The 59,965-nt window shown below is 43.0% G+C and overlaps 1 protein-coding gene and 2 long non-coding RNA genes across 34 annotated transcripts; all 3 read right to left on the reverse strand.

Moving 5' to 3' along the window:
- Positions 1 to 18,071: 18,071 nt before the first annotated feature.
- On the reverse strand, positions 18,072 to 31,007 carry LOC126990144 (protein Wnt-2-like). Its single transcript, XM_050848706.1, has 7 exons — positions 30,753 to 31,007; positions 28,153 to 28,321; positions 27,756 to 27,855; positions 26,618 to 26,773; positions 24,862 to 24,990; positions 19,011 to 20,777; positions 18,072 to 18,648 (listed from the first exon to the last, which is right to left on the reverse strand). The coding sequence occupies exons 1-6, from the start codon at positions 30,877 to 30,879 to the stop codon at positions 20,748 to 20,750; spliced, it is 711 nt and encodes a 236-aa protein (XP_050704663.1). The 5' UTR covers positions 30,880 to 31,007; the 3' UTR covers positions 18,072 to 18,648; positions 19,011 to 20,747.
- A 12,708-nt stretch (positions 31,008 to 43,715) lies between these two features.
- Positions 43,716 to 45,905, reverse strand: LOC126990145 (uncharacterized). 32 transcript variants are annotated; one of them, XR_007744071.1, is made up of 3 exons: positions 44,176 to 44,887; positions 43,906 to 44,040; positions 43,716 to 43,851 (listed from the first exon to the last, which is right to left on the reverse strand). It is a non-coding gene; the product is annotated as an uncharacterized LOC126990145 (long non-coding RNA). The 32 variants fall into 32 exon arrangements; XR_007744075.1 differs by having other exon boundaries at positions 43,906 to 43,986; positions 44,122 to 44,887; XR_007744068.1 differs by having other exon boundaries at positions 43,716 to 43,878; positions 43,960 to 44,013; positions 44,122 to 44,887.
- An 8,481-nt stretch (positions 45,906 to 54,386) lies between these two features.
- On the reverse strand, positions 54,387 to 56,901 carry LOC126990148 (uncharacterized). The gene is made up of 3 exons (XR_007744079.1): positions 56,190 to 56,901; positions 55,700 to 55,833; positions 54,387 to 54,537 (listed from the first exon to the last, which is right to left on the reverse strand). It is a non-coding gene; the product is annotated as an uncharacterized LOC126990148 (long non-coding RNA).
- Between the last annotated feature and the right edge of the window lie 3,064 nt (positions 56,902 to 59,965).

Genomic DNA, 59,965 nt, shown 5'->3' on the forward strand with positions numbered 1-59,965 from the left:
TTATTGTTCACGATCACTGTAATAAACACCACCACCACCACCACCACCACCACTACCTTCATTACCACTATTATTGTTCACGATCACTGTAATAAACACCACCAGGGCCACCATAACTACCACCACGATTACCACCACCATCACCACGACCATCACGACCACTAATAACTAAACCCTCATTACCGGCACCTTCTTTTTTTTCCTTACGTTTACTACACTACACACAAGACACTTAACACTTCCTCGCTTCACACCATCACCACAATCACACTTTACAACCACCATCACTTGACTCTCCTGGCCTCGTTTTTTTTTTTTTTTGGGGGGGGGCAGCATTTAGAGGCCTTTTTATTTATATATTGTTTATCTTTAGCCCTTGAGCTGCCTCCCTTGCTGTAAACAAACAACAACAAAAACATTATTCACAACAGCCGCCATCACCATCACCATAACACTCAAAACAACCACCATTATCCAGGCCTACCACCACCACCACCACCACCATAGCCACCACCACTACTAGCAACACCAACACCATCGTCCTTATGCCTCCTAAGACGAATTCAAGTTACGTATCGTGTCTACATTAAGAAGAAGGGAACGCTATCTCGACCTTGTGTGATTAATGGCGGCTCGTGTTCCTGTCAGAGTTTTGTTTTTATAGAGATGTTGCGATTTGCTAAGCTAATGGTTGTGTCGTGACGCTTAGTCAAGAAAAAAATCCCTTCTCGCTTCTCCTGCTGTATCCTAACCTTCGCTCAGCGGGGGGATGGGTCTGTACAATTCCCTTCTGATTATATAAGATGTGTCGGCGTCCTTCGTTCCGTGGTGTAGTGTGGTTAACCAGCATACGTTTCTGTCTCTCTCCAATATCCAATCGTCCACCGCGCGGTTTTTAGGTGGGTCAAAACAGCTTCCATCCTGATTAGCACGTTCATAAATCAGCCTCCTCCCTGCCCATGTTTCGTAGCGTTAAAGAGAAGGGCGATGAGTAAGATGACTTCCACGAGATGATATCACACACGGAATTTATCATGTGTCTGTGTTAATTACCAGGATGCGTCGTAGCCTCTTTCGACACTCATTGGAATGTGGAAGAGGCAAATAAAAGAGAGAAGAAAAAATTCGCGGCGTGCCATAGCGAAATAGCAGCAATGTGTTAGGCCACGCACTCCTCGGAGGAATGGCGCACAGTTAACCCCGCTGACCAGACACCTCCTGGATAATAAAGATGTCCAAGTCCACTCTTAGCCTCATTATTATTATAGGAGGCGAAGCAGGTAGAGAGGGAGGAGTGAGGACACTATAAGATACCTGTTCATCAGCCCCCAGACACCTGAAACGCCGGGAGAGTGATAATGAAGATGAAAGTGATGAAAGAGGAGAAGAAGGACCAGAGAATATGAACAAGAGAAATGTAGGGCCAGAGTGGTAGGGTAATAAACATCTTAAAATACAACAAGCACACAAAGGAAAAATGAGTGTGATTAGTTTTAACGACTTATGCCTACGACCCGTGAAAGGCGTGTCCCTTATGTCACATTCGGGAGAGATGAGTCCATATGATACGAGAACGTCCTTGAAGGTTCTACACGTGCTCACTACACACGTCGTGGTAACAGTACACACACACACACACACACACACGGAAACGTCAGCTAAATCTTGAAATGACTCGCCTTGATTGTGTGTGTGTGTGTGTGTGTGTGTGTGTGTGTGTGTGTGTGTGCAGGGTCGTTTGTTCAATAATATCGTACCACTTTTTTCACGGGTCGTCTAATCTTCTTTTTTGCTGTTTCGTCACTCACCAGAATGGCATCACTTCGAAGCTGTTTGTTACGTAAGATCAAGGTATGCAAATGGTAGTGGGCACGTGTTGAAGTCCTTTCCTTGACCTCATTGTTTGTGTCAAGAGAAGAAGTATTGAGATTACCTATTTTTTTTCTTTGGGGCCTCTCTCCCTTGTTGACCAGTGGGGAGTTGGTGTTAGATAAACCATCGCATGCCTGTGGAGAAACATATATTTTTGCTCGACTCTCTTAATTAGGGAGACCAAGTTTATTGCATTGATTTTGTTTCTACCTTTTCCTCTACCTCTAATTATTTGTACCTTAAATGTGTCGGGGTTATAGACTTTGTTTCTTATAGTATTTGTACATTCCCGGCTCGACTTCTTGCTCTTTGTTTGACAATTTTATGAGCCTTGACAGTTGCGAAAACCCTTAACATTTACTTCTTCCTATGTAGTAAAGGTTACGAGGGCCATTTTTGTATTGTTTCGCTATTTTAAAGTATAAGAAGATATACCAAGTGCTGAAAAGAGGTTCGCAACATGCTTATAGGCGAAGAAAGTGTAGTTGGCCCCCAAAAACCGTGATGATGTATTTGGGAAACTTTGGGAAAGGGAATTCATGTACATAGTGACCTAGTTATTTTTTTGAGCTGGAAGTGAGTAGTAGCTATTAGTTTAATCAAGAGATTTTTTGTATGTAACTACGCATGTTGCCCCGAAGTTAAGAACATGAATTTAGACGTTTAGCGAGATGGATGACTCTTCATAGATAGCTGTATATAAGTGATTGTTTGAAAAGTAAACAGAAATAGATAAGTTGAAACGTATAAAAATTGATAGATAATAATAAACAGAAACAGGTAAATAGAATGATATAGTTTCATATATACATAGTAATATACAGAGAAAAATATTTAAATACACAACCAGCCACACACAAATGTAATCACGAATCTTGCTGGGTGCATCGTGTAGGGCCAAGGCACGTTTTTGATCCTCCTCGCAGCGTGGGCCCCGAGAGAGAATCATTTCGATAGCAACTTAAACTCTCCACTGAGGTACTGAGTGCGGTTCGGGAATTCATATTTTTCCATTAAGAGAAAGCCAGAAAAAAAGAGGTATCAGTAAAAACTCGGTGCATCTTGCCTCATTCGGTTCATAATTTGAGGTATTGCAACTCGAAATCATTTGCCTTAAGTATACTTGATTTTTCTTCCTTATCTGACGTCCCTCCAGATCTTAACATGTCCAAGGACGTCAGCTGAGGCTCCCTTTTTCTGCAGAGGACCCAGTGGGTACGGTTGGGAATAGGGGAACATGCCGGGCCAGGGCGCGCCTCGTGTCTTCACCCGTCTACTTAAGTTGCTCCTGCCTCAGCGGAGCCACGCTCGCCGGTGAGTGACAAGGACTCCTGCTGAACGTACCCTATTTGTGGCGCGTCGTATACATGTAAGCGGGACCGGGCAAGCATTCTTATGGGCAAAGCAACGCGCTGCACGGAACGGATTTATTGCGCGTTGTATACGTGTATGGCTGTACTGTTATTTATTTTGTATTGTTAGAGTTCTTGCTCCCGAATGAGACTCAGATTTATTGTGCGCTTTACGTGGCGTCACTGACATTTCTTACCAATAAAGCTGTTATGGAATTCTTCTAGATGTGTATGCTCCCCCTGAGTTAGTTAGTTCAACCCAGCTGCATAGCATGGTGGTGTGGCGCGGCGGTCCAGTGGGTTAGAGCTTTAAGCTATGGGCCAGGCGAGGTAGTTTGAACCCCAGTGCAGCACGTGACGCCATCTGGTCCTTAACCCAAAATAGTGACCCAGTATGAACATAGGTAAAGGGTGTGAAGACAGAGAAGAATCCAGCCACTTTTTATTTGTGCAGAAGCTAAGTTTTGTAATTGATCATAACTGTCTCCAGCAAGAAAAAAAAAAAAAGTATACAAGGAGGCAGACCAAGGGCTGACTAAAAAAGAAAAAAAAACGTCCGCAGCTTGCCTCTCCTAACACCCCCCGCCAAAAATAATGTTAAGGAGTTGTAATAATTAGTTTTCGAAGTGTTTTCACATTCCACACTTGAAAGTTTGTTATAAAAAGGAGATACGGCAAAGGGCAAACCGTTCCAGAGTGCACAAGATGACGTAGACAAATAATGAGTAATTAGGCGCAGTATCCTTAGAGAAATGTTATGCTCTTATCTACGTACTGTAAATAGTGGAAAATTAAAACAAGATACCAAGCCAAGTGAGACACTGGGTCGTATTACTAAAGATTTCGGCGCCCAAGTTCACATATTTGACAAGGCTTTCGTAGGTGTTTTGGCATTTCCAGGGATAGTTTTATGAGCTTGGTGGTAGTTTGGGCCTTCTTCTGTACCGTGAATGAAAGAACACTCATTAGAGCCCGATTGCTCCCCTTTTTGACCTTTATAAATATCTGATGTGAGAAGCGAAAGTGTCTTGTAATACCGACCACTGTGATAAACATTGAGGATGATAAAAATACCTCTCTTCAAGTTCTGAGAGAAAACACAAAAAAAGCAGAAAAAAACTGTGCCAATAATAATTAGTGTTCAAGTCTCGTACTTCGCAACACGCTAGGCGGGGACGAGGAGCTCTGGTAAATACTGGTTATGTGCCGAGCCTATGGAAAGTAGCTAATGTGACGCCGATTTTAAAAAAGGGGGACAGGTCGGCTGCTTCAAACTATCGCCCAATTAGCTTAACATCGCTTATAGGCAAGATGCTGAAGTACATAATAGCCAGGAACATTCGGGAGCATCTAGAGAAACACAGCTTAATTCACGACTCGCAGCATGGGTTCACGAAAGGTAGGTCATGCCTCACCAATCTCTTGTCCTTCTACAATAAAATATTTGAGGCGGTAGACAGAGATGAAAATTATGATGTAATGTATCTTGATTTTAGTAAATCGTTTGACAAAGTTCCTCACCAACGACTGTTGCTTAAAATACAGGCTCACGGAGTAGAGGGTAAAGTTTTGAACGGGTCAAGGCGTACCTTAGCAATAGGAAACAAAGAGTGCAGATCAATGGTAAAAGATCTGACCGGGGATGTGTTATGAGTGGGGTCCCACAAGGTTCGGTATTAGGTCCACTTTTGTTTATTATTCATATCAATGACTTAGATACAGGAATTAGTAGTGATGTCAGTAAGTTTGCAGATGATACCAAGATCGGTAGAGTAATTGAGTCGGATCAGGACGCTAGCATTCTCCAGGATGAACTAAACAGATTGTATGACTGGGCGGATAAATGGCAGATGGAGTTCAATGTAGGGAAGTGCAGTAGTCTGAGTGTAGGTAGGAGCAACCCCTCACATAACTATTGCTTAAATAACACTCTCATAAGCAGGTATGGGTGTGAGATGGATTTAGGGGTCTTTGTGAGCTCTGATCTCCGTCCAAGGGCACAATGCATTCAAGGTAGAAATCGAGCAAATAGGGTACTGGGATTTATTTCAAAGAGCTTAAGCAACAAAAACGCCGATGTCTTCCACAAACTATATTTAGCATTGGTTAGACCTCATCTTGACTATGCGGCTCAGTTCTGGTTACCTTACTATAGAATGGATATCAAAATGTTAGAATCGGTGCAGAGGAGGATGACTAAGATGATTCAGGGGTTGAGGAACTTGCCATACGAGGAAAGACTCAAACAGTTAAACTTGCATTCTCTAGAAAGGCGAAGGGTGCGTGGAGACATGATTGAGGTTTATAAATGGATGAAGGGCTTTAATAAGGGGGATATTCATAAGGTTTTGTTGGTAAGAGAACCGGGTAGGACACGAAGTAATGGGTTTAAACTGGAATCATTCTGATTCAACAGGGACATAGGCAAAAATTGGTTTACTAACAGAGTGATGGATGAGTGGAATAGGCTTAGCAGTCATGTGGTGAGTGCCAATACAATTGTTACATTCAAAAATAGACTAGATAAATTCATGGACAGCGATATTAGGTGGGGCTAGATACACGGGAGCTTAGGTTCAAAGGAGCTGCCTTGTACAGGCCTACCGGCCTCTTGCAGACTCCTACGTTCTTATGTTCTTATATAATAAAGGCAGTCAACTTAGGATTTTTTTTTTTTTATATGGAAAAAAGACGAAAGTGTTATTGACCTCTAAGGGAGTAATCAGACCCTGGAGAGAGTACAGGAAGCTCAGATCGCTTCCCAGGTTGAAATCACTCTAGAGTGATTTCAACCTAGGTCCAGATCACTCTAGAGTGATTTCATCATAGGTCCAGATTACTCTAGAGTGATTTCAGCTTAGGTCCAGACTACTCCTGAGTGATTTCAATCAGGGAAGTGATCTGAACCTCCTACACCGCTGTGTTGTCCCGAGGCAGTGGTGGTCAGCCCCAGTCTTGGTCCCAGCCAGCGTGCGTGGTATTTTTTTTTTTTTTTTACTACTTGGCTCATGCATCCCGGTGTTTCCTTTGGCAGAAGGCGTGGTAGGTAAGGCTACAAACAGAATGTGAGTGATCTTAATTGACGATGGCTGATAAATCGTTAGCCGACGGCGGGACTCAACGAATGACCCCCCAACCTTCACCTGTACCGCCTCTGTAAAGTGTGTGTGTGTGTGTGTGTGTGTGTGTGTGTGTGTGTGTGTGTGTGTGTGTGTGTGTGTGTGTGTGTGTGTTACATATTTTCAAGAGCAGGCGGTGGCTGGGTGGGTTACGTGCGGGCGCGATGTCGTGGAAGACCCGGGTTCAAGTCCCGCCCGCTGCTACAAGCTGACAGTTTCTAGTCATAACCAAGTGACCAAAGTCTACCCATATACTTTCCTGAAGACCATCTATGAACCTGGACTCTAGCGAAACTCTCTATAGAGGATCAAGTAGAGCTCCGCGGGGCAGCATGAGCCAAGCATAAATGGCGCCACCAAAACACTTGCCTGTGCCACCAACGGGCTGGGGCCGACAAACAGGGCCCAGCATGAAATCCTACCGGTGCTATGGGCCAAGCATAAATGAAAATCAATAAAGTAAATAAATAGATAAATATATAAAATAAAAAATACGAGTCCTATTCGGTTCACCATCCTATCCAAAATTTTCACCTAACGCCCTGGAGAAAGTCAGCCCTCAGAGTACATTCAAGCATCACTACTCGCTGCTATACCAAATTCACATAAAAATCTTACTAATTTCAAATACGTCAAGGCAACAAGTGTAATTTTAATCCGCAGCTTTTTATCCTCGGGCATGAAAGCCGCACCTTAACCTCTAGTCCCCTAACCTCCATTGACGGCCGAGATGCTGTTCGCCGTGACCACAAATGTTTCCATGACGAATCCAGCAATATTCTGTGTACATCCAAGGCAGAGGCGTCACCTGTGCACTGTTGCAGGTGTTTGGAGGCAACCTGGACAAGCACACGGAGCGGCGCCACTACCTCAACTCCCCCTTGAAGGCCCGCTACGTCTGCCTGCACCCCCAGCGCTGGAGGAAGTCCATCGCCCTGCGCGCCGCCCTCATCGGCTGCCCACACAAAGGGGACTGCGGCGAGGGCTTCTTCCGCGTCACGCCCGATACCAGCTGCGGTGAATGTGTCTGGCTTGTATTTTGGTAGGGGTAAGTATTTAGCAGGGGCAAGTATTTAGCAGGGGCAAGTATTTAGCAGGGGCAAGTATTTAGAAGGGGCAAGTATTTAGACCGTGGACAGGGGCATTGGGCAGGGGTAGGATTATCTATGCCCGTGTCTCTGTCTGTTTGAGTGTTAATATATATGAAAATACTAAATCAGAGCTAAAATATATGTGGGATGGTGGGATTGATGGTGATTTGGTGGCACGGGGGTGGAGATGAGGCTCAGTGCAGTGTGGTGGCGCGAGACAGTTGTTGTGGCGGTGCTAGCCCCAGGTCCAACGTGGGTCATGTAACAGGTGACGGCGGGGGGCAGGTGCAGTGGTGCCGAAAGGTTATTCAGGTTACAGGCTTAGTAGTGATTGCCAAGTCCTGGACATTAATAATAGGGGAGGATGGATTCTGCTCGGCTAGGAGATGGTGGTTGAGGGAGCTTCAGCACAGCCTTGGAGGGGGGGCCGGGGGGGGCGTGCATCGTATTCCACCCGAGTGACGAGACTCCAACATTGCACTGCCACATGAACGCATCTATGCCAGTATCAGGGTGGGCGGACGGGAGTACCCTGGGGACCTCGGCGTGTCGGCAGGGCGGGTGGACGGGGTAGATGGGCGACATACTCAACAATCGCTATGCATCTTCTTCGACCATACCAGCACTGCACTCTGACTGTCACCGTATTTTCACTGCATTACACAGAATGTTCTTTGGAATATTGGTGGGCTCCTTTAAAAAATTAGTTGAGAGGTGAGGGTGGGGGAGGGGACAGAGGGTCAACAAGCAACACACACGAAAACAGCTTCCTATACCCCCCCCCCCCCGTCAGCATTGCGTCCCAAGTCTATATAGGTGTCAGTTTAGCCCTGCGCCGTCCTCAGACTTAAATGGGCGCGTTGTCACTAAGTTGTCGATGCCCCTGTTCGATGACGGGCGTCCCAAATGATAGTTTACCACTTGCAGGAGATTGCCGTTTAGAATTGTGTATGGTTATGTGCCAGCGGAAGCGTCGCGGTAGTGGTTTTCAGAGGAATGGGCAACGCAATACTTGTGTTTTACTGTAGCGTCCTCTAGTCAGCCGCCTATAATCAGTCTTCAAGCGAGGCTAGAGATACGTACCTGCCCAGGAGCTTTTGTCTTGAAACGTACGAGTTTGGCTGATAAGTATTTAATCCCCGGGTCCAGAGCGTTAGTTAAAACACACAAAAACCTGGCATCTATATTTTCTTGTTAATTAGCTTTCTCTTAAAGATGAAGAAGCGTGGCCGATATAGTATTTTTGAGACAAGCAAGCGAGGTTTAAGATGAGGCATATTCCTTCCTCGGCGCAGGTCTTGTGTTTAAAGTGAGTCTGGCAACCCTCGTGCCGGCGGGACCCTCAGTGAGACTCAACACGTATATTAATCCAATTATGCCAATCTTTGCACATCACCTGTCATCCGCAGAGTCTGATCGTGAAATATACAGGCTCCGCATCCTTAATTAAAAGTCCGTGTATTCATGATAATTACACGCTACAATTTGACATGGTAAAAATATAAAATCTAAGCGGGGTAGTAGAATCATCGACTTGACTAACGTATTCGGCACCAGCTGAGTGAGGATCGCGCCGAGTTTACTTAAATTTACTAAGCTGCTTTTTTTGCTGTCGATGTGTTATGGGCGTCATTGTAAACATGGCAGTGATTGTAATTATAGCAGGAGACTCGGTACTTCCTCACCTGCCATTCGACACCGGCAATCAACGTCCGCCTGCCTCCCACTACTTATTATTCCTCCTCCTCCTTTTACTCCGCCTCCTCCTCCTCCTCTTCAGTTTTCGTTTTCGTTTTAATGTCTTTCTTCTTCTTCTTCTTCTTCTTCTTCTTTTTTTTCTTCTTCTTCTTCTTCTTCTTCTTCTTCTTCTTCTTCTTTTACTTCTTCTTCTTCTTCTAACAGATGTACAAACCTAGCCGTCGAAAAATAATAAGGAAGGAAATAGGAGCGGGATGGAGCGCTTTTGGTATGCATAGTAAATCATGAGTAGCAAAATGTCACTCTTTTAGAAGAAAGTGCTGTAGCCTACAATCAGTGTATCCTGAACATACGGTTTCATGTCTTATGGTTTTATCACATGCATTTTGGCCACCTCTTTGGATTCTTTTTAGGAGCAGCAAGTAGCGGGCTTTTTTTTCTGATTGTTTCCTTTTTTTGTGCCCTTGAGCTGTCTCCTTTGTTGTAAAAAAAGAAAAAAAGCTGCATCCAAACTTAACTAGTGTGATTGATCTCAAACACAGCTTCCGCATCTGACCGCAGACCAGCAGACCCTGTACCGAGACTACGTGTTCGGCCTTGACCGCCTCACAGTCTTCGTCGAGAACCAGCGTCGCCTGGACACACTGTCGCCGCAGGACCACAAAAAGTGCGCCTCCATTACAAGACTGAACAACGCTCTCTTCAGGTAAGGTTGATTTTGACTTGCCTTCATCTTCGTGAAACACATGTGTTGGAAACGATAAATGATACGACTTTAGGTCCTCAGCAGCGCCAAAGCAATTATGACTATTACTCATTATCAGTTTGGTAAGCATTCAAAGCTGGTGATTATGTCTCTCTCTCTCTCTCTCTCTCTCTCTCTCTCTCTCTCTCTCTCTCTCTCTCTCTCTCTCTCTCTCTCTCTCTCTCTCTCTCTCTCTCTCTCTCTCTCTCTCACACACACACACACACACACACACACACACATTTATTAGCTCAATCCACTAATCCATTGTCCCCGTGAGCAGAGAGCGCGTGCACGTGGAGTGTCCTCAGCCCATCAAGGGTCGTTTCCCGTACATCAAGGCGAGCGGGGTTGCCAACAGGTGGCACCGCGTCTTCTCCATGGTGCTGTGTGAGGTGATGGCGTACTGACCCGCCTCGGCTGCTCACCACGCCCTCACCGACATCAAACCCGCCTGCACTTCTTTCGCAGATTATGGTGAAAAGAAAAATATAAATAACTATTCACGTGACTGAGAAGCAAATGGAAACGTTGCTTGCCACTCAGGATAATCATGGATAATGCCTTTTGAAATGGCAAAGCTATTATGCCCTCAAAAGGAAATAGTGATGGACAGACTCTCATTTTGGGTGCCACGACGTTTTGTATTCAGGGATGAACAGTTTTGAGATTGTAAAGTTAGTTTATGTTTTGAAGATGAACTGAAATGGACAAAATTCATAGTGCATTGTGGAAAGGGTGGATCATGACTTTGTGTCCGTGGATAAGTGTTGCGTTGATGGACGAGGTTCTCGGCGAAGAGGCCAGCGTGTGGTGGTGCAGTGGAATGTTCAGTCATCATCTTCGACGGTTCTTCTCATGTGGTGCGTCGTCAAACACCCCGCACAGGAGACCGATGGACGCGACCCACGAATACTGCCCCGTGCTTGCACTGTGTGTACCTGTGATATGGTAGACAAGGAACACGAGTTAAGTACATGACATGCTTTACCTCCTTACTTAAGCTACATTGTGTTTAGAAGTGTTGTAGGTTTCAAAGTGATGTTCGTTTATGTGCGCTAAACAGATGCGTTGGTGAGATATAAATATGATGTTGGCATGTCGGTTTCGGAAAGGTTTCTGCATGGGAACTTTTATACTTGATCAGTCTTGTTTGAGTTAGTTCATAAAAAAAGTGTTTCACAAAATTATAGGCCATATTTTGATTCTCATTGTTGTCAAGTGCCACTTTTGGCTCAAGGTAGCATATCCAGTCAGAATTTGTCTGTTTAACGGTTGTCACAATGATGCTCGGCTCTTTGTACCTAGCCTAATTCCTTCGTTGGCTGACAAATACAACCTGTAATATATTTAACTAGGATTTTGTTGCATTAGGAGGAATCTACGCGGTCATCTTGATAGTCTCGCCCCTAGGAACTACAGACGGACAGGCCGGCACGCACAACGCTGTGTAGCTCGGCGACAGTGTGTGACAAGCCCGCCGCCGCCGCAGAGCTCAGCCGTGTATTATTGTTATTATTACTAGTGTGTGTGTGTGTGTGTGTGTGTGTGAGAGAGAGAGAGAGAGAGAGAGAGAGAGAGAGAGAGAGAGAGATTATAATTAAAGTTACAATATTTTTGTTATTGTACTGTATTCATATATGTAAATAGATATGTTTCAAAAGAAGCATAAGATTGCATGTATATTGATTATAATAATATTAAGAATGATAAAGATGCGTAATAATCACAACAAATATATAGTAGTTATTATAATGCTATACGTAACTAATTATATATATATATATATATATATATATATATATATATATATATATATATATATATATATATATATATATATATATATATATATATATATATATATATATATGTGGAGTGGGTGTGGGTGTGTGGGTGCGCGCGTGTGTGTGTGTGTGTGTGTGTGTTACCACCCGCATATGGGTGCCCGATGCTTCCTATTTTTAGCATATATTAAACGACGTAATATTTCCCGATCGCTGGACATTTGCTCATTATTTGTGAATTCTTCGCCTTTTGGCTCACCGCGTCACAGTAGTGTGGACTCCGTGGAGCAGTAGTGCACGCCGGGGCCGCCGGGACACCCGCCGCCTCTCTGCGGGGGAGACGGTTCTAGTTGTGTGGAAGGCGCCACCTCCTCTCGGTGGTTAGTAGGAGGACCGGACAATAGAGTAATACATGTGGATGTTAACATTATGAGTTAGTGTGTAGCTGTACAAGTTAGACAAAGATTTATCTTGCAATTGACACCACCACTACATTCATTTAAAATTTAGCGACTAAAAACAAGGAAGGAATATTATTTGACTTTCTCTACCACAAAAATGCTTTGGCTGCAGTGCATATAAAGGGGCAACAACCTTCTGAAAAAAAAAAATCATTCGACACTTTTTAAATGTTATTGTTGATATTGATATATAATAGTATAGAAATGCGTATGAAAGCTATCATAAATTGATATATCCAGCAGCACATACAAATGGGTAATTGTATCATCTTTTTGTATAAGAAAGCCGACTAGGCAAATGAGATTTACACAAACAAAAGGTATGGGGACACAGACTCTTGTACAAGTGTGAATATCTATAATCAACAAGATTTGCTCCACTACAAGACCAACCAAGGCTAAGAATGTCTGATTAATGACTTGTGGCAAAGCCGTGCGTAACGTGCAATGGTGATACGGAAGCCGTGCAAGGAATCGCTAGGCAAGGAAGGCGTGCCGAGCCTCACGTTAACAGTGTGCTGGCAACACTCGCCGCCCACTGACTCCACGATCGTACGTCACACTATAGCGTGTGTGAGTGTGTAGAAAATATATAGATATATATATATAGATATATATATATATATATATATATATATATATATATAGATATATATATATATATATATATATATATATATATATATATATATATATATATATATATATATATATATATATATATATATATATATATATATATATATATATATATATATATATATATATATATATATATATATATATATATATATATATATATATATATATATATATATATATATATATATATATATATATATATATATATATATATATATATATATATATATATATATATATATATATATATATATATATATATATATATATATATATATATATATATATATATATATATATATATATATATATATATATATAGTGATATATATTTGTATATATATATATATATTTTTTTTCAAAAGTTTAAATGAGTCAGTTAAGTAGAGTATCACAATACAAGTAATGATTACTTAAATATCTTCCTGTACAGTCTGTGTGTTCCCGTGGTTGTGTATATACGCAGAGATCTTTTGATCAATACTTGTAAATTAACACGTTTTCATTACAGCTGCACGTAAAGACTAAATGACATTTTCACAAATTACAATAAGAAATTCTCTCAAATCCTTTTATCAGTGTGATAAGTAGTTATGGCGGGTAGTTTGATATTAAGTGCAATGATGATAATAGCACCGAGGTAATGATGACGATAATGATAATAGTAACTTATAATGTTCAACAAAAGTTATCTTAGCTGTTCACAGTATTTGTGGATATCCTCAATATCTGTCACACATCTTAATCACCACTGGTAATTGGAAAAAAAAAATATATATATATATATATATATATATATATATATATATATATATATATATATTTATATAAATATATATATATATATATATATATATATATATATATATATATATATATATATATATATATATATATATATATTAATTAGTCTTCCTGTAAATATTTAAAAATTATTTACTTCATGTCTTTAGGAAGTGTTTCGCCGCTTATCTAAACATGTATCTTGTGCATGTTGGTCATTTGTGTTAAGGTTTATCAGTAAACATCCTCACCTCCAACACCTTGTTGCTTGTGTTCACCTTTGGGGTTGCAATACAAGCCTTCTCATCAATGTTTATCAGTAAACATCCTCACATCTAACATGTTTTTGCTTGTGATTATTTCTGGGAGTCGTAATACATGTATTTTAATCTTTGTTAAAGAAGGATCAGTGGTGGACTAAGAGCTGGAAGGTTTGCCATGTATATCTTCCTCTCTTAAACTCTGGCAGCATAACAGCTATTCATTCAACAGGGTCTAAACTAATAACATATCACTGCTTTCAGCGAGATACAAAGAGGATTAGCATTCACAAATCCAAACTGATTTGATTTGATCATTATCAGATAAAGTAAGCATATGTACAATTTTACGAGGATAAAATTCGAAAGCATATAATCTACAAACCCATAATACACTACTTCCCTTATCCAAGGCGCTATCCTCGGGCACTACTACTACTACTCCGGTACCTGCAGCTATAAAGTCGGTGCAATATATGTTTACCCGTCTGGTTGTGCTTCAAATGCCCAATGAAATACAGACTCATTGTGAAGGGAAGCCCATGTAAGTGGCTCTATTTATGTTAACTATTTGTACCTCTCACTGGCATGTATCCTGGGGCGATTCATTGATGCCGAAAACATAATAACAACCGTGAGCCATCCTGCTGTATGTAGTTTTAATATCTGACTGAGGGTGGAGGCGGTAAATCACTCAGGGGGCAGTAATTACCCCCTTAGCTCCCGCATGGCGATGGGGCTGCCGCGCAATCAACTCTCGATATGAATTAGGTAGCTGTAACACAACCACCTCCCCGCCTCAACAGCCGACCACGCTGAACCACCTAAACCCCTCGGTATTATGCAAATATACATGATTTAAAAGATTTTTGTAGATTTATTCCATAGCAATGTTCTTCTTTATCTTAGATTTATTTTGGCTTGTATTATCTTCGAAGGAGTTTCATGACCTTATCCCCGTGTCAAGAACTTAGCTTCTGCTGTAGGGAACGAGCTAAGGCCCTATGTTGTTAATGCCCGTGTTGAGTATGGGACAACCTTGTTCTCTTTCATAAAGCGTGGAGCGCTACGGTTTGAAATGTGTATCAGGCTACTTCACGTAAGAGTTCCATCCGAAACTAGTTCAGCATGATTTGCGGAAAGAGTATTCAGCTCTCAGCATGTATGGTATAACTGATAACATTGTTTTGCCAGACCTGCAATATACCCTTCAAGTTTTTAGGGAGACTGATAAGTCTCCCTATAGTATATGTAGCAACCGTAGACACTTGTATCCTCCCTAGAATAATGGGAAGGCAGTGGCCGGGTGCTCACCTTAGTAACGAACCTTGGAAGACATTTGAGCTTAATATTCGAACGATTTCGAATCTTGTAAGACTCTCGGGGCTCAGAAGCTGGATCAGTTACCATTCGACGCTGAGAGGGTGCGGTGTGGAGACAAGAGGAAAAGCGGCGGTACAATAGTATGTGTCCAGATGGTGTGTACTCGGCCAGGCACCGGGAAAACATCACCTCATGGAAGTGTTCACAGAAAGGGAGTTAAGGTAAGAATATATTAAAATAGTTTATTATGCAGTAACAGACGTATGGGGTTAGGGGTAATGACGTGTCTAATAACGCTATTGTATTTCATGTTTTGGTACTCCTGTGTAAAGGCGGACACACACTATACGATGCGGCCTGTCCGGCGGCCGAAAAGTGGGCGGGGCTGGAGGCCTGAAGGCAGTGTGTACGGGTGTAATTTGTGCGGCGCGGCCTCACATCATGGCCGGAAGGCCTTCTGCTTATGTTTGAAATTCCGTCCGACGCGGCCCGCGGCCTCACAGTGTGTATGACCTTGCGGCGCGGCCTTGAGGCGGGAATTATCTCGGAGAGACGCTGACAGCCGTGGTGTACACATTATCTACGCTCCACGATGTCTGATGTCTGGATAAATGAAGACTTTTGGATCTGTTTTATTGATCTGTACAAGGGCCATCCATGTTTGTGGACATAAAACATAAATTGCGTTGTTGTCGCTGCGGCGGTTGGGCTCAGAGTGACGGCCGCCGCCCGGCATTCCGTGAGGCCGCCTCATAGTGTGTATGCTTCATCCGGCCGACGAGGCTCCGCCCACTTTCGGCCGCCGGACAGCCGCATCGCATAGTGTGTCCGCCTTTATAAAGCTCATAAGGAGTTGATCTGTCTGATTATTGCGTATGACCGTTAAGACTCGTCTTGAGACGTCGTCTTGCAGCATGTCGCAGACATGTTGACAACTATAGTTGGCCGAATGTCCCAGACAGTCGGCAGTCATGCTAGCCGACACCAAGACGCCAAAAAAATATCCTCCCATTCTTGGAGCGTGGGAGCCGATTTGTCAAATGCAAAAGTCGCTGGGTTGTCGTGGCCCAGAGTCGGCAGTGTGAACGGGGCCTTAGCTCCTACCTTTGCTGTCTGACTGAGTCGGTCGGTTGACGTCTGCCGATTACGTCGGTCTGTCGGCTCCTCTTCATGGGCCGTCACCCGAGAAAGGCTCATGACCTCTCCTCTCCTCTCAAAATATGGATGAATGGATGGACTCATATATATCTCACTCTACCTTAGGGACCCTTGTCATCATCCGTTTTCTTTACTGAAGGTTCTCGCGGCCCCACCGGCGGGGAGGGGGAGACTATGACCACTAAGCACCTCAAGACCCTTACCATCTAACAATATTCAGTGGCATAACAGTCAGTCAGTAAGAGCATACACCGGGGTTGGAGGTTGACAGAAGTAAAGTCGAGAAGAGGAAGAACACGAGGACGCCCCGAGGATGTGTGAGGGTTTATTATACCGAAGCACTAGTTAGGAAGTAGTGTTATACCGAAGCAGTTTGAAAGTTAGTACAAGAGATTGACTTTAAGCAGAGGCACGCCAGTCCTCGTCGACAGACCGACTCGGTCGGCTAGATTTCGATCGCCGATAGAGTCGGTCTGTCGGCATCCTGCTACGGGCCGCCAATAAGCTTAGCCCGTGCTCCCCCGCGCAGGGAGGGAGCATTTTTGCACTCTTAGCGGGCCGTCTCAGGACAAGGGCCCGTTTCCCCTTGTGATAATAGTGGATAAATATTTAAAAAGAAAAAAAATGACTAAGCCTGTGTAGGACATTCTCGTCTCTTGGGGATAAAGCCGCATAGAGTACTTTACACGAAAATGGTGGTCTCTGGATCGGAATCTGTTCACACAGTAATTTGGTTGGTTAAAGTCTAGAAACTATCAATCAATCAGTTTTGTTATCTTCTTTATCTCGGTGAAAACTTTGTAGGTTACAGGGATAGTAATAATTGGTCGGCGGTTCTAAGTCGTCACATTTTTTTGTGTGTTAATTTATATAATGGCGACATTTTTTTTCCATACTCGAGAAACTCTTACTCTGCAAGCTAGTTTATTATGTATGGAATTGTCTTCATCCTTGATTAGGTTTATAGGTAGCTCATGTATGCTTCACCTCTGCTCTGCTCATTCCTTTCAAAACTTTTTTTACGTCCAAGTTCGTGAATCATTCTCCTCACTGCCAATGCTCCTGCCCATCTTAATTTGATCATGGCACGATGGAGTGTAGAATTTCCTCAAAGTTAAGGTTTGCTATATGTTTCATCTAGTACATTAGTTCAGGTGACATAATGCTCTGCTGTCTTCACAAGAATGCCATGTGATCGCCACGAAGGAGGATAAGACAGCCTAATAGTGTTCTTTATCAATTCATTGTTTTTAAAAATCTGCCACATCAATATATTGTGATAGAAATAGGGTAAGTTTTTGACTGAAGAAATAAACCCAAAAAGTCAAAAGTAGCAGCAACATTTGGCTGATAAGTGGGAGATAACAATACAGATACACTGGGCCTGATAGAAATATTCCAGTATGTATTAAACTAAATCAAACCAGTCTAACTTATCATAATCAGCATGAGCATTAACCACTGCATTATCATCACAGTAGTTTTTTTTTTTAAGTCAGCACATTAATTGTGGTCGAGTGCTCCATGAGAGGTAAGTTTTATTTTGTTTGTTTGGTATAAGAGGTATACTGGAACCTTTGGTTAATCATTATTTATCTAGGAGCTAATCAACACAAAAGAACTTAGATGTATAGGTATGTCAACTAGCATGTTACCTGTTGCTATTTACATTTTTCAGATTTATCATAAACATAAGCTGCTTTTATTTATAACAAAAGAAAAGTGCATGATGCAATCCAGGCCTACATATGCCGCTGTGGTATGGTCATCATACAGAGAAGTATATAAAAATAATAGAGGATTCAAATACTGAAGTCAGATTGATGCCTTGTCTAGCACAATAATTATATAGTGCATGAGGAGAGGTTGGTGAAATTTAACATTGGTCAGCAGATTAGAAATAAGAACAGACCAATATGCTAGTGTGTTGCATGGCAAGCTTGATGGGTTGTATGATTTGGCTGGGATGTGGCAGATGGACCTCAATGCCAGGAAGTGTAGTATGAAGCTCAATGTCAGGAAGAGTATGCGAGTGTAGAAAGAAATAACCCCCTACAAAAATACTCTGACACTACCCTTAGCAAGTCTACTTGTGAGAGAGACATAAATTTTGTGAGCTCTGTGAGTTTTGTGAGTCCAACGAACCACTGCAATTATTCAAAAAATTGCTCATATATAATCACATCACATCTATCAGCCTGCCCTGAAGTCTGCTCTTCTGAACTCAATCATGGTAGAGGCTGTGCTGTCCTCACTCCTGCCAGTATACTGCCCGTGCCTGCCTCGATCCTCCCAGCCTTCCTTCTTCCAAGGTATTCTAAAATGTTCAGCTTGTTGTATACATTGTGAAAATCAGTCTGGAATTTTGATGATACAGAGATGACACAAGTGAACAAAGTCTACAAAATATATTGATTCATGGTACTTTCTACAGTGAAACTCAAAAATATGCAAAACCTCAATTTAATGGCAGCTGTCTCTAGATTTGAATTTTGATATAGTTATCTAACAATACAAATCATGATTAATATGCAGTAAAAACAGCTGGAAATGTTTATAGGTCTTCAAAATTGTACTAAGTAATAACTCAGGCAGCCTCTGCAGAAATATTATAAGCATCTAGTTTCAAAAGATACAAATTATTTTAAGTTACAGCTTATTGAATGTATTGTGCAGTGACATAACAAACCTATAGTACACAGCTGTCCTGATAACTCACTTTTTTTTTCCAAATTTTGCAACATCCACGATCTTTGCTTCAGTTTCCATCCTGTAGAACATCATCTCTCCTCTTTTACCTCCTCTTCCTTTACCTCTTCTTCTTAACTGAAACACGGGTCTCTGGGGCTACTGACAGTAATCGTCAATAGTGATGGTAGGCTTTCTTGGGGGGTTTCTTGGACAACTCCAGTCCATTAGTGGCTGCCGTGATGTATGTCTCTCGCTATCTTCATCCCAGCTTTCAATCCAAGCTGGATGCTGCATCTATGTATGCCAAGATGGCACTTCCTCTAGTGCCCATGACCTTGATCCTACAGAATTTTCCACCATTTGTCTAAGACTTCTGTCATACTCCATATGAGGACAGAAAAGACCCTTGTATGTGGACAGCATGTGTGAGGGGGAATAGAACTGGTGAAAACGATACAAATGCATAACCTCGAAGAATCTGATTTAGCAAGAGATGAAATAAGTTTTCAGTTAATGTTTTGAGTTAAGGATAGACAGAGAATATTTAGTGTAGAGGAAAGGGACCGCTGAGTGTGGTCGAAGACTAGGGAATAGACGATGGAATTTGTTCAGTTGATAGGCGGAGAAATTGACTTTTTCCTCAGAGAGGGAAATAAAATAGTCGTACAGAATACAGGTGCTGAGAGGTTTAGGGGACGACAGTGGCAGGATTACCATAGCAAAGATAGATTAGCTTGAAAGGAAACACGATATAAAAACAGAGGGATAGAATTCCGAACATCTGTTCCCTATTCTATGACAACACTCAGCTGTCCACTTAAACAATAAACATATTTGGTCTATCCTCAACTCATAATTTCATCTCACCTCTTCCTAAATCAGCTTCTTTGAAGTTGTGTGTTCTGTATTAGTCTTTCAGTTTTTTACCCCTCACAAATGATATCCAGGGGCCTTGTCTGTCCTCGTATGGAGAGCGCATTTCATATAGGAGGGGCTTCACTCACATAGCTGTTTTGGACTCGATGGAGTCAAACCTAAACTCTCTTCTTCTAAAGCAAACTCTGCTGCAATGTTGCCCCTCTGTCTTCTACAGACATTTTCATGATGATTGCCCTTCTAAGCTTGCTAACTACATGCCTCCACCTCTACTGTGGTCCCTTTTTACATAACGTTCTACTCGTCTCTATACTATCCTAATTCCTTATGCAGGTTAACTCCAGAGCAGCCCTCCTTCATCTATTTCCTCCTGCCTATCTAGACACTTCTCCATTTGAGATCAACCACTCTCTTCTGGCCTCTCATTTTTTACTCATGTTGGAACAGAGAGGCAGTGGCTGAATGGTTAGTGTGCAGGTCCTGCGTTCACCAAGTTCTGGACAATGCGGGTTCAAATCTTCTGCTACCACCTGGGATTTTTCAGTCATTGCCAAGTGACATAAGGCTACCCACGTGCTGTCCTGAAGATCACCTATCTACCCCAACTCTAGAGGAACTGTCCAAGTGAATCAAGAATGAGCTCCGGCAGGCAGCATGAGCCAAGAAGAAATGGTGCTGCTATAAACACTTCCCTGCGCCATGACGGGCTTGGGTCAACCACCAGGCCCCTGAAGAAAGCCTACCAGCGCTATAGGTCAGAGTGTAAAGAAAAAAAAACTTGGCTCGGAGTTTGTCAGCTCTTTTGGGGAACAGTGCCAGATGTTTGACTGGCAACTGGATTGTCCTTACACTGTGAACTACACATCTCTATCCAGATTGGTACAGGTGCTTATTGGAGGGTTGCAACACCTGGCCACACCTGAAAGAAAGTAACACCAATATTAGAATAGCCCTCCACCCTCGACATGCTGCAATGTCATTAAAAACTTTAATTTGATTGTTACAAAGGTTTTACTAATGCATTTGTTATTCATTAATATACTGATGGGATAATTAATCTTATTTTATTTTATAATTGTTCCAGTTCTTCTCCAGAGCCACTGACCTTTTTTTTTGTTAATCTTAGACCTACTTATATATTCCTTACCAATTTTTGTCACATAAGTAGCAACACTCCACTATCCCTATGCTCAGGGAAATGGCTTATTAAATCAATTTGTATAATCAGAATTTCTAATTAATGTGACTGGAGGAAATATAAGAAAAGCAAATGGCAAACTGACTAAAGTTCCTGGAAATATACCCATGATCAGTGGCAGTAAACAAATGAAACAGAAAACCTGATGGAGTACAAAGATTAGGAAGAAAACTACGTAGATGACAGAGCTGGGATAACTGAGCTTAAAATTGTCTGATATCTGATCTAAATCTAGCATGGACAAGCTGGAAGAACAGCAGAAACATGAACACAACCAGTAGACTGGGCATTGGCAGATACCAGTTGTTTGCTCTTGTGAATGTCACGAATAATATGGAAGAGGTAGTTACGTACGTAAAGAATTTACCTACATGGAATTGCACAACAATCAGGGTGGCCAAGAGGAAGGTGGCGAGTATGTGTTGCTGTATTTGGAAAGTCCCAGTGTAACTGTAGATAAGTAAATAAAGAAAACGAAATGTGTAGGAGTAAATCATGATGAGAAGCCTTTGAAAAGACCTTATAATTAGTTCACAAATTCCTATACTTGAGTTTAATAAAGTAGCTCAAGTATATACAAAATGCTTTCAGAATCAGAATTCCCAAAGCCTGAATAAATGTTGGTGGGCAGGAACACATTCACATAAAGGCTGTGTACCATGCGGGTTACCCAAAGTCTACTTCCCACGGTCTCCTGAATGTGTGTGCCTGTGTTAAAAACTCAGCCCACCTAGCTGTTCATCCTCCCTTTCAGGATGCTTGATAAATGGAAACCTGGGGAAGGTAAACTCTGGTTTTCATCATATTCATTCTCTAACCAATCATCAGGTTCTGTGTTGTTCCTCCACAACTACTGTTGCTATAGTCTTACTGAATTATTTTGAAAAAAAAATATATATCAAGGAGATTACACAGTTTGAAAGTATTCAGGTCTGAAGATAAATATGAAGAAAACTAATGACCCTCCTTCAAAGCCTGTATGCCGTCAGTATTACTAGGAATACAGTCACCAGGAGTGACATGCAGCAATACTTGTATTTATAATAGTTTCACTAACAAAAATATACTTAAAAGGCCCTTGTTTGGGAACTATGACAAACTGCAACATATTGTTTTTGTTTCACTAACAAAAATACACTCAAAAGGCCCTTGTTTGGGAACTATGACAAACTGCAACATATTGTTTTTGTTTCACTAACAAAAATACACTCAAAAGGCCCTTGTTTGGGAACTATGACAAACTGCAACATATTGTTTTTAAGTTACCATTTGCAAAGGTTAAGGAGTCAAATATTATTAGTTATTGCCCTCTGACTGGTCCGTCTAATACTTAATGGCCCATATAATTATAAATGATCAGACGGGATGGCCCAGGCTAGGCACATCTGTGGTGTTGTGAACAATTATTAAGGTTGCGTCACCACACTAATAAATTTGATAACATTGTCGTGTTCAAAATTCGAGCCAGTTAACTTACGGTGCAACTGTGCCAAATTTGACCTGTCCAGCCCACTCCTGAGTCCTGACCCCCGGATTGCCACTCAAGTGTCGGTCCCTGGCAACAAGTACCTAACCATCTCGTTACTATCCTCTGGGAATAAACATGCATTGTACGGGATAGAAGGCCAGCAGTGCATGTCTATGTGTCATATGACAAGACCCAAACAAGTAAACAGCAATCACGATGCTAACTTTGGTCCGTGTCGCAGTAAAGATTCCACTGTTCCAAAATGTCCCTGCCTAGACACACGACCCAGCTGGCCTATTCATACGAACGAAATGCAGCCCATGATCAGGATCACTGATAACCCAGGGCAATGACTAGTTAACTATCTCCCTCCCCCGATGCACCTTCATAATGGCTGCTCAGCATTTCATGCAAATGAAGATAATGAACAATAAGCAAAATATATACTAGGGTAAAATTCTTTGTGTAATTAGATTTATATATTAATATTTTCACCTGGTTAGGTCTACCTCTTTATCAGTCTACCTACCTATAGAAAATCCACTTCCATACGTTTGTGTGTGTGTGTGTGTGTGTGTGTGTGTGTGTGTGTGTGTTAAGCAGTGACAATCACTAACCTGCAGCAACTGCTGGATCATTCAGTCCAGCCTGGCTGTCGTTCAGTCATCCCGGGGAGTGTCTGTTCAGCCGCTCGTCTGCTGGGGGTATATAAAAAAGTATATACCTGTGTGATATACCTATGTGGAGAAAAGGAATAGCCTATATGCTAGACAATCCTTCCAGGCTGTGTTATTGTATAAAAAACATTTATTCTAGAAAGGTTTTATTTTATGGTGTTTTTCACACACCATTTATAAATGAAAAGCATATTCAGGAAATAAAATATACTGACAAGGAAAGGGTAACAGCGTGGCAACAAATCGACTCACTGGGGCCTCGCCCGCTGCACCCCGACATCTGAACCAAGGAGGCTTGCCTACCCTTGATATAAACCGTTCACTGACGCACCGCTGAGCTACAGTCACCAGTCTCACACACACACACACACACACACACACACACACACACACATCGATGTACGGGACACGACGGTCTGTTAGTGTTCTGGGAATGTCTTAAACTCACCCATATGTCTGCATCCCTAATTAATTAAGTCGCGTTGTGGTGTTTTTTGCTTTATTTTTGAGCACATATCGGCAGCAAAATGATGGAAGAGGTGCCACTCACCCATGCGGTCAGCAAATTATGATGGGCCGGGAGGGAGGACTACAGTTTAACGCAAAGCCAGGCACATTACCTCGCCAGTGCATCTGCAAGACTGTGGTCTGTTAACTGCAAGGATACTACATAGTCCCCATGCTTGGATGTAGAGCCTTCTAGAATTCTTGATTACCAGACATCTAGCAACTACCCACGAACCGAAGCTTCAACCACCGGTTCAGTTTCCCGTTCGCCGCAAGGCATCTCGCGTAGTGACTTGTCTGGGTGTTGTTATTAGGCTCTCAGTCGCCTGGAGAGGTGCCACAACACAGCAAATGATCGTACTGGATCTCTCAGTGTGTGTTCAGAAGAGGACACAAAGGCTACTTGAACATGGAAATTAGGCCTCTGCGAGGTTCCTTCCTTATCGCCCTTGTACCAGTGTGTGTAGGGGGGTAAGGACTGAATGGAGGATGTTGCCGTCTGACGATCATTAGAATGTTAATCTATTAACATTGTGCCAAGAAAGAGATTGACAAATTTCCTAATATACAAAGTTCAAATATTAAAGTCGAGCTACAGTGAACGGATAAGATATTTTCGAGAATAAGGCTTGTCAGCGTGAAGCGTGATGTTTTCTTATTAACATATAGACTACTACTACTGGATTCATTCATATTATTTAACGGTTAATAACACCATCCGGCGTGCCTCCTGCCGCTGATTTACTGATTGAATAGTCAACATTCATTACTGTTGGCTTGTTAGGTATTTGGTTGGAACAGTTGCCATGACAACATAACGTCATATATAGACTGTGTGTGTGTGTGTGTGTGTGTGTGTGTGTGTGTGTGTGTGTGCCACGCACGCCAAACAAGCCTGATTGAGAATGACACGTGTAGAAAAGCTTAAAAATTCGGACACTTGAATCTTAGTCATGCGTTCTTTTTCAATCAGTGCTAACATTGTCAAATCTTATCAAAAACATCTAAATACAAATATAATTATTCAAACATATTAGCGTCCACCTGAATTCGATTAGCATTGAATATTCTATCAACAAAGATCAAGTGCTGCGTGACTGTCACGGTGACTGCACAGGATGCTTCATAATGAAAAAACCTGCTCGGGACTCACCTGCTGGAAGCTGAAGGGCATGACGCGGGTGTCGGAGGAGCCGCCGCCCCGCCTGGAGCCGCGGTGCCGCCTCGCCGCTCGTCTCGTCGGGAATGCAGATTTACTTCCTCGTGAAGCGGTGCTCCAGGCCTGGGTCGAGCACCGATTCGAAAGTATTAGTTGAACCCATAAAGAAAATTGGCAAGCTGTTTCTATTTTTAACTTTAATGCCCATCTTAGGTCCTCCCCTCCCATACACATACTCGTACATAAAAATGCCCTCCTGTGTGTTCGGACGTTCCCAGAATTATTGAGTAAGCGGCAAGGAGCACCTGATAGCTATGAGTATGAGAGAGAGAGAGAGAGAGAATTATCCGTAATTGGCAAAATAACATTATCTCAGGGCGCCTCCAAGCACACGCACACACACACACATACACACACACACATAGTCATATCCATGCGCCCTGAGGGAAGGGTGAGGGGGCCCCCATTTTGCTTCTTAATTGTGCGGCGAGTATAGTTACTTATAATTATAGTTAAATGGTTAGTTTAATAGATAGTTCAATAGTTAGTTTGTTAGATCGTTAGATGGTTAATTACTAGAAGTTAGTTAGTTAGGTAGTTAGGTAGGTAGACACTAGGAGATTCAAGGGAGTATACGCTACAGCTGAGCCTGGCCGCGGTGCTCATCTCCTCATTGGCTTCTGGGCTTGTGGTATATATATAAACCACAGTTTACTTCTCCAGGTTTCTCCAGGTAAGTACTCATTTGTCGACCAGCCAGAAAAGGAGGGCAAACAGCAGGCTGGGCTGGGCGCCGATTACTTAGGCCGGGATTCGAACCCAGGCCCTCAGATTAGTAGTCAAGCATTTTAACCAGTTCACCACGAAGGCACCGATCATAGCTTTATTTCAAGTTATATTTCTACGAAAAATCTAAGCCCGTATTGTGCTATTGTTGCACATAATTTGAATATTATCCAAAGGGCATTACTGCATAGGAAAGATGTAATTCACGTATATATATATATATATATATATATATATATATATATATATATATATATATATATATATATATATATATATATATATATATATATATTTTTTTTTTTTTTTTTTTACGTTGCGGCCTATTGCGCCGGTAGGCTTCTTCCCGGAGGGGCCTGATGGTCGGCCCAAGTCTTCTTCCCGGTGGGGCCTGATTGTCGGCCCAGCCCGTTTTGGCACAGGCGAGTGTTTATAGTGGCGCCATCTTGTATTGGCTCATGCTGCCCCCCGGAACTCGTTCTTGATTCGCTTGGACGGCTTCCTCTAGAGTCCGGGTTGATGGGTGGTCTTCAGGACAGCATGTGGGTAGTTTTAAGCCACTCGGCGGTGACTGAAAAATCCGAGGTGGTAGCGTGGGGATTCGAACCCGCGTCGTCCATCACGCGGTGAATGTGGGCCCACTAGTAGTAGTAGTAGTAGTAGTAGTAGTAGTAGTAGTAGTAGTAGTAGGAGGAGGAGGAGGAGGAGGAAGAAACATGTAAACATGTAAACATGGACGAGCAGGCAGCAGAAAGCCTATTGGCTCATTGCGGGACTGCCTGCTTTCAGTGATTTAATCAATTCATCAGCCATAGGAGTGGCTTACGGGAAGGATTAAAGCACTTCTGGAGGAGGAGGAGGAGGAGGAGGAGGAGGAGGAGGAGGATAATGAAAAGAAGAAGAGGATGAAGAGAAGATGAAGAGGGAGAGGAGGTGAATGGAAGGGGAAGGGGGTGGAGAATACCTTATGCACTGAGACGGACTTGGCCTTCCTGTACTTGTGGAAGAGGTGCTTCCCGATGAAGGTGAAGGGCGGGAGGGTCTTCCAGCAGGTCTTGACGGTGCAGGAGCCCGACACGCCGTGGCACTTGCACTCCGTCCTCATCCCGCTCCGCACCGCCTGGGGGCAAGACCCGGGTTAGTGCTTCACGCCAACATGGGGACACGGCACCCCCTTGGCACCCCTGGAGCTGCACTCCCCCCTTCCCCCACCGCCCCATAGAAAAGGAAGTGTTATCCATTTCGCGATGATTGTAGTAATGAAAAAAAATGATAGCAATAATAATAATAACAATAATAATAATAATAATAATAATAATAATAATAATAATAATAATAATAATAATAATAATAATAATAATACGTGTTATTATTATTATTATTATTACTGTTATTATTATTATCATTATCTTTATTAGCAGGTGTTGTTATTGGTGGTGGTGGTGATGGCGGTGATGGTTCTGCTGTCGCTGCTGTCCTTGCTTCTGCTACTCTTGTTATACTGATAGAGCAGCCGTCAGGATGAAAGGCAGCTATACAATCGTTCTATTCATAAGCGGGTGCATACGCTATAGCTGCGCGTGCTGCGGTGCTCATCTCTGTACCTTTGGCCTTTTGAGTCTGTGTTAAGTAAGAACCCAATACCCCGGGACACAGGCCAATGTGATATCCGGGATTGCCACAGTTTACCTTCCCCAGGTTTCCCCAGGTACCAATTTATCGACCAGCCCGGAAGGGAGGATGAACAGCTGGGTGAGCTGCACGCCGACTGCCCGGGCCAGGATTCGAATCCAGGCCCGTGGATTCGTAGCCAGGCGCGCTGACCACTGCTCCACGGATGCGCATATTATTCTTAGCAGCAATATTAATATGCTCAAAAGGAAAAGTATTAAGAAAATAGTGCTAGAAGAGAGATAACTAAAGTACCTTTAGTAACAATTATTACACTTCTAACAGCCACATGTGCAAAGGAAAAAATTGGAGAACAGTGGCAGCAGGGACAAGTAGGGCAACAATATGCAAATTTTCTAAGCAAGAACAGTTTCTGGTGAGCATGCACGGAGCCGCCACTGCCTTGTGGAGGCGGCGCCCCGGACACTAACCCTGCGTCCCGCCCGGTTGTTGTGCAGGTTCATGAGGGCGCGGCCGTCCCCCTCCACCTCGCGGGCGTCCAGGAACTTCTTCGCGAACCTGACCCCGAACCTGCAAGCGGCCGGGAGGAGGAAGGAGCAAGGGGCCGATGAGTATGGGGCTGCGTGCGTAACTTGTTGAGTCTGTCTCATTATTGTGAGTGTTGGTATATCAGTATTTGGGTGTCCTGTGTATGAAAGTACGCTGTTTGGTGTACATGCACACGTAAGCTTGCTTCATTCTGAATGCCCCGCGCTTATCATCTTTCATATATGTTGTATTGGGGCATGCATTGACAGTAAGTCTGTGATATATATGTCCAGGAGAATGAAGAGTTCAAACAGGACATTCTTAACATGCACCTCTCACCTAATGTCGGCGCTGCAGCCGCCCCATTTCCACCCGGAAGAACTGTACCGCCCTCGCCTGCGGTCGTCACAGCCACAGGTGGAGATGTTGCCACGAAAGCAGGCGGTCGTGACGCTGTGGGTGACTCCCGCGCTGGTCACCGCATACATGTAGGCGGCCTCGCGGCTCCCTGTGGATACCAGTGAGAGGATTGGTGAGGGAGAACAGGTGAGGGCCTTCAGAGGTGCACCATCGCTCACTGCACTGAACTGTTCGTATTTGTCAATAACTAACCTGACATCCATTAATATTTATGTTTTTTAGAAGCATAGCTGTCATAATTCACAAGAGATTGATACACTAGGAACTTTCCTTTGTTGAGAAAAAAAATGTCAAGGAAGCCTTCAGCCATCCAGGTAACCACACCAAGAAGTCATTGTATATTCTTTTCCGTAGATCAACACAACTGAGTTACGACAAATCAGATCATGTTCGCTGTTACTTATTTATGAATTCCTGAAAAAACTAATGAACATCAAGACAATTATTTGATTCAAAGACATTCTTTGCGTGTAATGCGGCGTTCGGAAGAAGCGGGTGAAGGACTGCTGCCCCAGGCCACCGGTGCGGCAATAACCCAGCAATGCCACATTCAAGGGCGGCCTGTCTGCGTGTGTTTGCCTTTTTCGTCATAATCACCGGGCGGCCCCTCGATGGTGATGTCCCGAGGGCTGATGGCGGGAGCAGCAGCACTGAAGAGTTCTGTGGCGTTATGTTTAACGTCTTGCCTCCACGGGATTATATGCCAAAAATGACCCACAGTTTGCTGCCTGCACTTCATGTCAGGCATGTATGGCGTCGCAGAATCACATAAGCCATGTGAGGTATTCTCGTCACAGATTTCATGCGGATACTTGCTGATGGGCCGTTACAACGCCAGAAAACGGGCACACAGATAAAGAAACCCAACCGGTTCTGGCACCAGCGCTACGAGTGATTTAGATACAAAATTGTAGGGGACGCGTGGCTGGTGGGGCTGAGGCCGGCCATTAAGGGAGTGACTGGGCTTGCTGGGGAGGGGGAGGAGGCGGCCTACAGCATGATTGACGGGCGGCCACTTTTGATGCTCACCCAACTAGCTCCTTCAAGGCATGACATTTATTACTAATAAATTTTACTTTCGGTGCAATGATGGCCACGCTGACCACACACTGGCTCCCTCCCCTCCCCTCAGAGATGGGTGTGGCCAGCGCTGGTGGAAGTCGAGAGTGAACTCAGAAAGACCCAGTATTTATATATTTTGCATCTTACGAAAGCTGTAAAAGTTGTCTGATAATATGAAAACATACATGAACTTTAGCGTTCATAATTAATGTGTTCAGTTAATGTGCATCTGCCACTGAAAGAGGAGCTGCGCCCCCAGCACAAACTACGCCACCGGGCGGATGGCAGGGCGGGTGTTTTCTTGTCCCCGGCCATACAGGCTTCGTGATGCGACAAATGATCTGGTTCAGTCCGGGGCCCCATCCTGCCCTGCTCAACTCACTCCCCTTGGTTGTTGTAAGATAATGTCCGCGGGCAGCGAGCCTCATTGGTGGCTTTTGTGCTAGATTCCCTCCGTTAGAAAAGGATCATCCAGGAGAATGTACCGTAACTGATTGTTAAGACTGGAGGCACAAAAGACTTTCTTCATTGACTGTCCACAACGCTTTCACAACGAGGGGGTGCAGGCCAGTCCCTGAATAGTGAACATGTCACGCAGTAAATCGGTCTGCAGATCATCTTCGAGAGGAGTTTTGAGCAAGTTGAAAGTTACATGAACACGGACACGTAGTTGGTAAACACTCATAACAAACCTGCTCATCTTGTAGGAAGGTTTACGAGAAGAGTGTTGTTCGGTGAAGAAATATGGCAAGCTGACCATGTCCTGGGGGGATCTTACCAGGCTAATGGACCTTTGAATTGGGTTTTAGAGAACAAAAATGACAATCGGTACAAAACGAGGATTACATGCTATTACGTAAACAAATAGAGCTGAGGGCAAAGAAGGAGATAAGTAGGGGGAGCAGGGGCTCAGGCAGGGAGCAGTGAAAGAGACGTGAAAAGGAACGGTGCGCACGTGTTGAGGGGACGAAGCAACCCTTGTGGGGCGCTGTGTGCTCACCCTTGCCCGGCGGCGGGAGAATAATGGGGACACGGTCGCTGAGAGGGAAGCCTCTGGGAGCGGGGATGGCTTGCTGATATGTCGCAAGGGTTAATCCCATGCTCAAGTGCGGAGAAAGGTTACATATACCTTCCCCTCCACGACAGCTTAATGGTCAGGGATGCAATGCAGTACGTGCAGCTCGGGCTACTTTAAGAGGTTCATCTGGAGTTTTAGAAGCCCAGAAACATGAATGACTATATCGCCTTACTCTTATATTATGATTATTACATATGATCCTGAGCGACAGAAGTACAAGTAACATCCTGACGAGTGAGAACGAGGGTGTTACTGTCACGGTGCTCGCTTCCATCTTTGTGTTAGTAAGTGCCATACAAGCTGCATAATATCAATCAATGTCTGAAATGTGTAGTTTAGAAAAGCATGGATGAAAGCTCGCCAGCCATTATTAACTGACCCACAAGAACGATGTGGCCGAACGCGCTGCTGCTGGTAGACGCCAGGGAGCAGCTCCACCGATGATGCTGGAACTGCCGCTGGCACTCTCGCAGGCCCGCCCTCGCACCTTCACTGATGGCCACCATGGCGTCAGGCGCCCGCGTACAGATGCGGCTCTGGCGGGGCGTGAGGCCGGGCACCCGCGAGCACAGCAGGTGGGCGCCCAGGACCCCCGCTGACGACACCGTCCTGGGGGAAAGGAAAGATGGGGTGAGGGGGAGGCAGATTAAGTATACGTTAGTGTTGGGACGACCTGCAATGCATCATGATGTGAAGCGCCACCACACACGAACTTACGCCACACGACTCTACGCACTATGTCATTGTCCGAACCTTTTCAAACCATGTATGGGCTACCATGTACTTCCCCAGACCAGCCTTGCGTCCCGATACACCCTTGACAAAAACGAGTATGCAGACACTGACATTACTCGTCATCGTCTGGCGCATTGCTACCATCATCCCAACCTCCACATTGCCTGTTTCGGAATATCGACGTCGAGCACGTAGCAACTCACCATTATGGCGAAGATTGAGGGATACATCATACACGCACGCTGCATAACTAAGTCGGTTTCATTCTTTAGCCTGTTCAAAAGTAAGGGATGGACTACACTGCATACTATTTGTGCTGCTTCTCGAGAAAAATAGTAAACACTATTGTTTTCTTTAAAAAAATATCTCAGCTTTAAAGGTCTACAAAGCTACGTGTGCCAGTCTTTCCTCTCCAGGGCCCGCGGTGGACCAGGCTCACCGGGGCCGCATGGTGGGGCCGCGGTGCCCGATCATGGGTATTAGGATGCCGGACAGATGACCGCCCCGAGGCTGCCGGCGAGTGGAGGGTTGGACTTAATGACCAGGGAAGTTTGCCCTATACTTAGCGGCCGTGAAGCTCTTTGATTGCCGGGGGTGTTGCGCCATCCCTGCGTGTATCGCCGAGGGAGGAGGGAATCTCCGCCACGATTAGCATAACAGAGGAGTCGGTCAAGTGTAAACGCGCCACCTCAGCTGTCTGCTAGCGGCGGTGTACTCGTGTTTTGTATTGCTTTCTGGGGCCGAGTTCCTACAATACTTTTGTTCCCTAATATTAATGTCATCACAATGCTTCTGAAAACACTGTATTACCTCAATTGCTATTTCCATAAATAAATGGCCGCCATCAAGTATAGCAGAGTGGTAGGGCGACGCCTTGGATGCGCTGCGTCAGCCCTCACTCTTGACAATCCTTCTAGTTCATTTCTCACGTAGTTTTAAGTAATTCCAGCCGAATACTCACAGAACGCGCCTCGTGTGACACACTTGTTAGCTCACTGAACAGCGTCCCTCCTAACTAGCCTTGATATTTTCAGTGAGCCAATTCGTACACGTGATGTCACTCGTCGCCGTGCAGTGCAGCTCACCGCCAGTGATTGTAAACACTTCCTGTCCAACCTTGAAACTGATATCTACATTCCGTGTTTCTTTAACAGTAGTTTATGCCACTTGATATTTTTGACACCAGTAATGACATGCTTTTGGCAGTGTTGTAAAGTGTTTTCCTCTTAAAATGGCTCTATTTTTAATTGATTTGCTGTCGAATTTACGAAGAAAAGTAAGGTGAATTGAAACCTGCTGCATAGCCAGAATCTTGACTTTAAGGCCCAACGATTGCAAAAAAGTAACAAAATAACTTGCAGTTCCAGGTAAGATTAAGATGCAGGAAAAAGGATACAGGAATTATCAAGTTTCGAATCCTGCCGTGGCCGGTCGGCGTGCAACTCACCCAGCTGTTCATTCCACCTTTCGGGATGGTTGATAAATGGGCACCTGGGGAAACCTGGGGAAGCCAAACTGAGATACCTCGGATGTCACGCTGGCTCGTGTCCCGCGGTGATGGGTTCGTAGCCACTACAGGCTCAAGGACCAATGCGACGGATATGTATATCGAGGACATACATATCCGGATGTCCCCAAATATACCTTACTTCTATGTAGCCATTTATGCCTGATCTGTACCGAGATGTGTGAATTAATCCCGGAATACGTGCTCTCGCGGCGGCGAAAATCAACTTCAGAGCATAATGATATGTACGAGAAGTGTAAATACTCTTGCTGGGTGTTGTCTTCAGCCTCCCGGGTGTGACGTGAGCCGCGCATCGCAGGGATAGGAGATTGTCAGCTCGTCAGTGCATCTTAAGACTAAATGAATAAAAGTATCAGTGTATCTTTAACTTAATAACTTACTGTGGAGAGAGAGAGAGAGAGCATCCTATCATCATGTACTACCACAAAACCCATTCCTCGTGATCCTCCATGAATTTGTGATGATTTTCTTTTCTCCTATTTTGGGCAATCCTAGTCACAGGGCGCCTCGTTTGTTTGTTCTCCGTCCCGGGATGGCCTGGCGTAGGGGGCGGGGCGGTTCGGGGGGGGGGGGGGGACTGGGAGGGGTCGGCGGGGCAGGGCGAGAGTTGGTGTCGGAGGGAGGATGGAGCTTTGGGTGGACGATGGGTGGAAGTTATTAGTGGGAGGAAGTGGATGCTGTGGACGGGTAGACGTTGGTGAAGGGATGGAGGAAGGGAGAGACTGATAGTGGAAGATGTAAATAAACGTAGGGTGGAGGTTGTTGGTGGAGGGATGGATGGATCGGTGGAAGGTGGTGAAGTGAGAGTGATGGTCGAGAAGCCGTAGCGATCGCGTAAAAAAAAACAAAAAAAAACAAACAAACAAACATGAAACCACTGTTATCCAAGAAATCTAGTCCTTGTTATGCCACGCTAGGGCTTCAGGAAAGGCATGCTCAGGTAAAATGTTTTCCGTACATTTCCAGGTAGGCACACCTCTAGGATGCCAGGGGTACGGACGCCCTCCGCTGCCTGAAGCTACAACTTCCATTAATTAAACTTCTCCTTTTCAATATTTTTTTCTACTAAATGAAGTTCAGCAACTGATGAATAAAACATTTATTCAGTTACTCGTCAGCGTCTTGCACATCGTTTGGACATTAATTGGCTGGTCTGCTGGGCTGTCTGAACAGCCATCCTCAGAAGTACCTCGTCGGTTCATTATTTCAAGCCATCATCGCTTTGCCTGGGCAGAAAAAAAGGGCCTCGCAAACCACGGAGCCTTGGTGTGGAGGCAGCTGTCCACCTATACGCTTTATTATCGTCCGCCTCCTTCCACGTAGGTCATATCAGAAACCGATGTTACTGTTGTGATTTTAACCAATGCATAGGAATATTGATATAGTCCTGATGAAGTTTACATATTTCCTTTTAATATTATTTCATTATTATACTTAATTAAAATTTTCAACTTTCCAGTGGTGTCTTTTCTTATGAGAGCTAATTGGTCTGGTGCGTACAAATTGGTAAACATATCCCACTGCAAGACTCCACTGAACGCACACGACGCCCCAGCACTGCGTAGCGACAGACTATACGCATCAGATCGTCACTTCTACGTACAGACAACTAAACACCAAATGGCGGGAAGCACACAGCTCCTGGCATTGTCGGGAGGCTATCAAATTGGTCAGGAAGATGACACTTGAAATAAAACGCGGTCGCAGTACGAAAAAATAAGCACTGATTTTCTGGACTCCTGCGGCAGGGGCGGGGCGGGGCGGGGCGGCGCGTCACCTGCCCCATACATGTGCTGGGGTGCCAGGGAGGGGCGGCGAGGCCCATAATATCTCACCGCTGAGGCGCCCCGCTGTGACAACCAAATACCTGGACAAATTGTTTCCAGTAGGCCTGTCGGGGGCGCAGTCGGTCATGGGCACAGGCGGTGGTATCTCTACGCCGGGGCTGGACGACGAGTAACTAGCTCATAATTGCTGCTGATAACGGTTACGAAGCAATTATGACGAGAGGCGTTACCTGCTAAGTGGTCTCTCGCGTACCTCTTGTGATATGATGCTAGCACCCACACGCACGCACGCACGCACAAGCCCGCACTTACACACACACACACACACACCAAAAAAAAAAAAAAAAAAAAAAAAAAAAAAACGCTCCCTTGGTGTTGTGGTTAAATTCTCAGTCTGCCATCACAGTATATCGAGGTTCGAGCCTTTCTCAGGTCGAAAGCTGCTTCTGCTGACAAGGATTGGCTGCTGTCCCCTCCGGAGGAAGGGAGATGAAGGGACTGGTAGGCGAGGTCCCACGTATACTCAAAGGTCAGTTAAATGAGATCAAAGCTCTCTGGGAGGGTATCGATTGGTCTTCAAGAGTCCATCACGTGATCAGACCGTGAGTAAGTTAAACACACACACACACACACACACACACACACACACACACACACACACACCTCCTCCTCCTCCTACCGCACCAGCGCACTGCATTCCACCACCTCACCTCCCCCCCACCACCCCAGACCCCCATATCCCTTTCATATTGTACATTTTCCCTTTTTTTTTTTTATATATATTTCAAAAGTGTATTTGTAACGTGTATATTTTCAGCTTTACAGCTGCTATCATTTAATAAACCGTTTATTATTATTATTATTATTACACACACATACACACACACACCCTCACACGTCCACACACACACACACACACACACACACACACACACACACACACACACACACAAATATACTACTTTTAATTGAGTGGTGTATAACAATGCTTAAGAATAACAATGTTTTGGCATAAAACTAAAACGTTCTAGCTCTCTTCGCAGAAACTGTTTTTGGAACAATCAAATTCTACATAAATGCCTAAGCTGAAATTGTTTTCCAGACGGACTGGCAAGAGAAACGCCAAGGCGTCTCCATAGCCACCCTGCCCTAAAATTACATCATTGAGACGGCCACACGGCGACGGCCGCCCTGTATCCCGCCGCCCTGACCCGTGGCCGCCGCCGCTCCTTGTCAACACACGCCTCAGGCACGTCGGTGGAATGCCTGGTACTCAAGCATGTCCGGCCTGACCTGAATGCGGCAGAGAACACATACTGGTCATTCCGTAACACACTGGGATGCATTCATCAACGTCGTAGCATATAAAATTACCGGAAAAACACGCACCCACGTCGACAATTACACTCTTTGGCATTATTTATGGCATAACTTTACGCTCTAATGTAACTTTCAGTTCTAATTTGGGATTTTTACATAAACTGGAGTTAATGGAGCTGTAAGCTGCACTGTCAATGTCACGATATTCTTAGTATATTTACCTCTGTCATGCCTAAACTCCGGAGCATGGCCCGGCTGATGCGTGTTTGCTTACCTGACAACCGCCCTTTGTTCCGCCTACTGAAGGGTATAGTCCAGGCTTCAGCCCCATAGGCTCTGTAGTAAAACCTTGCATTTCGATATATATAATGTTTTTTGGTTGATCCTAGTCAATTCGAGGGTGCTGAGTCCAAATCCGATGTATGCCAGACTGTAAATGTTGAGCAATTTTTCCTATAGCCGAAAATATACCCACAAATATGTTTTTTTGCGTATAACTCCGAAAATATTATAGATACGACCCAAGTATGTATTAAACTCAAATACAAACTTGTATATTGCGGACATTTTGGTATCAATTTCATAGCTCTATGTGCAATAGAACACGATATAGAGCTTTGCTGTATGTATGAATAGATATCTGTATGAATTACAATTCACCTGGAGATAAATGTATGCATGAACATTTTGGCGGGTGTTGGGTATTGCATGTTGTATCAAGTTTAGTACGTCATGTCGATGAGGCAAAAATTCTCCACATCGTATTCGACAGGTACTATGGGACAAGCATTAAATCACAGTGCCGTGTTCAACGAGCAAATGGTATTAGCAGAGTGTATCAACTTGCACCTGATTCCCCACTTCCCAGGCAAAGTGTTACACTGAATGTCATAGCCAACAAAGTGCAGATCATAGGAATGATAGTGAATGCTTTGAGAGCAGTTAAAGTTCCTGAGGGTAAGAAGATCATCACAACAGGACCTGATCCCCGTCCCATCGACTTGGGCTCTGATGCTCAGCTTCCACCACTGACACACGAAGAAGCTGACGTCCTTATGGCCCATCACACGATCAATGAGGCTCTGGCTGGTCATTCTTCTATTAAGGTGGTGTCTGACGACACAGATGTCCTTGTTATCCTGGCCCACCATCTCCATGCAAAGACCAACAATATGCCAAGCACAGTACAACTTTACATGGAATCCTGCACCAAGAACCGAACTGTCATACATATAAATGAAGTTGTAAAGAAACATGCAAAGGTCATGCCCAATCTCTTGGCAATGCATGCGTTAACTGGATGTGACTCTGTATCTTCCTTTTCAGGAATAGGCAAGACAACAGCTCTAAAGCAACTGCAATCATTCGCTAACCCCATTGAGCTTGGAAATCCATCAACTCCCCTGGATGAAGTTGTCAACTCCTGTCTGCCTTATGTGTGCCATCTATACAGACAACAGTCCTGTGATTCTCTCAATACCATAAGAACTAATATCTTCACACGACAGATAGCAGGAAAGAGACATTCACCTCCAAAACTGAGCAGTTTGCCTCCTACTATGCCGGCATTCAAGTTACACTGTGCTCGTGCCCACTATCAGGCTGTTCTGTGGAATTCTGCTGGCATGTTTTCGCCTCCTGAGTTAGACCCCCTTGAGTTTGGCTGGGAGAAGAGATATTCTCTTCTTCAGCCTGTACATCTTCCTGATGGTCAGGCTGTGATACCTAACGAGGTACTACATATCATCAGCTGTGGTTGCAAGTCGGGCTGCAGATCAGCACTGTGCAACTGCTCTAAGTTCAGTCTTGCATGCACAGAATTCTGCAAATGCAAAGCAAAAGGAAATTGTGAGAACGTTGTGAAGAGTGTGTCACCGGAAGAGCTTAGTGGAGAGGAGGAGGACGAAGATGAGTAGGACTTCTGCGAACAAACTCTATAAAGTTTCCATCACTGACACTTCATTAAATCATCGTTCTCTCTTTGTTGAATGTGCCAAAAATTATCCATGTGACTTTCTCAACAATTATAATAAGTGTATTTTGATATTATTATTTTTATTTGAATGTAAGCAAACCAATGTTCTGCTTGCACGTCATGTACAGTCAATAATGTTTACTTGGGTTAAGCCATGTACTTTCTTTCCTTGAGCCATTACATACAATTTCTCCAATGTTGGTATTCTATATATATATATATATATATATATATATATATATATATATATATATATATATATATATATATATATATATATATATATATATATATATATATATATATATATATATATATATATATATATATATATATATATATATATATATATATATATATATATATATATATATATATATATATATATATATATATATATATATATATATATATATATATATATATATATCGCAGAATTTATTACCCAAATTTGTACCAAACAACTTGACTCTGTGTGACTAGAATTACAAAATTATCTCTCTCAATGCCGAGCTACCTGCATGATACTGTGTTGGTTTTGATTCGTGAAAATAAAATAATGAAAAGTCCATATCACAGAGACAACGTAAGATAGAGCCATAATTTTGACACCAATAAATCCGCAGTACCCATATTTATATTCATGTTCAATACATATATAGGGTCTTAAGCTAATATTTTTAGAGTTATTGACGAAAAACTTAATTTCTCGTCGGCCATTTTGAATTTTCACCTCTAGAAAAAAATGCTCAACATTTACAGTCTGGCATACATCGGATTTGGATTCAGCACCCACGAATTGACTAGGTTCAACAAAAAAACATTATATATATCGAAATGCAAGGTCCACCTTCCTGTAGCCTGGACTAGTATCTCATAAACTCTGGCCGCCAGACTTATGAGAGGCAGCGCCAGTAATAGTACAGCACTGGAGACAACATGCGGAATTTTATGTCATACACGGAATGAAAACTATTTACCCAAGAAAAACTCATCACTAATATGCAAAAATATAGCTTCAGATGTAAAGACGTCCAATTTTGAAACTTTAATAACCATGTGCTAAGACAGAAGAATGGAATTGCCGATGAAAAACGAGTTTATTGCATTTTTTTTTACACTAGAGGAAACAACTCAAGGGCAAAAAAAAGTAACAAATTCACATGTAAGTGTAAACATGATTAAGTGAATAACAAAGGAATACTTCTATGTGACAGAGAAAGATACGTCCAAAGAAATGTTCTTTAATTAGTGTTCTGGCGGTCTTATATGATGGTACACAACAGTGGAGGACGAATAGAAAAAAAAAGCATTATGGAGAAAATAAAGGCCGGCAGGAGTATCATGACGGAGTTGAGTTGACCACAAGATACTAGACACTAACGATAGGATATATTATGCATGAGTAAGTTACGTCATACGCCAAAAAAATATAAGTACATAAATTAAGAGTCTGCAAGAGGCCAGTAGGCTTAAACAAGGCGACTCCTGTAAACCTAACCCCACGTAACCTAACTATCCAAGACAAAAACAGCAACTTATATAGAAATGTTATAAAAAAGGAGAAAAGAAGTCCCGTTAGACACACGATGAGAAACAATGAACTCATAATGTCCCCCAAGGAAAAGTGAAACAGACCAACAACAGGCAGGGATGAGTAACGGGAGGAGGGTCTCGCCACGACACGCCGAGAACGCAACTGAATGCCCAACAATGCCATGTGCCCCCCGGCCTGCCCTCGCCCGCCTGCACGCACACCACATACATACACGTACACACACACACACACACACACACACACACACACACACACACAGAGACATTGAGAAGAAGAGGAAGCGAAGGAAATGCAGGTGAAAAAGGAGATAATGCCTTGTCAAGATGAAGAGACTAATATTTATAATCTGTGGTGGAGTGTGCGGAAGCGAGGGGAAGAGAGAGAGGGTCAGAGTTCACTAGAGGGCTGGAGGAGGAGAAAGAGAAGAAGGAGGAGGAGGAGGAGATGGAGGAGGAATAGTAGGAGATGGAGAAATGGGAGAAGAAAGAAAGAAACGAGATGGAAAATGGTAGCGCGAGAAGGGAGCGTGCAAAGAGAGCAATGAAGAGGAGGTAGAGTGAGTTCAAAGGGCAGGGTTGAAGAGGAGGAGGAAGAGGAGGAGGAGGAGGGTGGCAAGCAGGGCAAGGAGGAAGAGGAGGTGGTGGAGGAAGAAGGAGGCAAGTAGAAGGAGAAGGAGGAGGAGGAGGTGGGGGAGAGCGCTGGCCATTTCAATAATGCAAGGAGGGTGTCGCTTGGTATTTAGCCGCTGCTGCGTCGGGAGTGTCAGCGGCCTGGGCAAAGGGGCGGCGTGTCTGTGCTGCGGCTGTGGAGAGGGCAAGGCTGTGTGTGCTGTGCCGCGGTGTTTAAGCTCGACTTCAACACAGCAATACTCTCCACAACGATGCTTTTTTTCTTTTCTTGTTCTTCCTCAGTTTTCTTCTTTGTCTCCTCGTTTTCCTCCTTCTCCTCCTCCTTATCTTCCAAAGCATATTTTCTTTTTTTCATTGTTTTTTTTCGTTTTTTTCTGTTAAGTTCTTCCTCATCTTCTTGTTTTGGCTTTTTCATCTCGCTATTCATCCTTTTATTTTTATTTCCCTTCCGTTTCCTTATTTTCCGTCTTCGTAGCTTGTAAACATGAGGAATGAATCGTCTGCAGGCAATATAAACAATGAAAGGAGGACAGAACGATAAAGACAAGAAGCAACAGTAATCGAGCATATGTACCGTACGTGTATCTTCATTAGCTCGATTATCCTCATTAGAAAGCAGAGTTTTTAATGATGAGTCTTCCAATTACAGACAGTCTTCCAGGTACAGAGGTCATTCCTCTCTCTCTCTCTCTCTCTCTCTTGTTTCTTCTTTCAATTTCTCCTCCTCTTCCTCCTCTCCCTGGTGTTGAGCTTATTCATTACACAAGTTCATGAACACTCCCTAATCAAGCAGGAAACATGGAAACATGGAAACAAGCATAAGGAGGAGGCGGCGGTAGAGCTCTTTTTATGAATTTTCTGCTTCTTCTTGTTCCTCTTTTTCTTCTTCTTCTTCTTCTTCTTCTAGCCTAGTAATGAGCCAACAGGCTTTCTGCTGCCTGCTAGTCCATGTTTCCATGTTTCTTCTTCTTCTTCTTCTTCTTCTTCTTCTTCTTCTTCTTCTTCTTCTTCCTCCTCCTCCTCTTTCTCCTCCTCCTTGATAAGTAATAACAGACTTATAGAAATGGTTAAGGATTCGTTCCTCACTCAAGTTGTAACTCAACCGACAAGAGAAAACAATCTGCCGGATTTGGTATTAGTAAGCGGACCCGACCTCATTCGCGACTGTGAAAATGGTGAGAAAATTCATGGTTGCGATCACCACTAAATCCGTTTTAATGTCAACATATGTCACAAACTCGTAGACAATCTGTCAGTGATACCAGACTACAAAAAATCAAATTTCAACCTAGCCCGTGAGCTGCTTCCTCCTGCGACCTGGGACCAACTTAACCTCACCGACAATACAATCAACAACGTGTGGAACGACTTCAAAGATAAGCTTTTGGGAGTAGAGAAGGCTACAGTGCCTACGAAACCCAGGCGAGTAAATGGTGCCGTAGATCCACCGTGAATGTCCAGAGAATTAAAAAGGGCGGTAAACTTTTTTTTTTTTTTTTTTATAATCTAATGAAAGAGAATGACACTGCCGAAGCCCGCACACAGTACCACACCAGCCTAAAAGCTTGTCGCACCCTTATTAGAAGGTAATAAACGCAACTATGATGAACAAATAGCGCGCAACATCAAGACCAACTCAAAAAATTATTCACATACATCAGATCGAAAAACATATACCCAATACTGGTCCCCTGACAGACGAGACTGGATCAGTAACTCGGAACAGTAAACAAATGGCCACAATCCTCAACACTAACTTAGCATCCGTATTCACAGTCGAGGACATCGAAACCATTGCTGAGGGCCCTGGCCCGCGGAGAAGTGAAAAAGTATTTGGACAAACTCGACACGAACAAGTCAGCGGGGCCTGACAGTTTGTCCCCGCGGTCATTAAAAGAGCTTAAACAACAAATAATTCAATCACTCACTAATATGTTCAACCGGTCAGCTCAACTGAATAAGGTCCCGGAAGACTGAAAGATGGCGAACGTAACACAGATTTTCAAAAAAGGAGACAAAAGTGTTGCATTAAACTACAGGCCCATAAGTTTGACATCAGTGGCAGGAGAAATACTCGAAAAGATCATTAGAGACAAACTTGTTAAGTTTCTAGAAGACAATCATGCAATCTCCGACACCCAGTAAGGCTTCAAAACAAGCAACAGAAGCGCCGAAGTCTTCCTCAAACTATATTTAGCATTAGTTAGACCTCATCTTGACTATGCGGTTCAGTTTGGTCACCTTACTATAGAATGGATATCAAAATGTTAGAATCAGTGCAGAGGAGGATGACTAAGATGATTCAGGGGTTGAGAAACTTGCCATACGAGGGAAGACTCAAACAGTTAAACTTGCATTCTCTAGAAAGGCGAAGGGTGCGTGGAGACATGATCGAGGTTTATATATGGATGAAGGGCTTTAATAAGGGAGATATTCATAAGGTTTTGTTGGTAAGAGAACAGGGTAGGACACGAAGTAATGGGTTTAAACTGGATAAATTCGGATTTAACAGGGACATAGGCAAAAATTGGTTTACCAACAGGGTTGTGGATGAGTGGAATAGGCTTAGCAGTCATGTGGTGAGTGCCAATACAATTGTCACATTCAAAAATAGATTAGATAAATTCATGGACAGCGATACTAGGTGGGGTTAGATACACGGGAGTTTAGGGTCAAAGGAACTGCCTTGTATAGGCCTACCGGCCTCTTGCAGATTCCAACATTCTTATGTTATCTGACTGGCGAGATGTCAAAAGCGGTGTTCCACAGGGGTCGATGTTGGGACCTGTTCTGTTTTTAGTGTACGTAAATGACATTGACGAGGGGCTATCGTGTAAAATATCGAAATTTGCCGACGACACAAACATAGCCAGCAGAGTCACTACGACAACGGATAAAGAACATTTCCAAGCTGATCTCGATCGTTTGAGCAGTCCCAGTAGCTAAATTATATTGTTTGTTATTGGGTTGTTTATTTATTTATTTATTATGTTGTTTTGATTTGTTTTATTTTGTTTTGTTTTTGTTTTGTCTTGTTTTGCTTTGTTTACTTTGTTTTTTTCTTTTCTTTTCCTTTTCTTTTCTCTTGATGTTTTCTTTTCTTTTCTCTTGATGTTTTCTTTTCTTTTCTTTTTGTTGTGGTGTTGCTGGCTGTGGATGAGCCTCCTCCTCCCCAGAAGACTCACCCGTCACCCGCCTTGCGGCCCCAGGGGCCGAAAGCTCGATGATTTTTTAGTTATTTTCTTGATATTGTAATTTCATTTTCTTTTCTCGATGATTTAATTTCCTTTCTCTATCCTCTATCTTGACTGTGTGGGTTAGCCTCCTTCTCCCCAGAGGAGATTCACCCGTCACCCTGCAGGCCCCAGGGCCGAAAAGGTGGATGACTTTTCTGTTTTCCTTTTCTTGATGTTTCTATCATCCTTTCTGGTGTTCCTGGGTCTGAACGAGCCCTCCTCCCAAAGAGACTCACCATAATTTTGTGATGTTGGTTTGGGCCGAAAGGTGGATGATTCTTTCATTTCATTTTCATTTTTCTAGTGTTACTTTTTTTCAACTCTGCATTTTCCTTCTGGTGTTACTTCACATTTCTTCTTCTTGTGTTATTTCTATTCAAAATTCTACTTCTTCAGTTACTCTTTTCAAATACCATCTACTGTGTAACTCTATTCAATACATTATTCTGAGTAACTCATTTCAATAACTTCTTCTGTGTAACTCTTTTCATACCTTCTTCTGTGTAACTCTTTTCAATACCTTCTTCTGTGTAACTCTTTTTCAATACCTTCTTCTGTGTAACTCTTTTCAATACCTTCTTCTGTGTAACTCTTTTCAATACCTTCTTCTGTGTTACTCTTTTCAATACCTTCTTCTGTGTTACTCTTTTCAATACCTTCTTCTGTGTTACTCTTTTCAATACCTTCTTCTGTGTTACTCTTTTCAATACCTTCTTCTGTGTTACTCTTTTCAATACCTTTTTCTGTGTTACTCTTTTCAATACCTTCTTCTGTGTTACTCTTTTCAATACCTTCTTCTGTGTAACTCTTTTCAATACCTTCTTCTGTGTTACTCTTTTCAATACCTTCTTCTGTGTTACTCTTTTCAATACCTTCTTCTGTGTTACTCTTTTCAATACCTTCTTCTGTGTTAATCTTTTCAATACCTTCTTCTGTGTTACTCTTTTCAATACCTTCTTCTGTGTAACTCTTTTCAATACCTTCTTCTGTGTTACTCTTTTCAATACCTTCTTCTGTGTAACTCTTTTCAATACCTTCTTCTGTGTTACTCTTTTCAATTCCTTCTTCTGTGTTACTCTTTTCAATACCTTCTTCTGTGTTACTCTTTTCAATACCTTCTTCTGTGTTACTCTTTTCAATTCCTTCTTCTGTGTTACTCTTTTCAATACCTTCTTCTGTGTTACTCTTTTCAATACCTTCTTCTGTGTAACTCTTTTCAATACCTTCTTCTGTGTTACTCTTTTCAATACCTTCTTCTGTGTTACTCTTTTCAAATTCCCTCTTCTTGTGTTACTCTTTTCAACTTCCTTCTTCTTGTGTTACTTCATATGCCTTCTTCTAGTGTTACTTCTCTTCATTTTCCTTCTTCTGGTGTTCCCTTCTTTCCCTTCCTTCTCTCGGTGTTTCCATGTCGTCTTTTCCTGGTTTTGTATGTTGGAACGCGTTAGTCTCCTTCTCCCCAGAGAAGACCCGCCATACCAACATACAAGACGCTTTAAACAAAGCAAAACAAGACAATTTTTTTTGGATTTTTTGTTTTTGTATTTTTTTTGTGTATTTTTCGTTTTTTATCGTAGTTGGCATGACACTTGCCTTGCTTAGGGGAATTGTACCTCCCCATGCGTCGAACCTTCCATTGGAACGTGTCATTAACGCGTCGTCTGGCTAATAAGAGGTCAGTAACTGCATGTCTTGCTGCCACTTCACGCCCCCCCAACCCCCGGACTCTCGGGATCTCCGACACCTCCGTGGACGCTCCGGGGAGCTGAGGCGCCCTGCCGGAGCCCTGAGCCCTGCGACGCTCGCCAGGAAGGCCTTGGGCCGCCTGACGCTCCCCAGCCCCGCGAGGCGAGGAGGGTGGATAGCAAGATGAGCCTCTTAAAATTCCTGACGGGATTAATTCAAATCAATCGAAAATACAGTGAAGCGCCGGAGACCGTTTTTGTTGGATCAAGGATGGCAGGACGAAGGCCAAAGGAAGGTGACAGAGGAAGGGAGGAATAAAGGGGGGAAGATGACAGGAGGAAGGGAGGATGGAGAAAATGACAGGACGAAGGAAGAAACGAGGGAAGGAAGGAAGGAAAGCAACAACGAGGGAAGGAAGGAAGGAAAGCAACAACGAGGGAAGGAAGGAAGGAAAGCAACAACGAGGGAAGGAAGGAAGGAAGGAACGAGGAAAGGAAGGAAAGTGATGTGACGAAAGTGGGAAGTTGACAGGGCGAAGGAAGGAGACTGAACCGCCAAGATTCTGCCCGGGATTGGCGCGAATGGCGAGGCCCCGAACTGACTGACTTGGCGACTATATTATAGTGTTGCTGCCTCGGCCTGTTCCGTTACTTTACTTCCCTGATTTGCTCACCACGGCCTTTGCCTTTGCTGTCCTTCATCTTCCACCTTTGATTAGATAGTTAGTGTAGCTTATCACAAACAGCCTCGTAATGACCAGCAGGCCTGCTGTTGTTTGTTCTCACTTTGTGTTTCTTTGTTCCTGCTCCTCCTCCTTTAAAAAGAAAAAAAAAACAGACCTCGTGGTTGCCTTATATGAGGACTGTGAGAGAATAAAGTTACCTCCTCCTCCACCTTCACCTCCTCCTCCTTCTCCTTCTCCACCTCCACTTCCACCTCCACCTTCACCTCCTCCTCCTTCTCCTTCTCCACCTCCACTTCCACCTCCTCCTCTCTCTCGTTTCTCCACAAACCTCATAGTTTCAAAAATATTAACAGAAACACATCAAAACACTATACATATTACTTAATCTTGAGAGAGAGAGAGAGAGAGAGAGAGAGAGAGAGAGAGAGAGAGAGAGAGAGAGAGAGAGAGAGAGAGAGAGAGAGAGAGAGAGAGAGAGAGAGAGAGAGAGAGTAAAGTAGGAATCGATTAATGAGTTGGGTTTGTAAACGCATTAGAACGGGACTAATTGTCAATAATATCGCGATCACAGGATTATGGGGATTAAGGGAGTGACGATTATGGGATTAAGGGAGTGAGTGGCTGGGAGGGAGGGAGGGCTGGGAGGTGAGAGAGAGGATTGAGGGAGACCGGGAACGGGACAGAGAGAGGGAGAGCAGTGGAGAACGAGGTGAAGGAAATAACACGGATACACAAGGATATGAGGGGACTATTAACCCTGTAGCCGCAGGGATCATGTTTCTTAATGGTCCTTCTGAGCGAGAAAAATGAGAAAAAAAATCATCACTCACACAAATCATTTCATGATATATATCAAAGCGTTTTGTGATCGGTTTATGCATCATCTATTTTTGGGGGTTTATATCATGGCACAAATTTGGCCCGTCGCTGCTACACGGTAAAGCCACAAATTTGGCCCGAGGGGCCATATTATAGCTTCCTTGCCAATTGCAAAATGAACGGAGAACAAAGCTCACAAAATATAACTGTTTTTATCGGGTCAAGTGTAGCGAGGGTATCGGTAAAAAGACACTGATAAAATGTTGTCAAGAGATCCTTGCAGCTGTCTCACGGGCTGGACCTTGGCTACCGCTACCTTCCCTCCCCCTCTCTCACCCGCTTCCTCTCTACCAGGGAATAATGGCCTGGGCAACCTGAGGTCCATAGGGGTCACCCGGCGACCTTGACCATAGACATGACAACGTCGCTGGGTAGCACACGGTTGAATTCATTTCCATACATAAATCATCGTTACTATCCTAAAATTCGATACATTCACAACATAATATAGACTTGTTTTACCATATACAAAAATTTAAAGACTATGTCAAATACTAAACAACCGACATATAAAATGGTATGCCTTGTTGTGGTTGAAGCGACAATGCTGCCGGGTAGGGAATTCCCGCACCTGCTCCACCCAAAGTATCGTGATATTTGCATCAGACTTAGTACCTCGAACCCAATCCCATTATCCCCATGTACTACCTGAACCCAGAACTCTGCTTCCTGTCACTGAACCACACCATGATCCATCTACCTTCAAACCCGTGGGCTTTAATTGTTGTCGAAGTTATTGGTGAGGTTCTTTGTCGAATGCTTTATTAAATTAAGATATACAATATCATAACTGTCGTCCTTACGTATTTGACACTTTTCGTAAAAAGAAAAAACAATAAAGTCAGACAAGATCTAGCCTTGATCAATGAACCCATGGTGGGGGCCATTGTTCAGGCTGTTTCTCTAGGAGTCTAGGTGGTCACGGATATTTTCATCTATAATAGACTCGAATGTTTTTACTGCCACCGACGTTAAACTAATTGCAGCCGACATTAGACCATTGATAGAAAGAACGGAATGGGAAAAAAATAAAAGGAAGCATAAAGAGGGAGTGAGGAGGTAAGAGGAAGGAAGGGAGACTACTTGTCTAAAGGAAGTGCAAGATAGAGACAGAGAAACATATCGATAACTAAATGGAAGGACAAAGCGATCATTAATTATAAGAAGAAATTATGAAAAAGAAGAAGAAAAAGAAGAAGAACAAGAACAACAACAACAACAACAACAACAACAACAAAAGAACATAAGAACGTAAGGAGTCTGCAAGAGGCCGGTTGGCCGATACAAGGCAGTTCCTGTAAGTCTAGCCGCACCTAACCTCACTATCCATGAATTTATCCAAACTCTTCTTCAATGCATCTATGGTATTGGCACCCACAGCATGACTCCCAAGCCTGTTCCACTCATCCACCACTTTACTGGTAAACCAATTCTTGCCTATGTCTTTGTTGAATCTGAATTTAACTAGCTTAAAACCGTTGCTACGTGTTCTACCTTGCTCTTTTACAACCAAAACCCTATTTACATCCCCTTTATTAAAGTCCTTCACCCATTTATAAACCTCGATCAAGTCACCTCGTAGCCTTCGCCTTCCTAGAGCGTATAAATTTAAATGCTTCAGTTTATTTTCATAAGGCAAGTTTCTCACCCCTTGAATCATTTTTGTCATCATCCTCTGTACAGATTCTAACTACTTGATATCCACTCTACAGTAAGATGACCAGAACTGAGCCGCATAATCGAAATGAGGTCTAATTAATGCTATGTAGAGTTTGAGGATGACTTCAGCGCTCCTATTGCTTACGCTCCTCGAGATGAAACCCAGTACCCTATTTGCACGATTCTTAGCTTGAATGCACTGAGCTCTAGGACGGAGGTCAGTGCTCACTAAGACTCCTAAATCCCTCTCACACCCAGACCTACTCAGCGGAGTGTCATTTAAGGAGTATATAATTGTGTGAGGGGTTATTCCTACCTACACTCAGAATACTGCACTTCCCGACACTGGATTCCATCTGCCACTTCCCCGCCCAATCATATAGTCTGTCTAGCTCATCCTGAAGAACGCTAGCGTCCTGGAAGAAGAAGAAGAAGAAGAAAAGACAAAGAAGAAAAGACAAAGAAGAAGAAGAAGTATGAGAAAAATAATAATAATGACAACAAAATCAACCAGGAGAGTAAGAAGAAAAATAATACCTAACAACAACTAAAGCAAAAACATAAATAAAATAAAATAAAATAAAACAGTAATCGAAAACTCCGTATTATATGTTAACTCCCTTCGTTTTCCATAATTAATATGAGCTGAAGATTATTTTTCCAATACCGCTACTACGTGTAAATATATAAATCACTTCAAATTAACTTATCTTTTGTCTCGCTCACCACGAAAATGCACACCAGCTGACATCCTCAAGGCCTTGTGTCCATTATAAATCTACGGACTCATCACCGATACTTTTATTTTCTTAGATTTAAAAAGTAAAATAAAATAGTAAATAACGTTGAGAAACTTGTACGAATTCTGTACCGAGGCAACACCTCTTACTTGTAGAGACGAGAAAAGCAGGACAAAAAACAGCAACAACAGGTGATGTGATAATGGAGGAGTGGATTACGTAAAAATGCGTAAGCTCTTGCTAGGCAGACTATTCGTTAAAAGCTGATCCTGTTTTCAAAGTGCGCGTCATGAAATATTTACACACACACACACACACACACACACACACACACACACACACACACACACACACACCACATTATGTTTAACAAGGGTGTCTCTAGTATCAAAGCCACGCGAAGAGTAAACAAGAGTAAGAAAGTCATAAAGATTAGTTAACAAGTGGTTCTCTATTTTTAAACCCCAGGGAAGAGTAAACAAGAATAAGACTGTTCTAATAATAAGTTAAGAAGTGTGCATCTATATTATCAAACTCACGGGAAGATCAAACAAGTGCAAGACTGTTCTAATGAAAAGGTAACAATTGATTCTCAAGATTCAGATCGACGTGCCTAGTAAACCCTTGCTAGATTCTTATAAACCATCCACGAACACGCCAATTCCTGGATTTCGTTAGGGGGCATCAGGGGTTAGGTTAGGTTAGGGAACACACACACACACACACACACACACACACACACACACACACACACACACACACGCAGTAGCACCATTGCCATTAAAGGTTGTGATATTTTCGTTTCATCAGCGAATGCCACGCCCTGGATTGGTCTGCGGTGAGGGGATGCTTTTGAGAGGGGGTGGTGGGGAGTCAGAATAAACAGGCAGTGGGGTGATAATTGGGGGTTGATGGGTGAGGTGGTGCTGGTGGTGGGGGTTGATGGGTGGTGGTGCTGGTGGGGTTGATGGGTGAGTGGTGCTGGTGGTGGGGTTAGTGGGTGGTGGTGCTGGGTGGTGGGGTTGATGGGTGTGGTGGTGCTGGTGGTGGGGTTGATGGGTGGTGGTGTGTGGGTGGGGGGTTGATGGGTGGTGGTGCTGGTGGTGGGGGTTGATGGGTGGTGGTGCTGGTGGTGGGGGTTGATGGGTGGTGGTGCTGGTGGTGGGGGTTGATGGGTGGTGGTGCTGGTGGTGGGGGTTGATGGGTGGTGGTGGGGGTGGTGGGGATGGTGAAGGAGAGAGTCGAAGGTCTTGTCTTGGTTGGCTTCTCCGTCATTCACTTTTTGGGAAGTGTATTTCGTGTATAATAATTACTTGCCCGTGTATTTATTTAGGGTTGTATGACAGCTGGTTAGTGATTTATTTTACTATTTTTCTTTTACAGCAAAGGACACAGCACAAGGGCACAACAAAAGGAAACAATAAAAAAGCCCGCTACTCGCTGCTCCTGTAAGAATCGGAAGAGGTGGCCGAAAGAGCATGTTACCTTATGGTTACAGAGAGCTAATGATTTTATAATGTCATCAGTCAGTCAGCGGAAGGCAATCGGACCGGGACAGCCTAATGAATGACGCTCCGCGGGGATCCATGTTGGGTCCACTGCCATTCATTGTTTATAGGATCTTTATATATTCAGGGAAGTTGTGAGATGTAAATGTATTGAATATCTATAGATCTATCTTCCTATCTCTATCTATATCTATCTCTATCTGTCTATCTATCTATCTATCTCTATCTATCTATCTTCTTATCTATTTATTTATCTATCTATCTATCTATCTACATATATACATCTCTCTCTCTCTCTCTATATATATATATATATATATATATATATATATATATATATATATATATATATATATATATATATATATATATATATATATATATATATATATATATATATATATATATATATATATATATATATATATATATATATATATATCAACAGCAGATTTTGCACTATTCTCTTTATGTTGTTTTTCTATTTCACGCACTGTGGCGCGGTCTTTTGGTTTTAGGTAATGGATATCCATGTCTCAAGACGTCTTTCGGCCTATTCGGCCATCTTCAGGAGATGTTCTCTTTGCAGGTGTAGGAGAAGGAGTAGGAGCTGCTTCTTCTTCGAGGATTTTGGTAGGCGGGCTATATATTGCCTCGCTGAGCCTGCACGTTAGTGTGCGCGGCTCTCAGCCAATCATAGCTTAGCTTGTCGATTGCTGCCTCTTTGTTGGGAGTGACGTGTCGGGTTGCTGCTGTATGTTTATTGCAGGTTTATGGGTGTAAATTAGCACTGCCTCGGTCATTTTGAGTCTCTTGTTATTTTCTCTGTCAATATTATGGTGTTGTCCTCCATGTGTTTCCTCCTTAGGAAAAACGCTCACCAAGCGCATAGAACTGGAAATGCTGCTCGAAGACATTCAAAAGCTCGAGAACGACAAGAGGGTAATAAACATTATTTAGTTATAGAGTGCAATAAGAACAGCACCAAAAAGACAAGCATATAATTTAATAAAAGAGATGACTAGAAATTATAAGGATCGATGAATAGATTAGTTAATTATTAATGGAATAAGAAAAGTACACAAAAAAACAGGCACATAATAATAAAAGAGATACCTGGAAAAAGGGAAGGAATAGATTAGTTAGTTATAAATTGAATGAGAAAAGAACCAAACAAGACAAGCATACAAAATACTACTAAATGAAGTAAATAGGAAAAAATAAAGAGTAAAAACAGATTAATTATTTATAGATTGAAATAATCAAAGAACCAAAAAAAGACAAGCATATAAGTTAATAAAGAAATACCCTGGAAAATAAGGAACGAAGAATAGGATTAGTTAAGTTATAGATTAAATAATAGAATAGCACCAAAAAAGACAGGCATAGAAGTTAATAAAAGAAATAAGTACAAAAATATGGAAAGAAGAATAGATTAGTTAGTTATAAATTGAATAAGAAAGCATTAAAAGTTGACGATGAGCACAAAGGTTAATAAAAGAAATAACTAGAAAAATAAGGAACGAAGAATAGATTATTAGCCAATAAAGATTGGAACAATACGATAGTACCAAAAAAGACAATCATACAAGTTAATAAAAAGAAATATCCTGGAGAAATAGGGAAGAATAGATTACGTTAGTTATAGATTGAATAAGAAAAATACCAAAAGACGTGGAGCATAAAAGTTGATAAAAGAAATAACTAGATATTATAAGTAACGAGGAATAGATTAGTTAGTTATATAGATTGAATAAGAAAAAGAACCAAAAGACAGGCATATATGAAGATAAATGAAAAGAAATAACTAGAAAAATATAAGAAAAAACCCAGATTAGTTAGTTATAAATTAGAATAAGAAAAGTACCAAAAAGACGAGCATAGAAGTTAATAAAAGAAATAACTAGAAAAAATATGGAAAGAAGAATATATTAGTTGACTTAAATTGGAATAAGAAAAGCACCAAAAGAGAAAACACAGAAGTTCATTAAAAGAAAAATAACTAGAAAATATTAGGAAATAAAATTCAACATTAGTTAGTTATAAATTGAACAAGAAAAAAGCACTAAAAAAGCACATTCATAGGAAGTTAATAAAAAAAACTAGAAAAATAAGGAACGCAGAATAGATTAGTTAGTTATAGACTGAATAAGAAAAAGCACAAAAAATACAGCATACAAGTTAACAAAAGAAATACCTGGCGTGTGGTGGTATGTCTGAGGCTACCAATTGGTATGAATGGGTGAGGGGTGAGAGGAGGAAGAGCCAGGAAGAGGAAGAGGCTGAAGGTTTGAATGACTGAATGTCGTATCGTTGGTGGGAGAAATAAGCGGCTGTGGAAGACGTGGAAGGAGGTGGTGTGAGCTTGGTATGGCATGAATGGGCGAGGGGAATGAGTGAAAGATGATCGCTATGCCACAATTTTCTAGACAAAAGGGAGTGAAAGAGGGAGGCGATGAGAGTTTTGAAGGACTCAGAATGCACATTGAAAGATGAATAAGCAAGCTGAAAGACGTTGGGAGGAGGAGGTGAAGGGTATGAATTAAGGTAGAAGGGGCAAGTTACTGAATTGAGGGACACAAGAAGTTAGGAGGCACGTCGGAGGAACTGAAGCTGAACGGAGAGACGAAGGATTAAGAGGAGATAAGAAAATAAGGTGGGGGTGTAAGAGGATGATTATATATTGGAAAGACGACTATGGAGCTTGAAGCAAGGGCGGTCCAAGCGGTCCAAGGCAGGTGGGAGTGAATTGTGGATTGTGTGAGAAGTGACCACTTTTGAAAAAGGAGAAAAAGTAAGATGAAAATGGAAAAGGATAGGGAACTGGAAAGGAGAGACAAGGAGGTGAATATGAACAGGCAATACAAAAGGGAAGAAAGGCAGGGGGGATGAAAAAAATGAAAATGCAATGTTGAGAAAAGGAAGATAAAAGACTAGAAAAAATTAGGAAAAACAAGCAAGCGAGTGAGAGGAGGTGAAGAAAGAGGGAGGATTAGATATGGAGAAAGGGTACATTAGAGAGAAGAGAGAAGAGAAAATGGGAAAGGGAGGGAATGATAATATTTATGTGTGGAAGTGAGCAGTGAAGGAATGATAGGAAGATAAACAACAGGAGGAGCTACGAGTATACAATGATAGTGCAAGAGAGGGGAAAGTAAAGGTGTTGTGCAATAGACAGGTGTATGGAAGGCAAACTTAATTCAACAGGTAAATGTAAAAGGTAATGGTATGTTTTGTGCCTTGCTAATGATGGTGTGTGTTGAGTTCACTTGCTGTATTCTCTTCTCCTCTCTCCCATCTTTTCTCCTCAATCTCTGCCTCCTTCCTTCCATCTCTTCCTTCCTTTTCTACTCCTCTCTCTTTCCTTCATTTATTTTGTCCTTCCTCTTCAATCTCAGCTCTTCCTCTTCCTTTTCTCCTCCTCTCTTCTCCATCCTTCCTCTTTTCACCTTATCTCCTTCCTTCCTTCTCTCCTCCCTCTCTCTCCTTCCTTTCTCAGTCAGTAGTGAACAAAGGTCTGAAAAGTAATTAGCGTCCTGTTCCTTAAGGGTTTTGTGTTAAGTAATGATTCACGTCGTTTAATAATCCTTCCACGACCGTTACGATTTTGTGCGGAACGAAAACGATAAAAAGAAAAATATGGATTAGTTTGTCCTTCATTTAGCTTTTGTCATTTTCTCTTAACTCTATTATTATTGTTTTTTTGTGGTATTATCTAAGATGCAGAAGGTTAACTAATTATGTATATACTCTCACCTTTTATGCAAAACATAAATATTCTCTGTTTGTTGTTTGTTACTTTGTGTTTCGTTTCTTTCCTTCTTTCTTTCTTCTTTCTTCTTTCGTTCCTTTTTAGTCTTCTTTTCTTATACCTCTCTTTTCTTCTTTTTTCTTTCATTCGTTCTTTTCTTTTTCTCTCTCTCTCTCTCTCTCTCTCTCTCTCTCTCTCTCTCTCTCTCTCTCTCTCTCTCTCTCTCTCTCTCTCTCTCTCTCTCTCTCTCTCTCTCTCTCTCTCTCTCTCTCTCTTCCTCCCCTCTCTCTCTTCCCCTCCCTTCCCTTCCCTCTCCCTCCCTCCCACACCAGCATCTTGTGTACATCCGCCGGTGTCTTGCCCTCCACATTGAAGGTGTTGACCCCTGCACCTCGTCGGCAGCATGGATGAGGCCAGAGCAGTCAGCCATGCATGATGCGGGTGATGATGATGGCTCCGGAGTGGTCGTCCTGCTTGATGGTGGCTCCCTGGGGGTAAGTAAGGAAGGGACGTGTTAATGTTGAAGACATTGCCATTGCCTCCACAAAAAAATTTTTTGTTGTTGTTTTTTTGTTTTTGTTTACTGTTTATTGGGGGCAAAGGAGGGAGTTCAAGGGCAAGATAGACAGAGAGATAGAAGGAACAGAAGGCAGAGAAAGGAAGGGAGGAAAGAGAAAGAAAGAAAAAGAACAAGAGGAAGGAAATAAAGAGTTTACCAGCAGAAGGGATGAAAGAATGAAGTTGCTGGTTAACTCTTGCATAAAGGGTTTGGATAGTATAGGGATGAGCAGGAGTGGAAATACAGACGAAGGGAGGCTGTTCCAGAGTTTACCAGCGAAAGGGATGAAAGAATGAAGATGCTGGTTGACTCTTGCATTAGGGATCTGGATAGTATAGGACTGAGCAAGAGTTGAGAGAGGAGGAGGTATGCAGGTGAAGGAGACAAGTAAGACACACACCCAGCCACTACATCTACACACAAATTCTACAAAATCAGTCTTTCTACTCCCCATAATAGGCTCTGCTCCCTTTCCCTCCTGTGGCAAGCACTGGGCAAACAGCCACAAGGGTCAGGGAACTCAACACAGACTGAGGCACAGAAATACAGTGTCTTACATAATGATTCTTAAACTGGGTGCCCATGACTTCCATCTCGACCAAAGAAAAAATAAATAAAAAGAAGGAAATGCCAATCTTTTCAAGTGCACTGCCTCAGATGACTGTTGTGAGGTGCTGGCTGTCTCTTTAAAACACTGAATCAGCCTGTACTTGCCTAGAATATTTATTACATCAGAATATTGAGAAGCTAACCTGACCTAGCCTAACAAAACCCCAAACTGTTACTATAGGTCTTGCCTCAGAAAATTCATACATGCTTCCTTACTAATGAGACTCTCTACAACAAAGTGAGGTCATCCTTAACGTGTCAGGCTCCCACCATGACTGTTTCCCAAGGCCACAGAAAAGACTAACCGGGTGTTCATTGGTGTTTTCCCCGCTCAAGATGCAAAGGCCATGTAAAGCCATCACCAGGATCACGAAACAGCCCATCAAAGTCCCAGCAGCAACTTCTATGACAAGAGACTTTTCAAACAGGGTAAGTGAAGGGCAAATACATTTAAGATACAGACAGAGAGACAAGATTCCTACCATTGGCTCATTGCTCTTCACCCACTGCACAATCTTGACTGTCTCCTCATCCTCATCACCCTCGACGGGTGTTTCGGGCAGTGCAGTGTGAAGTCCTTGGCGGCAATGCTGGCGTGTGCCTGGAGAACTCCCTGCTGGATGAAGGAATGAAGATGCTGCTGCTCAACTCTTGCATAAGGGATCAGGATAGTATAGGGATGAGCAGGAGTAAAAATACAGACAAAGGGAGGCTATTGCTGTTTCAGAGTTTACCAGTGGAAGGGATAAAAGAATGAAGATGCTGGTAAACTCTTGTATAAGGAATTTGGACAGTACAGGGATGAAATAATGAAGATGCCGTTTGACTCTTGCATAAGGGATTTGGATAGAATAGGGATGAAAGAATGAACATGGTGGTTAACCCTTGCATAAGGGATCTGGATAGCATAGGAATGAGCAAGAGTAGAGTCATGACAGGATGGCAAATATCAAGCTTGATGTACAAACAAACCTAAAATTAAGACACAGAACTGAGGAGAAAATGTACGGTTCCCCCCCAAGCCACGACCAGCCTGGAGGTGTGGCGACTACAGGATGGCAATAGCTTGCTGGCGTCCGGTGAGGGTGTGGTGCGGTTGTGTGTCTCCCTCATGATAGGAATTCCGATCTCCTCCACACTGGACATCAGAGCCTGGCATGTCTTGCACGTGCGGTTGATCTGAGAGGAGGAGGAAGAGGAGGAAGAAGCTTTAGTGTTTACTTCGGCAAAACCTAGTGATCTTATTTGTTACTGGGGGAGCTTTGGGGGTCTTGGCAAACCTGGCGTGTTCTCATTTTTTGATGATTTTTAAGGTTAGGGGCAAGACAGAGCTAGTTTGTTGATTGTGACTTTGAAAACATTGTTCTAGACCCATCATCATCATCATCATCATCATTTCATCGACGCCTGCTCCTAGGAGTTCCCACCAGGGGATGGCCACGGCAGAAGAGCTTCCATCTTCCTCTATCCAGACACTCCCTCCTTGCCTGCTCAAAGTTTCTCAAAGATCTTTCCCCCCTCTCCCTAATGTACTCTTGCACCCTATCCCTCCATTTCACTGGAGGTCGTCCTCTAGCATTCCCTCCCTCTATCTCACTCACATACACCCTTCTGGTCATCTTACTCTCCTCCATTCACTCCATGTGGCCAAACCACTTTAAAGTCTGTCGCTCACTTCTTCCACCACTCCACATTTCTTCCCTTCACCCCCGTGACACATTCCAAAATGCTCGTACACACTTTCATTACTCATTCCATCCATTCTACTCACACCACAAGCACTCCTCAAATAACTCATTTCCACTGCTTGCACTCTAGACCTCTGACTTTCATTCCAGGCCCACGTTTCACTTGCATATGTGAGGGTTTGTACTATTATTGTATTTCTCAAATCCCCCTTTACCTCCATGCTCACACTTCTGCCATTCATGATTCGTCCCAAAGACCCTATCCAAGGTACTTAAACTCATTTACCTCCTCCATTTCTTCACCATTCAAAATTATTTTGCATTCTTTTTCACATTCAATTCCCACTCTATATGGGCATACAAAATCTACAACCTCACTTCTACTTCACTCACAAACCATCACTTTACTCTTGTTGACATTTACTTTCAGCTTTCTCCTGTTCAGGTAAAATGCTTGTGTCAATAATAGCAGATAGTATTAGGGTTTTAGGGACCATATTGACAGACATAATTTAATTCACGACTCACAGCATGGATTTATTAAAGGAAAGTCATGCATTACTAATCTTTTATCCTTTTACAATAGAGTATACGAGGCAGCTGACAATGATGAGAGTTACGATGTAGTTTATCTTGATTTTAGTAAGGCCTTCGATAAGGTACTTCACCAGAGACTGTTAAATAAAGTCAGGGCTCATGGGATTAGAGGGAAGGTATTTGATTGGATTAGGGCGTGGATTTGCAACAGGAAACAGAGGGTTACCATTAACGGTAAAAAAAATCTGAATGGGGTAATGTTACCAGTGGGCTCCCCAAGGTTCAGTTTTAGGCCCTTTTATTCATTATCTACATCAGTGACATAGACAATGGGATAACTAGTGACATAGGTAAATTTGCGGATGACACCAAAATAGGATGCACTATAAGGACAGGGGAGGATGCTAGAGCTCTGCAGGAGGATCTCAACAAACTGTCAGCTTGGTCAGAGAAATGGCAGATGAATTTTAACATCACCAAGTGTAGCGTACTTAGTGTAGGAACACGCAACCCATTACACAGGTACAGTTTAGACTCCACAGCAATAGGCAGATCAGAGTGTGAAAGGGATCTGGGAGTGTTAGTGAAATCTTGACCCAAAACTAAGGAAGCAATGCATTAGTGCGAGGAATAGGGCTAACAGGGTATTAGGCTTTATTAACAGGACGGTAACCAACGGGAGTGCAGAGGTCATCCTCAGACTCTATTTAGCGTTAGTTAGGCCACACTTAGATTATGCTGTCCAGTTTTGGTGCCCACACTACAGAATGGACATCAACTTGCTAGAATCAGTTCAGAGGAGGATGACCAAGATGATTCAGGGGCTGAGGAACCTCCCATATCAAAATAGGCTGAAACATCTAAACTTACATTCACTAGAGAGACAAAGAGTGCGGGGAGATCTGATAGAAGTATTCAAATGGGTCAAGGGTTACAACAAAGGCGATATAAGTAAAGTTATGTGAATTAGCCGGCAGGATAGAACACGCAGTAATGGATTTAAACTAGAAAAGTATAGATTTACGAGGGAAATAGGCAAGCATTGGTTTAGTAATAGGGTGGTGGGGGAATGGAATAGACTCAGCAATCACATAGTTAGTGCAGGGACGATAGCTTGTTTTAAGAGTAGACTGGATAGCTACATGGACGAGGACGACAGGTGGCAGTAGTAGTAGTAGTAGTAGTAGTAGTAGGAGGAGGAGAAGGAGGAGGAGGAGGAGAAGGAGGAGGAGGAGGAGGAAGAGGAGACATGGAAACATGGAAACATGGACGAGCAGGCAGCAGAAAGCCTATGACTCATTGCGGGACTGCCTGCTTTCAGTGATTTAATCAATTCATCAGCCCTAGGAATGGCTTACGGGAAGGATTAAAGCACTTCTGGAGGAAACATGGAAACATGGAAACATGGACTAGCAGGCAGCAGAAAGCCTGTTGGCTCATTACTAGGCTGCCTGCGTTCAGTGATTTAATCAATCCGTTTGCCATAGGAGTGGCTTGCAGGGAAGGATTAAAGCACTTGTGTACCTACTCTTGGGAACGTTCAGATCACACCCGTTGCAGCAAAGTGGCGATCAATGCGTTTCTTGAAGGAGTTGATGGTCTCTGCGCTAACCACTTCTGCAGGAAGGCTGTTCCAGTGGCGAACAACTCTATTTGAGAAATAACTCCTGCCGATGTCGGTATTGCATCGCTTTGCTTGAATTGTTTTTCCGTTGTTTCTTGTTCTCAGGTTAGTTTGTAGCGTGAAGAGTTTGGAGTGATCAACGTTGCTGAGCTTGTTCAGGTACTTAAAGACTTGTATCATGTCTCCCCGCAGTCGTCTCTTTTCCAACGTGAAGAGGTTGAGTCGCTCGAGTCGTTCTTCATAGGGTTTCGTCCTCAGTGATGGTATCATCTTCGTGGCGCGGCGGTGTACTCTCTCAAGTAATTCAATGTCTTTCCTGTAATTAGGAGACCAGAATTGCACGGCGTATTCCAGGTGGGGCCTTACTAGTGAATTATACAAGGATAACATAACTCCCGGCGTCTTGTATTCGAAGTTCCTCGATATGAACCCAAGCATTGTATTGGCTTTCTTACAGGCGGACTTGCAGTGTTTTGTTTGTTTCAAGTCACTGTTGATGGTGACCCCGAGGTCTCTTTCCTCTTGCACAACATGTAGTGGTTCGCCACCCATGTGGTATGTGTGGTTGCTGTTTCTGGATCCGATATGCATTACTTTACATTTGGTAGTGTTGAAGGACATCTGCCATTTTTCTGACCACCGAGTGATCTGGTCCAGGTCTCTCTGGATAATTTCGCAGTCTGCCGTCGTGAGGGCCTTCCCACCCACCTTTGTGTCGTCGGCAAATTTTGAAAGAATGGATTTTAATCCTAGTTCTAGGTCGTTGATATATATGATGAAAAGTATGGGTCCCAGCACTGAACACTATGGCACTACACTTGTGACCGGGAGCCACACGGAGGCCTGTCCGTTGAGTACAACTCGTTGTTTTCTTTCAGTGAGCCAGTCTTTGATCCACG

This window comes from Eriocheir sinensis, unplaced genomic scaffold (assembly GCF_024679095.1).
Source record: "Eriocheir sinensis breed Jianghai 21 unplaced genomic scaffold, ASM2467909v1 Scaffold1462, whole genome shotgun sequence".
NCBI classification, from domain to species: Eukaryota; Metazoa; Arthropoda; class Malacostraca; order Decapoda; family Varunidae; genus Eriocheir; species Eriocheir sinensis.

Coding starts and splice junctions, on each gene's coding strand:
- LOC126990144 (XM_050848706.1), bottom strand. CDS start 30,879: ATGGTGGCCATCAGTGAAGGTGCGAGGGCGGGCCTGCGAGAGTGCCAG. Junction 28,322..30,752: donor CGGCCACATCGTTCTTGTGG/GTCAGTTAATAA, acceptor TGGTATCCACAG/GGAGCCGCGAGGCCGCCTAC. Junction 26,774..27,755: donor ACAACCGGGCGGGACGCAGG/GTTAGTGTCCGG, acceptor TCTTGCCCCCAG/GCGGTGCGGAGCGGGATGAG.